This window comes from Schistocerca nitens, chromosome 2 (genome assembly GCF_023898315.1).
Source record: "Schistocerca nitens isolate TAMUIC-IGC-003100 chromosome 2, iqSchNite1.1, whole genome shotgun sequence".
NCBI lineage: Eukaryota > Metazoa > Arthropoda > Insecta > Orthoptera > Acrididae > Schistocerca > Schistocerca nitens.
Window position 1 is genome coordinate 1,051,755,588 of NC_064615.1, and position 72,089 is coordinate 1,051,827,676.

The window sequence follows — 72,089 nt, forward strand, 5'->3', positions numbered from 1 at the left end:
GCCTCTTCGTCCAGTTCAGAGTTTGGTTTGCAGTAATATACTACACCTTCCTTCGTGTAGCGTTCAGCCAAGCAAGATCGTAATGTTAAACGTCATTAGGAATGGCTGTCAAACTGCGTTAATTATCGTTGTTTAAGTGTAGTATACTGCAGAATCCATTTCTGCAGAGTTCATTTCTGTCCTTGCTTTTTTTTTTTTTTTTGTTCTTACTTGTCTCTTTTAACTTGTCAGGTGACAAAGCATTGTCATCATTAACTATCTGATGCTTGTATCAAAATTCATATATCCTTGTTTAAATGTTATTATTAATAACCGTTTCTATCCTGAATCACTTTGTAAAAAAAATAAAAAAAAACATTACAGTAAAATGTATAACAGCAAAGGGAATGGGTTGCCTCTCCTGTAAGTAGGCTACCTACTCTCATTAAATTAAATTACTTCTTAGAGAAACTGTTTCAGGAATCCACAAATAATCGTTCTCCTCATGTTTAACCAATTCCACGATTCATGCTCGCTACATGGCAGGGCCGGAACATACACGATTCTACAGACACTCAGAGCGATCCTTGTGTACCACGTGGTCGTGTGCAGTCTGTAAGAAGCGCCGGTACGTTGGATAATGACAGCCGTGATAGAAATATTTTTCACTCCAAGAAAAACACTTGATCTGACCCAGGAGAATAAAGTCAATGTGCGACACATCTAGATTGGATAGGAACTTTAAGTTTATAATATTCTAGTGTACTTGCTGCTTGTGCATTTCAGCTCGATTTTTAATGTAATTAAATAATTATAATTATTTATTTGGATTCTGTTCCACAAGGAGAACAACGTTGCATACTTACGGAAGGAGTAGTGCAATTTCTTGTAAAACTGAAGTCCTCTCAAAAACGTTCCTAGATCACAGATGTCAGATGGGAACATGAATGATTCTCCTGAAAAGAGCAAAATAATATAATCACATGTTGACTAGGAGCAAAGCACATAAACATTTAAAAGGAGAAAGATCGTCAGGCCAGTTAGACATGACGAATAGTCGTAGATCTCAACAGAGTCGTGAGTTCTGTGGTTGGACCAGATCTAGCTGGATGAGTAGGACGTTATAGGACAGGAGACTATAAACGAAATGGAGATACTAAGTAAACAAGTGTCACATCCTGAAAATGACAGACGTGGGGAAGCAGAAGTAATCAATGATGAGTCAAGTGGGGAAGAAGTGGAAATCATGAATGATGATGAGCAGGACAAATTAGTTTACGTGGAACTGCACACAATCACGGAGGACGGAAGGTCACAAAATCGTAACGAATGTAATATCGCATGGTTGTATGTTAGTGTACCAGTGCTACGTACAGGGGGCAGAGAATCCACAGTTGACAAACGAAACAGGAAAAGATTTCATATTGGTAACAGTCGTATAATTACAGAAAGCAAAAAAAAAACTTATCAATAAATATCAAAAACCTGCCGAGAAATATCAGATAGTCAAAAACAAACCCGATAGGAGATTCAACCGAAACCGACAAGTGACTCGAATGACAAAAGAGGCGTTAAATGAACAGTTACAGCATATAAGAGACGACGCGAAGGCAGGCAGCGACGCTGCTGAAAAACTGACATCACAACAAGAACACATGATGAAAATATCCGTGATGTACATTAAAAAAAAAAAACGACGAAAATTCAAGGCGTATTAAACACCTGAAGCGGCAAGACTAAAAAGAGTGTCGAGAGCGCAAACAAAGACCTACATAACGCGAAAATAATCGCAACTAGGGTTTCGCCCAGGACGGGAGAAGCAGTAAAAGAAACGGTTGCACGAGACAAAGCAACATGCACCACGTTGCGGAAATTCCGAAATATAATTCTCACAACTGAATCCGAAAACAAAGAAAAATTATAACGGTTGAAATCGAAAATTTTGCAGCCGGCCGCTGTCGCCGAGCGGTTCTAGGCGCTACAGTCTGAAACCGCGCGACCGCTACGGTCGCAGGTTCGAATCCTGCCACGGGCATGGATGTGTGTGCTGTCCTTAGGTTAGTTAGGTTTAAGTAGTTCTAAGTTCTAGGGGACTGATGACCTCAGATGTTAAATCCCATAGTGCTCAGAGCCATTTGAACCATTTGAATTTGAAAATATTGCAAGGTGTGGACGGACGCAGTGACAGCTGCATCGTGAGTTGAGAGTCCATAAACCCGTCTGTAACCTCATCTGATTTGACGAAAGGTCATCTTGAAGTAAATACGAGTAAGGCGTCTAATGTCTTTACTATGGAGAGTGATCAAAGACCACCACACAATACTATTGGAAAACGTGATACACGGAGTGAGCGAGAACGCGAGAACACATCTAAGGCCGAAATTGAGTGTAATGTAGGACGTTGACAATCCCCCGTTGGTATATTATACGAAAGAACCAATGATGGAACAGGAAAGAGAAAAGAGGAACAGACAATCTGCAGTCAAAATTACGTGAATTTCCAGACGTAACATCAGGTTAAGAACAAACAGAAATGATAATGCCACAACAAAATCAGATGGGAAACGCGCACGCGGTAACTCATGCAGGCAGGTGACAAGCCCGATCAGTCACTGGTAAATGGAAATGAACGTTTGGCGTCACTGGGCGTTTGACGTCACTGGCCGGGAGCCCCTTTCGGGGCAGATCCATGGTATTTGACGGGTAATGAGATTCAAGGATCTGGCAGACATTTTAGACTGATTCATTGGCTGATATGTTGTTGTAATTTGCTTTGTATGTTAACCTTATGTATCTGTGGTGCCTGTGAACCTTTAGCCAGTGTAAAGTGCTGTGCTCCAGAAGCAAGCTTATTTGGAAGGTTGGCGACGTCCATTAGTGTTTGCATTACCTGTTCATGTCCACGTGCCTCTAATTCTTCGCATTTTTAAAGTAAATAATTGGTCCTGTAGTTTTCAGTTGAAGGTGCGGTGAAATATTTAGTATAACCAGTTACTACGGATGTTTATTAGTTCGTATCAGAGTGTATCGACTTGCTAATTTACTGACCTGCTTATAATTTAATTTGGTTCATCTGGTTTCTTTGAAGCTAATGCTGAAGGCTTACGTTGTCAAAGAAATTGTATAGTGCGTCTGTTCTACACTCCTGGAAATGGAAAAAAGAACACATTGACACCGGTGTGTCAGACCCACCATACTTGCTCCGGACACTGCGAGAGGGCTGTACAAGCAATGATCACACGCACGGCACAGCGGACACACCAGGAACCGCGGTGTTGGCCGTCGAATGGCGCTAGCTGCGCAGCATTTGTGCACCACAGCCGTCAGTGTCAGCCAGTTTGCCGTGGCATACGGAGCTCCATCGCAGTCTTTAACACTGGTAGCATGCCGCGACAGCGTGGACGTGAACCGTATGTGCAGTTGACGGACTTTGAGCGAGGGCGTATAGTGGGCATGCGGGAGGCCGGGTGGACGTACCGCCGAATTGCTCAACACGTGGGGCGTGAGGTCTCCACAGTACATCGTGTCGCCAGTGGTCGGCGGAAGGTGCACGTGCCCGTCGACCTGGGACCGGACCGCAGCGACGCACGGATGCACGCCAAGACCGTAGGATCCTACGCAGTGCCGTAGGGGACCGCACCGCCACTTCCCAGCAAATTAGGGACACTGTTGCTCCTGGGGTGTCGGCGAGGACCATTCGCAACCGTCTCCATGAAGCTGGGCTACGGTCCCGCACACCGTTAGGCCGTCTTCCGCTCACGCCCCAACATCGTGCAGCCCGCGTCCAGTGGTGTCGCGACAGGCGTGAATGGAGGGACGAATGGAGACGTGTCGTCTTCAGCGATGAGAGTCGCTTCTGCCTTGGTGCCAATGATGGTCGTATGCGTGTTTGGCGCCGTGCAGGTGAGCACCACAATCAGGACTGCATACGACCGAGGCACACAGGGCCAACACCCGGCATCATGGTGTGGGGAGCGATCTCCTACACTGGCCGTACACCACTGGTGATCGTCGAGGGGACACTGAATACTGCACGGTACATCCAAACCGTCATCGAACCCATCGTTCTACCATTCTTAGACCGGCAAGGGAACTTGCTGTTCCAACAGGACAATGCACGTCCGCATGTATCCCGTGCCACCCAACGTGCTCTAGAAGGTGTAAGTCAACTACCCTGGCCAGCAAGATCTCCGGATCTGTCCCCCATTGAGCATGTTTGGGACTGGATGAAGCGTCGTCTCACGCGGTCTGCACGTCCAGCACGAACGCTGGTCCAACTGAGGCGCCAGGTGGAAATGGCATGGCAAGCCGTTCCACAGGACTACATCCAGCATCTCTACGATCGTCTCCATGGGAGAATAGCAGCCTGCATTGCTGCGAAAGGTGGATATACACTGTACTAGTGCCGACATTGTGCATGCTCTGTTGTCTGTGTCTATGTGCCTGTGGTTCTGTCAGTGTGATCATGTGATGTATCTGACCCCAGGAATGTGTCAATAAAGTTTCCCCTTCCTGGGACAATGAATTCACGGTGTTCTTATTTCAATTTCCAGGAGTGTATTTAAGTGGCTCAGAAAAATTTTAGTCTGTTCCAGGATGCATTTGTTCTCTCTGAACTGCTGTGGACTAATTTGCGTCCAGATGAGCTTTGAACGTCATGGTATGGCTGCTCAAATAGTTCGCTAAGAAAAAATTTCTGATATTGCTATCATACTACCGAAATTATTATTTTTACATATTTTAACTCGTTTCTTAAACATTTTGGTTTACTTACTAAAAAGCAGTGAAGTTGTCATGGTTTTTGCTAAGAGCCCAAATTAATTAATTCCACTCTAAGAGTTATTTATTTGATGCACAACCTTGTGTTGGAATTCTGTTAATTAAAATTATTTGTGCTGCAGGGATCTGTCGTTAATAACCTCTTGTACTCAATTGCCGGTACATGTTACTTAGGAATGGGCCCCATTTACTCATGCCTCGTCAGCTTGCTTAGCCAGCTATTTACGTTATTTGAAGTACATCCGCTCGGCAACTCTCGCCGCTGTCAGTTTTTCGCGCTGTTTCCTCCAACCACAGCGGCACTACTTAATGTTTCTTTTCGACTTATGTTTATAGTTTGAATAATTCTGAATTTGTGTCCTTCACCTTAATCTGTTTAACTTAATTATTATTATTTTATTGGGAATTCTGTGAAACCTTCAATTGTTGTGTGTTTAGGGGCTTAAAATTAACATGCCTAGATATCGGCGTTAAATTTTTTTCATGGTTTTAAGTATGGTTTTAGTTTTCCTCATCAGTCAAGTTTAAATCTAGTTTTATTCTTACCATTTGATAACTAAGGCCCTTCTGAACTTTTCTGGTAGTGTTGTTTAGAATTACATCTGCCTTTATTACCACTTTACTCTTATCTCTTTCTGTGACTTATATAGGACTTGTCTTGTCTTAAAGAATATTAAATCATCTTGGGCCGGTCGGGGTGGCAGAGCGGTTCTAGGCGCTACAGTCTGAAACCGCGCGACCGCTACGGTCGCAGGTTCGAATCCTGCCACGGGCATGGATGTGTGTGCTGTCCTTATGTTTGTTAGGTTTAAGTACTTCTCAGTTCCAGGGGACTGATGACCTCAGAAGTTAAGTCCCAAGGTGCTCAGAGCCATTTGAACCATTTTTGAATAATCTTGGGTTAAAGTTAACTTTAAATTTTCTGTTAAGTATTTAAATTGGCATTGAATTTAAATGAGTCTCGTTACTTCGGCCTTTAATTAATTAAAAACGTTTAATTGGCTGCTACTTGACTGAAAACGTTTAAAATAAATTTATGTTCTACCAGTGAATGAAGTGTGTAAAATCCCCACTGGTCCATTCCCAGTTTTCCTACCTGGCTGAATTAAGAGACTGTAATTATTATATTTAAGTGGTCCATATTTTGTTCGAGACAACAAAAATGGCTCTGATCACTATGTGACTTAACTTCTGAGGTCATCAGTCGCCTAGAACTTAGAACTAATTAAACCTAACTAACCTAAGGACATCACACACATCCATGCCCGAGGCAGGATTCGAACCTGCGACCGTAGCGGTCGCTCGATTCCAGACTGTAGCGCCCAGAACCGCACGGCCACTCCGGCCGGCTTCGAGACAACAGAATCAGTGTTATTAAAGGAATGATGACACTAATGGGATACAACAGCAGGTGGAGATAAGACCACCAAATCCGAATTGATTACACTTGGAAGTGAAAAACGAAGATGACAGTTGGTTAACCTCACCCAAAGTCAGAACCGAAAGTTGGAGAATCTTTGCACTTACTTGTAGTACACAGACTCAACAAAGAAATACACATGGAAAACAGGTGGGCAAAAAGGTAAAATCTCGTTTTGGAACACAATACACTGGGAAACTGTTTATGAGAAGGATGAGCTCCCTCTACTGATAATAGAGCAAACTGAGGATGATGCAGGCTTAGATTTTATACGAGACAGACAAGAGAAAAATGCAGATCCATCTGACAGTGAACAAGAGATACAAATTGGCTCATGTATGAACCACAGGAATAAGTTTTAGTGAAAGAGGAGGAACCAAAGATGTCAATAGACATACATCGAATCATTAAAATATCGATAGGTAACAAAGGCCAGACTGATTCAGATATTAGCAGTGAGCTAGCTGCCACTTCGGAATATTTACTTAATCGTTGTACTGCCGAGCAAAAACTGCCAATTTTGAAAACCTGGAAAACAAAAGTCAAGAGATCTTCAACTGAAATCACAACTCAAACTAGAATTACAGTCTTGTGTCAGGAACACTACTTAGAAACCAATTTCGTGTTCATTACAAAATTCTACATCATGATGATTATAGAAGCTGATTATGTTAATGAGCAGAGGGCAATATTAGACACAGGAAACGGATGTGTGATGTTTGCGGACATCATGATTCGCTTTGAAGACAAAATTGCCAACAAATTCACTTCTGGGGAATACTGGAGTTGCAAATCGTGATACATCATCGGAAAACTGAGAGAAAACATCCACACTGTATATGGTCAGAGGGACAAGTCTCTAAGGTAATGAACTTATTGAGGAAATCCATGCCAATACTGACAATAAAACAAATAACCTAGATGATCTCTCTGGTCAAGGAAGAGGAGACTTAGAACACGCTTTGCATAGCAAAGCAGAGGTATTCCTACAAAAGACAGGTGTGATTAACAACTATCAATACAGATTCAGAGTCGAAGAACATAAACACTACATGGTACCACCCTACACCATTCCAATATGTTACAGAAAACAAGTATTTCTCAAGTTACATAAAATGATGGGGAGATACATTTAGCACAGTCAATATACAGTAGTCTGCTTTAAATTGTTCACGGTAAAGATGGAAGTACCAGCTTTCTGCTTGGATCTAGGAAGATAAATACAGTAATTATGACTGAAACGTACAGACCAGAAATGATATAAGAGTTAATACAAAAATTTGATGGCTCAAAAAGTTTACATCATTAGATTTGAGGTCCAGTTCTGGCAAGCTAAGTTGGCACCAGAGTGTAGACGGTGCACAGCCTTCATTGTATTTGGTAGATGCTACCAATTTAAAAGACTTCCATTTGGACCCAGTATCTGCACAGTGGAGTTTATAAGTGGCTTGGGAACAATTCAAGATGATGCAAGGACATTAATTATTATTAATATGTTGAGGGGGATGGACCGCAACTGAAATGCTGTGCTTAGGGTAAAATAAAATAGGATTAATACTATCTTACATTATGGAAAATGGAGATTAAGAAGGAGTAGGTGAGGAACATGTTATACAATTGTGAGAAGAAGGTAACTAAATAGCAAAAAAATGCAGTGATTAGAAACACAGATATGGGAATCAGTTGAATGACTAGACCTAAGGAAGAAAAAAAACATTCGGTTCTACTAAAATGAGAGGAACAGGCGATAGTAAACAACCCTTCTAAAACAAAAATCGGACAGGGGGAGAGCTGATGGACGACAATCAGGGCAGATGGAGAGGAAACAGTGTCAAAGAGTAACTAAGAAAATATGGAGCACACATAGCTCAAAAATTAAGTACAGCTAGGAAACAAATACCAACAGCATGCAAATTATAAACGTAAAATCATGCACCATGAAAACGTTTCAGTCATAAACTATGAATTAGGAAGATAAGTAAACCTGATAGCATTAACTGCTATGCAAAACTTGAAGAATCAACCAGCCTATTTATAAAGTCTTAAGTGAAAGGCAACAGCTGTTATAGAGTTAATTTGTTTTAACAATTTTACATATAACCTGATATGAAAGTCTCTGTTTTTCAGAGGGACATGTAACTTAAAGTGAGATCATCACATAGATTAAGTATATACTTAGCACACAACATTGTAAGAAATTAGATGCAGACATAAGCAAGAGGACAACACTGCTGGAATGTCGAGCCAAGAGGGCAACGGCCGTGGGACAAGAGAGCAGAACATTGAGGAAAGACTAAAGGTAAAAAGTGGAGACATCGATGACTCATAATGGGTATCAATGACATGACAGTTTATTAGCAGTAAAATACAAGCAGTGAATGACAAAGGGGCAGCATGAAAACAAATGAAGGCAAGAACGAGCGGCAAGGAACCTTATTTCAAATAGGAATCACACTGGAGGACAACATCCTTAGGCAACTGTTGAAAAACGATACAACCATGTAACAGTAGACATAGGAAGAGGAGCGATACATGATGGCATGATGTTGAGATAAGAGATGACAAGGTCACCGTGAACCCCACATAAAAAATGGCAACTTTATCCAACATTGACAAGTCACATATTATTCTAGCCCAAGAAGAGTGAAAATACAAGTAAAATTGAGCAAAAGTAGCTGCAAGAAAAGAAACGAAGACCATGAGGGAAAAGAAAGACGACCTGGGCTAGAAGACTGAAGAGTCATCATCCACAATCCTCTCCTGAGATTTCAAAAGTAAAATACATCAAAATATCATGTAGAAACTATATAACAATTCAGCTTTGTACTCAGCCAATAATATGAAGACATTGTACTTTTACTGTCTAACAGTAAAGGTCAACATAGAACTGCCGTTGATCTTCATACAATGGAATGGTGGGAAACACACCAAGAACAGGTAAGCGCCGAGTAAAGCTGTGAGGGACGGGAAAAAACCACGTGGTTCAACAACAAAGTTAGGAAACTACTGCGAAAGCAAAGAGAGCTACACTGCAAGTTTAAACGCAGCCAAAACCTCTCAGACAAACAGAAGCTAAAAAATGTCAAAGATAGCGTATGAAGGGCTATGCGTTAAGCGTTCAGTGAATTCGAAAGTAAAATTCTATGTACCGACTTGACAAAAAATCCTAGGAAGTTCTGGTCTTACGTTAAATCAGTAAGTGGATCGAAACAGCATATCCACACACTCTGGGATGATGATAGCATTGAAACAGAGGATGACACGCGTAAAGCTGAAATAATTTGTTCATGAGACCCAGAAAATATTAGATACATGCTCCCGGGTAGATGCCGTTTTCCTTGACTTCCAGAAGGCGTTCGATACAGTTTCGCGCTTTCGCCTGTTAAACAAGGTAAGAGCCTACGGAATATCAGACCAGCTGTGTGGCTGGATTGAAGAGTTTTTAGCAAACAGAACACAGCATGTTGTTCTCAATGGAGAGACGTCTACAGACGTTAAAGTAACCTCTGGCGCTCCACAGTGGAATGTTATGGGACCATTGCTTTTCACAATATATATAAATGACCTAGTAGACAGTGTCGGAAGTTCCATGCGGCTTTTCGCGGATGATGCTGTAGTATACAGAGAAGTTGCAGCATTAGAAAATTGCAGCGAAATGCATGAAGATCTGCAGCAGATAGGCACTTGGTGCAGGGAGTGGCAACTGACCCTTAACATAGACAAATGTAATGTACTGCGAATATATAGAAAAAAGGATCCTTTATTGTGTGATTATATTATAGCGGAAAAAACACTGGTGGCAGTTACTTCTGTAAAATATCTGGGAGTATGCGTACAGAACGATTTGAAGTGGAATGATCATATAAAATTATTTGTTGTTAAGGCGGGTGCACGTTGAGATTCATTGGGAGAGTCCTTAGAAAATGTAGTCCATCAACAAAGGAGGTGGCTTACAAAACACTCGTTCGACCTATACTTGAGTATTGCTCATCAGTGTGGGATCCGTACCACGTCGGGTTGACAGGGTAGATAGAGAAAATCCAAAGAAGAGCTGTGCGTTTCGTCACAGGGTTATTTGGTAACCATGATAGCGTTACGGAGAGGTTTAGCAAACTCAAATGGCAGACTCTGCAAGAGAGACGCTCTGCATCGCTGTGTAGCTTGCTGTCCAGGTTTCGAGAGGATGCGTTTCTGGATGAGGTATCGAATATACTGCTTCCCCCTACTTATACCTCTCGAGAAGATCACGAATGTAAAATTAGAGAGATTCGAGCGCGCACGGAGGCTCTCCGGCAGTCGTTCTGCCAGCGACTGGAACAGGAAAGGGAGATAATGACAGTGGCACGTAAAGTACAGTACTACCATGGGAGTCATGGTGATATCTGTAAAAACAAATATCTAACTGATTGTCTACCATGCAACACTGCCAGAAAAGGCTATACCAAATTCTCCAGCTACAGAATACTTCGAACCACCATTATATGTCAACACTTATGTCTCTACCTCATCAAAACAAGTCCCTGCAATCTGTGACTAGTCAGGGGTCCACACAACCACTCAGGCTACAGGAACTGTGTACTGCAGTCCACAAGTAAGTGTATGAGTACAATGGAAACTGCGTACTGCAGTCCAAATGTAAGTGTATGAGTACGACAGGAACTATATACAGCAGTCCACAAATAAGTATAGTAATACAATGGGAACTGTATACCGCAATCTACAAACAAATGTAAGAGTGAAACTGTAGTATCAGAAAGAGTGTTTTTCAAAAGCAAGTCACCCAAGGAAAAAATCTTTCCTCTGCAACTGTTAAGAAACATTTTCTCGATGTCACCTGCACGTTAACATATAATGTATTGCCTGATGTCATACGTACCTTGTAAATTTCGATTGTTTTGTGTGTATGCATACTTTTGTAAACTTCAGCTATATTATATTAAATATATGCTTTTGTAAGTGATCATTTTATGTAGATGTATACCTTTGTAATCTTCACGGATTTTATACATGTATGTTGTGTTTACCAGCAACAAGGATGGATTTAATAATATTCCATATGTATACAGAGAGAGATAAATTTTTAAATGCACATGTAATGTGAGGGTTGAGAAAAAATAATGTGATAGATTAAACAAAGGTTTCCTCAACTTCAATAACACATTTCATCATTACTGATCAGTGGAATGAATGTGAATTTTTTTTCCACAAATTTGAAACATAATTAACCTAGTTAAAGGATGAGTGAGATACTGATTCACGCATGAAAGAGACATTCGTGTATAATTACTTAAAAGAGTTCTTATAAAGCTAAACAATAATTGTGGACTCTTAATTAATGAAGACGTAATTGTTCAACATTAACATATAATAGAGGATGGTGCAAGTTTTTATGTATTAAAGATAAATATTCTAAGATGACTCGCCTTTACTTAAGACAATGTAACTGGGCAAAGCAGAAGATGGTGCAATAATCAAGTTGACACACTTAACTAATATGGCACTGCTTTAGTCAATGCCTCAACCCTTAACTAAACAAAGCACCAAATCACCTAAGAATTTGGAGGTTACATAAGGTGGCAATCAATTTTTACCACCTTCGACGAGCAACAAATAAGGTGACACTCCATTTTACCGTTTTCAGTGCGCATCTCCTCGATGAGATGATTCGAATGTCTCCAGACTTAATTTCATATCAAATGATAATGAAAGTGTGCTTGGCTGATTAGAAAAAATGGTTCAAATGGCTTTGAGCACGATGGGACTTAACATCTATGGTCATCAGTCCCCTAGAACTTAGAACTACTTAAACCTAACTAACCTAAGGACATCACACAACACCCAGTCATCACGAGGCAGAGAAAATCCCTGACCCCGCCGGGAATCGAACCCGGGAGGCTGATTAGAATATGATACAAAGTAATCCCTTTTCCCACTTGTACATACATTTTGGTAGCAATGCAGAACTTGAACAGAGATGAGGCGTCGAGCCAGAATGCAACATTTTTCTTTAAAAGCCTTTTTGCTGCCTTCTGTAGAAGGACGGGAGTAGATCACAAAACATCACAGTCACAAGGGAAGCAGTCGCTTACCTTATTCACCACAGGGGGGGCAAAGACATGTTTCTTGCCCTAGATGTCCCAAGGGAGAGGCTACTGCACAACTGGATGGGCCGCATTTTCAGAGGTGGTGAAAGAAATACATAGTTAAGAAAGCGTGTGGCACTCATGGGGACAGGGCATGATACCTGCATATATATACATGAATACTGGCAAAGGCCGGTCCTCTCTTAGAGTACTCCCTGACTGATGGAATAGTCTGAAAATTTAGAGGGAAAGGAGAGTGCACCCTTTATGTCATTTTCTTATGGAAGTGGAGTTAGCAGATAGGACGACTGAAAGTAGTGTTCTGAGAGAGGGAGAATTAATTCTGTATGTAGCAGTTTGGCTGCTCCCTAGAGGTTCGGTTGGCAGACCAAAATTTTGAAGGGAGGCAATGTTCTTCACACGGAGGAGAGGGAGTTGATAAATAAATTTACAGACAAGATAGAGCTCTCTCTCTCTCTCTCTCTCTCTCTCTCTCTCTCTCTTTCTCTCTCTCTCTCTCTTTTCAGAACGTTGAGTTGGTATGTGGAGTGCTTGATGCTCCAGGGGGCATGGAGAGAGATTTATTCTGTGGTCATTTTGATCACAATGGACTCTAAATAGACCAGTTTTAAGTAACATCAGAGTGTCGTATATTCTCCAAGTGGAAGATCGAGAAGAGTCGTGTTAGTTAATACATTCCTGCGAGAATTGCGAGGGCATCACTGTGCACTTTACCCCAACAAACCAGGCGTGTGTACACAGCCGTTATACACAGACTAGGGACTTTTCTAAATTTAATTGTCAGTAAACCATTTCTATCCTGAATAATTTTTACACAAAATCGTAATAAAAACAATATCATAGCGTAGAGAATGGGTAGTTTGTCCTAGAAGTAGGCTACCTACTCTGATTAAATTTATTTTCTTGGTACAGAAACTCTTTCAGGAAACCACAAATAATTGTTCTTCTGATGTTTAACCAGTTCTGCAATTCACGCTCCCTATCTGCCAGGACCAGATTATAAACACATTATAAACATGCCAAGTGGTGTAGAGCAGACTGTAAGAGTCGGTGGTACATTAGTCTACAGGCTATAAAAAAGTATTACGTACTTCTTATAACATTTTTGGACGTATTATGTAGTGGGCTACAATTAGGGTATGGATTTCGACAATTTTTCCCTCCTGTTATCAGAAATAATGCTCATTTGCATATATGAAGAATTTGCTCTCTTTTGTTACATTTATTAAATAGTTTTGTGATATCTAAAAGCCATGGTGGGGTTGCTGGCGTCGTCTTTCGAATTCCTAGAGCCTAGCTATTTCATAATTCGGGTAAGCTGAAACTCTAATCAAGGCCTAACTGTTTTATTACCCTGTTATTTAGATCTGATATATTAATCTGTGTGGTAATTAACTGAAGTTGTAATTGCCAAATGACTACACGTTTCAGAGTTTTTTTTTCAATAAGGTAGTAACAGGAAATGACACATGATGGTCCATTTATCCACAATTGTAGGTTTCAATCCATAACTGCCTATTTGCATTGCATAAGTATTGTATCCTCGAAACTCTCCACACATGCAGAATATTGTTCATTAAAAGATTAATTATTTTGTTAGTTTGCGGTTTATGTTGAAATATGGGATGCCTTCGCGAACTTTTTGTATATTTTATCACTTCTATTCGTTTTTGGGACTGGCATGCCAGCTTGCCAACTTTCGTGATACAGGTGGCACCTCAGGGCAACCGATTCACCATTGAGTACCTCACTGTCGTTCTTTATGTTGAATTTCAATGAAGTCCTTCAGGTTGCAACACCATCGAGACGTCAGAGGAGATTAATGGCAAATAGATAACTTTTGTTTTTGTTATCCATTATTTCGTTTAATTTTATCAGATTGCGCACTCCGATCCGTAGAATGTTAGGTTTGTTTTTCAGATGACGATATTGTTTTTATTCTCCTCCCATAGATCCGAAATTGGGGCTATTTTATGATTGATTGAAACAAAGAAAACGAATCCGAATAAGAAGCTTTGAGAGATGGGATAGTGACAGCGGCAGTGGATCGAATTCATAAAAAGACAAGGCTCGATAACAGTCCTTGGACAACACCCGAGATACTTCATTCAGCTGACGAAAGGAGAAAACACAACCTGCAGAAAATTAAGCTGTCAAAAGGTATTACGGATGTGTAGAAAATGGTATTGACATAAAGTGCAAAAGAGCTAGGCAGGTTCGGATAGAGAACAAATGCAGTGATGTAGAAGCATGCATGACTGGGAGAAAGATTCACGCTGCCCATAGGAAAATTAAAGTGATTTTTGGAGAAAAGGAGTGCTATGTGAATATCAGGAACTCAAGTGATAAAACAGTACAAAGCAAAGAGGGGAAATCTGAAAGATGAAATGAATATACAGAAGGACTTTATAAGGAAAATTAACTTCATGGTAATATTTTAGAAAGAGACGTGGAAGGAAATGAAGGTTAGATTAAATAAATGATATGTAAGAAGAATCTGACTGTGCACTGAAAGTAAAATAAAGCCCTGTAGTAGACGAAATTCCCTCATAATTATTGAAATCCTAGGGAGAGCCAGCCATGTAAAATTATTCCAGTTAGTGCGCAAGATATATAGGGTGAAGTACCTTTAGACTTAAAGAAATACGTAATAATTCCAATTGGAAACGAATTACGTAGTGACAGGTGTGTATTATACGAAACTATAAGTTTAATAAGTTGTTGTTGTTGTGGTCTTCAGTCCTGAGACTGGTTTGATGCAGCTCTCCATGCTACTCTATCCTGTGCAAGCTTCTTCATCTCCCAGTAACTACTGCAACCTACATCCTTCTGAATCTGCTGAGTGTATTGATCTCTTGGTCTCCCTCTACGATTTTTACCCTCCACGCTGCCCTCCAATGCTAAATTTGTGATCCCTTGATGCCTCAAAACATGTCCTACCAACCGATCCCTTCTTCTAGTCAAGTTGTGCCACAAATTTCTCTTCTCCCCAATCCTATTCAATACCTCCTCATTAGTTACGTGATATACCCACCTTATCTTCAGCATTCTTCTGTAGCACCACATTTCAAAAGCTTCTATTCTCTTCTTGTCCAAACTGGTTATCGTCCATGTTTCACTTCCATACATGGCTACACTCCATACAAATACTTTCAGAAACGACTTTCTGACACTTAAATCTATACTCGAGGTTAACAAATTTCTCTTCTTCATAAACGATTTCCTTGCCATTGCCAGTCTACATTTTACATCCTCTCTACTTCGACCATCATCAGTTATTTTACTCCCTAAATAGCAAAACTCCTTTACTACTTTAAGTGTCTCGTTTCCTAATCTAATCCCCTCAGCATCACCCGATTTAATTTGACTACATTCCATTATCCTCGTTTTGCTTTTGTTCATGTTCATCTTATATCCTCCTTTCAAGACACTGTCCATTCCGTTCAACTGCTCTTCCAAGTCCTTTGCTGTCTCTGACAGAATTACAATGTCATCGGCGAACCTCAAAGTTTTTACTTCTTCTCCATGAATTTTAATACCGACTCCGAATTTTTCTTTTGTTTCCTTTACTGCTTGCTCAATATACAGATTGAATAACATCGGGGAGAGGCTACAACCCTGTCTCACTCCTTTCCCAACCACTGCTTCCCTTTCATGCCCCTCGATTCTTATAACTGCCATCTGGTTCCTGTACAAATTGTAAATAGCCTTTCGCTCCCTGTATTTTACCCCTGCCACCTTCAGAATTTGAAAGAGAGTATTCCAGTTAACGTTGTCAAAAGATTTCTCTAAGTCTACAAATGCTAGAAACGTAGGTTTGCCTTTTCTTAATCTTTCTTCTAAGATAAGTCGTAAGGTTAGTATTGCCTCACGTGTTCCAACATTTCTACGGAATCCAAACTGATCTTCCCCGAGGTCCGCTTCTACCAGTTTTTCCATTCGTCTGTAAAGAATTCGCCTTAGTATTTTGCAGCTGTGACTTATTAAACTGATAGTTCGGTAATTTTCACATCTGTCAACACCTGCTTTCTTTGGTATTGGAATTAATATATTCTTCTTGAAGTACTGGTTCAAAATACTGGCAGGAATTATTTTCAGCTGAATGGAAAAAATTGTAGAAGCTGACTTCGGGGAAAATCAATTCTGGACAATACGAAGCAGCACTGTCCTTACAACTTCTCTAGAAGATACATTAAAGAAAGATAAATCTAAATCTATTTGTGGATTTAGAGAAAGATTTTGACAATGTCGGGTGGACTGCGCTTTTCAATACTCTAACGGTAGCAGTGATAATACACAGGGAGTGAAAAATTATCTACGACTTTTACTGCATTTATAAGACACATAGCGTATGAAAGGAAAGCAGCCTATCCTGGATGCTGTTACATCTGTGCATTGAACAATCTGTAAGGAAACCAAGGAGAAGATAACTGAAGATCAAAGAGAACGAAACAACGTTTAAAGTATACTGATAACATTCTAATTCGCCCAGAGATAGAAAAGGACTTGCAAAAGTAGCAGGACGGTACGGATAGCGTTTTGAAAATATGTTAAATATGAACAAAAATAAAACAAGACAAACGGGATGAGACGAATTAAAATAGACAAAAAAATACTTCTGAAAAAGAATGATTTTTCAACAGTATATACAGGGTGTTTCAAAAATGACCGGTATATTTGAAACGGCAATAAAAACGAAACGAGCAGCGATAGAAATACACCGTTTGTTGCAATATGCTTGGGACAACAGTACATTTTCAGGCGGACAAACTTTCGAAATTACAGTAGTTACAACTTTCAACAACAGATGGCGCTGCAAGTGATGTGAAAGATATAGACGACAACGCAGTCTGTGGGTGCGCCATTCTGTACGTCGTCTTTCTGCTGTAAGCGTGTGCTGTTCACAACGTGCAAGTGTGCTGTAGACAACATGGTTTATTCCTTAGAACAGAGGATTTTTCTGGTGTTGGAATTCCACCGCCTAGAACACAGTGTTGTTGCAACAAGACGAAGTTTTCAACGGAGGTTTAATGTAACCAAAGGACCGAAAAGCGATACAATAAAGGATCTGTTTCAAAAATTTCAACGGACTGGGAACGTGACAGATGAACGTGCTGGAAAGGTAGGGCGACCGCGTACGGCAACCACAGAGGGCAACGCGCAGCTAGTGCAGCAGGTGATCCAACAGCGGCCTCGGGTTTCCGTTCGCCGTGTTGCAGCTGCGGTCCAAATGACGCCAACGTCCACGTATCGTCTCATGCGCCAGAGTTTACACCTCTATCCATACAAAATTCAAAAGCGGCAACCCCTCAGCGCCGCTACCATTGCTGCACGAGAGACATTCGCTAACGATATAGTGCACAGGATTGATGACGGCGATATGCATGTGGGCAGCATTTGGTTTACTGACGAAGCTTATTTTTCCTGGACGGCTTCGTCAATAAACAGAACTGGCGCATATGGGGAACCGAAAAGCCCCATGTTGCAGTCCCATCGTCCCTGCATCCTCAAAAAGTACTGGTCTGGGCCGCCATTTCTTCCAAAGGAATCATTGGCCCATTTTTCAGATCCGAAACGATTACTGCATCACGCTATCTGGACATTCTTCGTGAATTTGTGGCGGTACAAACTGCCTTAGACGACACTGCGAACACCTCGTGGTTTATGCAAGATGGTGCCCGGCCACATCGCACGGCCGACGTCTTTAATTTCCTGAATGAATATTTCGATGATCGTGTGATTGCTTTGGGCTATCCGAAACATACAGGAGGCGGCGTGGATTGGCCTCCCTATTCGCCAGACATGAACCCTTGTGACTTCTTTCTGTGGGGACACTTGAAAGACCAGGTGTACGGCCAGAATCCAGAAACAATTGAACAGCTGAAGCAGTACATCTCATCTGTATGTGAAGCCATTCCGCCAGACACGTTGTCAAAGGTTTCGGGTAATTTCATTCAGAGACTACGCCATATTATTGCTACGCATGGTGGATATGCGGAAAATATCGTACTATAGAGTTTCCCAGACCGCAGCGCCATCTGTTGTTGAAAATTGTAACTACTGTAATTTCGAAAGTTTGTCTGCCTGAAAATGTACTGTTGTCCCAAGCATATTGCAACAAACGGTGTATTTCTATCGCTGCTCGTTTAGTTTTTATTGCCGTTTCAAATATACCGGTCATTTTTGAAACACCCTGTATGTATGTTATAATAGGTTGTACAGAGGTGGACAGGCTTGCATCGGATACGCTAACGTGACAGCTATACCAAACTAGTCTTTGCACTGATGACAGCAACAACAATAGCATGTGTAGTAGTGTGCAGACAATACCCTTAATGCTCGAGAAAAATAATTTGACTTACGCACATGATATCATGGCAAAATTTTGCTATGTTGTTTGCATCGTAGTATTATACTAACTCTTCGATTTAACATTGCGTGGAACTATTTTTAAGCATTTAAGCAAAGTGTATCGTTATGTTAAATGTGTTACAACGCTTACGCGACAAATGAGCTTTGTCAGTTATTTCTCGCAACGTCTTTCCAATCTGAATCTAAACACTTATTGATGAACTAGTACTACGTCTGTACTTTTTTTAATATGTTTTTGCTATATGTGAAGTCAAACAATGAATAAAAATTAGGACACGATCAACGGGAGTTCGAGTAACGAGAGATAAAAACGGACAGGAACTTTATTTATCCCTGATTGTGTGGAAATGAGGTTGACGAAAACAATAATTTGCTAATCTTTCAGCATGTAAACGTGAACATGCAAACAACCTTGTTACAAAGTGCACGAAAAGGTGACTAAATTAACCTACTAATAGCAGGTTTACACAGCCGACCTTTACTTAGTGAGATACCTCTTCGTCGATATTCATTACGCAATAGTGTTTGGAAACATGTGGGAGATATGTATGTACAATTTACTGCAAGTATTGTAACCGTATCATTAAACAAGAATGAAGTGTCGGAGACGCATTTCGCTGTGGTAGGGTAGTTTCAGACAGAAATAGCTCTGCATTCTTTTATATCGATTCAGTTAATTTAAATACTCTTTGAGACCTCACCATACACAGTGGAAGTAGGTGCAGCACAATAGTATGTCCAAATCTATGCTAATAATATATCTGTAAAACTATCGTGTCTGTCTCTTTGTCTGTAAACGAATTTTCATTGGGGTTTCGCGGGCAACTAGAACATAGCTTGGGGCACTGTACAGGCTTTACTTCATCAAAGGCGGATAGCGGAAAAAACAGATATTGTGATTTGATGTTTTACTAAAACTGTCTTGTCTGTCTGTCTGAGCACGCTGATCTCCAAAGGTACGGGGCATGAGGTTTTCGCAGTTAACTTGATCTTATCTTGGGGATCCCTTATTTTTTACTTCATCTGAATCGGATTACAGAAAAAAGATATCCTGCCTTAAATTTTTATCGAAAAACGTCGTATCTGTCTGTTTCTCTGTCTGAACACTGTTTTCAAGGAGTTGCCACGGATAATTTCAGCATGGCTTGGGGCACCCTATTTACTTGATTGCATCAAAATCGGATCAGGAGAAAAAAGATACCATGACTTAAAGTTTTATTTAACACAGTCGTCTCTGTCTGTTTGTTCTCTTTCGCAGGATCCTCACAGGTAACTTCAACATAGCTTGGGGCGCAACATAGGCTTATTTTCATCAAAATTGGATCACAGAAAAAATATCGTAATTAGAAGATTTTTCCAAACTAATATTATAGTTGCGAAAGTAACTCTGCCCGTTGCGTTTTCTCCGCTAACACGCTGAACCTGTGTCTGTGAACTTTGGTATGGAGATATCTTAAACCCTGAAGTGGAAGATAGGCTGCAGTAGAAAGCGTACAATACAAGATAATTATAGATTTGAAGAATATTACGCGACTTAAGGAAAAATATTTACTCTTTGTAAAAGTTATTTACCCTATGACATTTGATTTTAATCATGTTTGAGAAAATGCTTCTTTTGATTGATACATGCTACACGATAGGATTCAAAGTAATGACTACAATGCTTACACAATCTTCAGTGTGCTCAATCCATATTTCCAAACTACACTCCTGGAAATTGAAATAAGAACACCGTGAATTCATTGTCCCAGGAAGGGGAAACTTTATTGACACATTCCTGGGGTCAGATACATCACATGATCACACTGACAGAACCACAGGCACATAGACACAGGCAACAGAGCATGCACAATGTCGGCACTAGTACAGTGTATATCCACCTTTCGCAGCAATGCAGGCTGCTATTCTCCCATGGAGACGATCGTAGAGATGCTGGATGTAGTCCTGTGGAACGGCTTGCCATGCCATTTCCACCTGGCGCCTCAGTTGGACCAGCGTTCGTGCTGGACGTGCAGACCGCGTGAGACGACGCTTCATCCAGTCCCAAACATGCTCAATGGTTCCCTTGCCGGTCTAGGAATGGTAGAACGATGGGTTCGATGACGGTTTGGATGTACCGTGCACTATTCAGTGTCCCCTCGACGATCACCAGTGGTGTACGGCCAGTGTAGGAGATCGCTCCCCACACCATGATGCCGGGTGTTGGCCCTGTGTGCCTCGGTCGTATGCAGTCCTGATTGTGGCGCTCACCTGCACGGCGCCAAACACGCATACGACCATCATTGGCACCAAGGCAGAAGCGACTCTCATCGCTGAAGACGACACGTCTCCATTCGTCCCTCCATTCACGCCTGTCGCGACACCACTGGACGCGGGCTGCACGATGTTGGGGCGTGAGCGGAAGACGGCCTAACGGTGTGCGGGACCGTAGCCCAGCTTCATGGAGACGGTTGCGAATGGTCCTCGCCGATACCCCAGGAGCAACAGTGTCCCTAATTTGCTGGGAAGTGGCGGTGCGGTCCCCTACGGCACTGCGTAGGATCCTACGGTCTTGGCGTGCATCCGTGCGTCGCTGCGGTCCGGTCCCAGGTCGACGGGCACGTGCACCTTCCGCCGACCACTGGCGACAACATCGATGTACTGTGGAGACCTCACGCCCCACGTGTTGAGCAATTCGGCGGTACGTCCACCCGGCCTCCCGCATGCCCACTATACGCCCTCGCTCAAAGTCCGTCAACTGCACATACGGTTCACGTCCACGCTGTCGCGGCATGCTACCAGTGTTAAAGACTGCGATGGAGCTCCGTATGCCACGGCAAACTGGCTGACACTGACGGCGGCGGTGCACAAATGCTGCGCAGCTAGCGCCATTCGACGGCCAACACCGCGGTTCCTGGTGTGTCCGCTGTGCCGTGCGTGTGATCATTGCTTGTACAGCCCTCTCGCAGTGTCCGGAGCAAGTATGGTGGGTCTGACACACCGGTGTCAATGTGTTCTTTTTTCCATTTCCAGGAGTGTATTTGTTGCATAGTGTGTACTCTGTATGATGTATAAGTACTTCAGTAGCCCAATGCACACTTCTGCCTATAAATCTCTGTACACAATGCTCGGCAGTGATACTGCGCGTGCCAACACATCATGTGTTGGGACAGCTTGGGAGAGGGGGAGAGCGGACTACTCATCATGCGCTACGCTTATCCAGTTAGGCGGACATGTGAGGGCAGCTGATGTTACTGCACGTACCATAGCTTACTTACTCACCATCACTCTTCATAACAAAACTACTTATTTGTGATTACCAGCTGCAGGTAACAGCTAGTATGAGATATTTGACTTTACTAGTCTCCATAAACTGCATTACGTTGAAGAGATCTGTGCGATTTTTCATTCCATTGACAAGTTGGTACGTTTGGTAAAAGTGTTCAAACCATCAGCATCATATGATGTTACTCTGCCTCCAGGCTCACTCATGCACAGTGTTACATCTGAAACCTTATGGCGATTGATAGTGGTGAAGATTTGGGAATTGTTGTGAGTTTATTTAAGGTTCAAATGGTTCAAATGGCTCTGAGCACTATGCGACTTAACTTCTGTGATCATCAGTAGCCTAGAACTTAGAACTAATTAAACCTAACTAACCTAAGGACATCACACACATCCATGCCCGAGGCAGGATTCGAACCTGCGACCGTAGCGGTCGCTCGGCTCCAGACTGTAGCGCCTAGAACCGCATGGCTATTTGAGGAAAAAGGCCATTGAAAGGACATTTGCCCTGAGGACATGGAACAACTCATTGAACAGCCACACTTTTTCACAAATATCATCATGACTGATATGACCCGGAAAGAAAACCTCCCATATCGCCAACAATGGAAGAATGATTCAGCAAGGCAGCACTGAACACAATGTCGTTGGTGTTTGTTCCGATTCTAAGGGTTTTATCGAGGCAGAATGGGTGCCTGTTATTCAGAAATACCATCAAGGAGTCCTAATTAAGCTAAGGAAAAGAATAAAGAAGAGAAAATCGGACTTGTGGAAGAAAATCTGTTGGTTTCTCCATTCGCCCGCTCCGAGCGATGCAATTTTTAACGGCCAAGCACATTCTTGTGCTCCACCATCCTCGGTGCCCTTTACATTTCGCTCCATGTGACATCTTGCTGTTACCAGAAGTAAGAAGTCCCTTGAAGCAGACACGTTTTCCTTATGAAAATGGTTCAAATGCCTCTGAGCACTATGGGACTTAACATCTGTGGTCATCAGTCCCCTAGAACTGCTTAAACCTAACTAACCTAAGGACATCACACGCATCCATGCCCGAGGCAGGATTCGAACCTGCGACCGTAGCGGTCGCGCGGTTCCAGACTGAAGCGCCTAGAACCGCTCGGCCACACCGGCCGGCACATTTTCGTTATGAGAAATAGGTAAAGGCAATAACGGGAAAGTTGAACAATTCGTCAATCGAAGAGCTATAAAACTGACCGATGGAAGGGCCATAAGCAGCAGCATATACGGTATATAGCGGAGAATAATAAGGTAAGAGAATAGAAGTTACTTGCAGCTTTGTTTGCCCTAAACTATTTCTCACAGAAGTCTCTTTATTTAATCGCCATATCTCGCAGTAAAATAAGCATATCTTTTTTCATTGACTCATTTCGTGTTTGCTTGTAGACGACCAGGAGAGAAGTGTCAATTTCTCACAACTTAAACACCAGTGCAAATAAAAACCTTCTGCATAATATGGTGCAGAAAGAATTATTAAAGAAAATAGGAGTACGGGTAACGAATAGCGGTAACATGTGCTGGGGGGTACTTCCCCTCAAGCTTTTCTTCATGTAGACTCTCCTGCGGCCTTCATGCAATTCTGTTTCATCTGTGATTTTTATTGCAGAAGTAACTCGAATTGATAATAGAGTAAGCTAGTGGACTACGAGATGATCCAGCTAGCTACCTCCTGTGTTCTGTTGCCTCTGTTCGACGTGTTCACTCATAATAATCTGTGATGGGAAGCTATAGCTGGATAGAAAGTTACCTTGCAGTGGTCAAAACTTCCATGTTATCTGTTTCTTTTCTAATTGGAGATAGATGCGGCACAACTCATCTTGAAAAAGAAGCAGGTGGAAACGATTTACATGTACCGTTCAGGGCTCAAGTGTGACTCTTTTCGTAATTCCCATCCATATCGTTAATAATATCGTATGGAGCCCAACCGTGCATCATATCAGTGGACTTGAACTCGTTTGCAAGAAACTATGTTGATGAGCACTGGCTGAGGAAGGCTGAAGCTGTGACGTTCCAATATCACATAAACAAGGCAAAAGACGTGTCACATTCTCATACGTTTATTGTCACATGCAAAGTGCAGTTACAGATACTGGTTGATGAAGTCGTTGAAAGCAGAGACCCTGGTGAATCCAGATGGAGATCCCACCGAACCGCAAGGAGTGATCGCCCATGACGTCACACCGATGAGTTCTCCGTTCTGCACCAATGGGCCGCCGGAGTCCCCCTGTGTGGGAAAAAAGTAAAATAAGTTGCAAGCAAATAATATCATCCTGTGCATGGCCTAAATTGGGAGTTCGAAATTAACAGTCTTTTCTAGCTAGTGGAAACGAGAAACTTGCGAGACATCACGTTGTGCCGATGATACGACGAATTTCAGGTGGCGTATCAGTAGCATTGTTAAATAAGAAACTATATCGAGGATTCAGCTGACGGTGGCCTGCTGCATGATTTGATAAGCACAGTGCGGAAGTTTGTGAAACACCTATGCTTTTATTCAAGCTAATACTGAAAGTGTAGCGGGTCCTGTCTCTTTGCTAGACATGTATCACTACACATTAACCTATATTCAAGCCTCAATTGGCTGGTGATACTAATGAGGTTTACCCGAATTTTAGCAAACACATCGTGCAGGTCATTATCTGCATGATTCTAGTGAAATCAAACTTTCTTACCTATTACTAATTTAGCAAGGACACTTCGATGATTAACGACTAAATACTCTCATTTATTTTTCTTTCTCACTCATGCAGTCATTTATTCTGACACCTTGTTCCGTCAGTCCCATCATGAAGCTGAGCCTTCAACATTGTGAAACGAGTCACGTTATTCATTAATATGCAGAATTAATCATAGCTCGCAATTTCTGTAAAGTATAGTAACAACAAATTATGACTAGTACTGATCTACATAAACTGATAATTGTTGTAATTACTATTACCTTATATGTAAGTCATCAGATAAACAGCCACTTTGAGCAATGCCACTTCCCTTCCTCCTGTACAAGTCAGCTGCTGTTATTATCCAATAATTCAAACAAAAGCATTTTAACTTTATACAGACCACTATTAGCTGTCCGCGCAGAAGCAAAATCAGCATCAATGTCTGGACTAGATGGAGTGGCTAATGACGTATCCTACTTAGTGTTTAAGTGTTCAAGAATTTGCAAATTTCTACTTAATGTGCACTGGCAACCTGCCAGAGATTATTGCCGCAGAATATAAAACTCAGGGCTGAGCCCTAGAGAGGGTTCTACGGTCTATACAAACAATATTTTCACTTCTAGTACTGTGGTTGTGAACTGCTGAGTTCATGCTAAATTTACTCTTGTTCCTGACCAGACATACCTGTACAGAGTTCTGTATACATAGTGGTTCTGTGATGATATTAAAAACTTTCAGGGATGATGGAGAAGCGCAAGTGCATCAGTCTGACGAAAAGTGCCCTGGCGCAGAAACCATCGACTCGAAATTAATAATCGAAAATGGTTTTGATACATCTGACAGTGGATAACATGTACTGACACTGTTATTGCTCAGATTGTAGGTGGTAGTATGGACCAAAGCAAGAAAAATTAGTCTAGTATATATGGGCTATAAAATGCATACCTTAAGAACTATGTGCACTTAAAGAATGAGATTTTCACTCTGCGGCAAAGTGTGCGCTGTCTCGGTTCGGCACACAGTTTTAATCCTCCAGGAGAGTTTACTGAGCACTTGTTCATCTTCGCTGCTGTGAAAGACATCTCTTCTAGAGGACAAGTGGTCATACATCCATCACTTACTTATTCCATTGTCTTTCTTAGCTGAATACAAGCCCTCATTGATGGCAGTAGTGCTTAATGCACTGAGTAGTGCTTAATGCAACGAGTATAAGAATCTCTACGTCCCCGAGGAAGTTTGTGCAAGAATTCATTGCTCATGGTTTTTATTCTACATCTAAGCAGATACTAGGTACGAACCCAGGACGTTTTGATTACTAGTCAAAAGCGCTATTCGTAGACTACAGGTCCAATCATGGCCATATCAAACATTTAATTCCGATTAAATTAACGAATTATTTTTGGTGAGTCTGTAGCCATGTCGTTCCTAGCTGAAAATTGTACATGTTTTGTATAGGAAATTGCCAATACTGCTGGTTCATTCCTCATTTCTTTTAAACAAACAATTTTAGTGGATTCACAATACGAGTATACAAGTATTAAGGTCCCGAGGGCGATCACAAAGACCTACCCTCTCCTCAGATACCTGCACATCGACACGTTGGTTTATTGGCCTCGAGAAATGAGAGAGACTGACGTCGCTTACAAGGGCAGACATTCACTGTGGCCTGCCCTCCAAAACAGTATTAACGAGAGAGAAATAGAGACCGATATGTAGATGCAATCACCTGGGAAGCAGAGAGAGATATATACATATAACAGACGACCAAGACACATTCATATGTACAATAATAACGATGGGACCTTGGAGAACACCACATGCTATTACTTCCCAGGCGAATGATGCATGATTAAGTCATAAATCTTTTGTATTTATGAACTAGTTTTTTTATAATAAGATACTGCTAAAGCTATGAGGGTTGGAACTTCAATAGTGGCAACTATTTATTCACAACCAATACAAAAGAGTTACATGTTTGCACCTGTTACTGTCCTTCAAAGTAGTCTCCAGCATTGTGTAGACCCCGTTGTCAGCGATGTGGAAGGCGTAGTATACTGTTAGCAGAGCCTGTTCTGTTGATAGTGCGAATGGAGCAGTCTGAAATTATGGTGATTCTCGTGTACGACTGTGATGGTGTTATCCTAGCGCATTACGTTCCTCCACGGCAGACTGTCAGTGCACAGCATTACTGTCCGTTTTTGGAGCATCACCTGCGACCAGCTTTGCACAAGAAGCGGCGACACTTTCTGCGCAACTCACCCATCATTTTGCACGACAATGCGCGGGCGCATACAGCCCTTGCTGTGGCTGCTCTGTTCGGTCGATGGGACTGGGAAGTACTGTACAATCCACCATACTCCGTTGACTTAAGTCCTTGTGACTTTGATTTGATTCCGAAGATGAAGGAACCACTTCGTGGCATTCGCTTCAGAACTGTTCCAGAGATTCGACAGGCAGTAGACTGCTCCATTCGCACCATCAACAGAACAGGCTCTGCTAACGGTATACTATGCGTTCCACATCGCTGGCAACGGGTTCTACACAACGCTGGTGACTATTTTGAAGGGTATTAACAGATGCAAACATGTAACTCTTTTTCACCGGTTGTGAATAAATAGTTGCCACTCTTTAAGTTCCATCCCTCGCATTTGCGACATTTTCTGTGACAGTATGTACTCTGCACTCCGATGCTGAGACATACGCTGTGACATCCCTTTGACAAATCGAGAGGGTTGTAGTACTGTTGGCTACTCACGCTGCAGAGACTGATGCCTCCCGTGACTGGGCCTGTGCAGATCATGGTGTCCACGACAGGGTTGTCCTCGATGCCCGCGTCATCGAGCAGCTGTCTGCAGCTCTCCCAGTCTATGACGGTGGCGTCCAGCCACTGGAGTATGTTGGGTGTGGTGGCGGTAGGCGTGGAGCCCCAGCCAGAGGCGATCGCGTTTGAACCGGCTGCAAAAAAAATTTTAAAATAAGCATAGGTTGTGTTCAGCAAGCGCAGACAAACATAACTTTAGCCTCTTTGAGGATCGCATCAAAAGTCGAGGAACAGCACACAGAGCGTATTTAATCTTTTACGAGCTGTTAATATCTACTAGAAATAAGATACCGTACCAGACGCCTTTTATTCACACTGCTATTAAGGGGGGTAGGACGTCGAACGGGCCGACTTGGAGCAGGAGAGGCATCACAGAACATTTTAATTGCCAGTGTCTATACATTTACAAATAAATTCATAAAACTTTGTCTGCATCACCAGGAAGGATTCAGGATTCACACTCATTGCAGTGGACGTTCGAAAACATAACCAAATAATTTTTTTACGTGTAAAATTTCATCATTTTTACACTTACTAATGGCTGCATTTCTTGCTATAGGTACACTTTTCTTCATAAGTTAGAGAGATTCTTCGATGAATTTTGCACAGCATACATACCATACTTACAGGTGTATGAAACTCTAGAATTTATTTCATTTATGAAAAAATGAATGATCTGTTGTATTTTAAACTTCATGTTTAGAAAAAACACAAATCTGGTAGTTAATTACCTCAATTTTTACCACAGTTTTTAATAAATTTGTAAAATTTTAGAGTTTCATACACCTTTAAATATGGTTTGTATGCTGTGCAAAATTCATCGAACCATGTCTCTTACTTATGAAGAAAAGTGTACCTATAGCAACAAATGCTGCCATTAGTACGTGAAGAAAATGATGAAATTTCACATGTAAAAAAAATTACTTCGTTATGTTTTCGAACTTCCACTGCTATGAGTGTGAATTCTGAATCCTTCCTGGTCATGCTGACAAAGTTTTATGAATTATATTGTAAAAGTATAGACAGTGGAAATTAAAATGTTCTGTGGTGCCTCTCCTGCTCCAAGTCGGCCCGTTTGACGTCTTACCCCCCTAAACTATAGTAAGAAAGTAAGTACCACAATTTATAACTTCCTTCTACAGAGGGTGATTTTTTCCACCGTGTAAAAACTCCAGGGATTGATCGATCAGAGTACACGGAACAAAAAAGGTCTAATGAACTTACGTCAGGAAATGCATGGTTTCCATGCTACAGACCATTTATTCAATCATACATTGTTACAGAGACTGCGGCGCTATACCATGCAGCTACAGTTACAGTATGTGTTGAAAATGGTTCCTCATGCCTCAACGCATGCGTGTACGCGCTGTAGCATGTTCTGTCTCACACGTTCACATCTGCCAGGCTGCACCCGAACAGTGTCAAAGGCGGCTCCAGTGTCTCCACATCTGGAATGGGCTCTGCATAAACCACACTTTTGAGATGGGTCCACAACCAGAAATCGCACTGGTTGAGATCCGATGAAAGAGCAGGCCATGCAACTGGACACTATCCTCCGATCCATCGACAAAGGAAGACACGATTGAGAAGCGTCCTGACGTTAACGGCGAAGTGAGCTGGAGCACCATCATGCAGCACCCACATAAGCCTTCGAATCATCAATGACACTTCTTCCAGCAGGGGAGGTAAAGTCACCCGCAAGAAACACCGATAGTCCCGGCCTGTTAGGCGACGTAGAAGAAAAAAATGCTCCTAAAATACGGTCGCCAATTATCCCGGCCCACACATTCCGGCTGCACCGATGCTGATGGTGCGCTGTCAACATACCTACCATAGGGTTTCTGTATACTGTCCCACAGATGACTGTTATGAAAACTGAACATACCACTCCGCATGAAGTTGGCCTAATCCAGGGCTTAACAACTGGCCGGTTTTGAGCGCGGCGCGAGTACTCGCGTGTGCTCAGGCACGTGCTCGCGAGCAGCTGCAAGGTCGTGGAGTAGGGAGGGAGTGGAGGGAGGGGAAATGCGCGCGCACGTTTGAATAGGGCCGCAGCGTGCCTATTGAATTCGCGCCGACTGTGTAACGTTTAAAGTACTACGATCAGCTCTTAACAGTCACTTCGCTGATTAAGAATCATGTGAAGTCGCCATTGTGTAACCCCAACCATGCTTTCGTAGTTCAACCCTCATTGGGAGGAATTGTATCTGTTTACTGAAAAAGATGGTGTTGCAAAATGTTTACTATGTCACAAAACGCTGAATTCTTTTACGAAATTTAATTTGCAGCGACATTATATGTCGTACCACGCGAAAGACTACGGACGTGGAAAATGTGATTGACCAGATCGTGCACAGGAAGTTATTAAACTTAAAAGGAAGCTATCCGAAGAAGATCTGGACGATGAAGAAAAATCAACTGAGGTAGCTCTCAGAGTGGGTTACAAAATTGCTTTGCTTTTAGCAAAATCCCTGCGCCCCTTAACTGATGGCGATTTAATAAAGTTTGGAATGTAGGAGACGAGATGCTGGCAGAAGTAAAGCTCTGAGGACCGGGCGTGAGTCGTACTTCGGTAGCTCAGATGGTAGAGCATTTGCCCGCGAAAGGCAAAGGTCTCGAGTTCGAGTCTCGGTTGGGCACACAGTTTTAATCTCCCAGGAAGTTTAATAAAAGAATGTTTGGTAATTGCAGCGGAACATTTGTGTCCATCTCAAGTTGAACAGTTTCGGATTGTGCCATTATCTAACATGACCATTATGCGTCGCATACAGGACATGGCAGACGACATCGAGAGCCAGCTTGCTAATATCTGTAAAGATTTTATGGCGTATTCTCTAGCTCTGGACGAAAGTGTTGATATCACTGGAACAGCGCAGCTTGCCATATTTATTAGAGGTGTTAATAGAGATATTCAGGTGAGGGAGGAGCTCCTCGATGTAGTAGCCATGAAGAACACTACAACCGGAGGTGATATTTTAAGTAGTGTTGAAGAAAGTGTTGAAAATATAGGATTGTCGTGGAATTCTTTAGTTTCAGTGTCTACAGATGGTAGAGGCATACACTAAGCTAATAAAATTATGTGGCACGTGTACATTCTCCTTTATTTGTTTCATTTGACGCAGTAATAATTCGTGAGTGATATCCCTGCAGGTGGCCGCGGATTTAAATTGACTGGCGGCAGATGTTGTGTGCCCCACGTGACTCTCCCCACTCTCCGCTCTAGTCCGCTGGTCCGGTAGTGGGGGTAGCGTGCTCGCGCTGCTCCGTGCTCACGCCTTGCTGCTCACAGCTTGCTCCGCGAGCACGTATGTTGTGAAGCCCTGGCCTAATCTGTGAATAGAATGGTTGAAACAAATCCCGGAATCGTGGTTTCCTGGTGAAGAAACCAGTGACAAAACTGCTCCCAATGTGGAAAGTCTGTCGCTGGTAAGCCCTGCACATGCTGTAAGTGATAAGGGTAGTAACAACTGTCATGGAAAATATTCCACACGGTCGTCTGCCTTACCCTGCACTAGCGGGCCAACTGCCTGGTACTGATACAGCGGTCGCCTTCCGCAGTGATAATCACAATTTCGTCCAAGTCTGGTATCCGAATATTTCGGGTACGTCCTTCTTGATTTCCTGCTTCCTGGAACGAGACCCTCTTTCGGAGAAACACTGTTGCGAACATTGAATGTCGGCGGCGATAGGTCACCTGACACATTCTCACTGCCCGCCGCCTGTTGCCATTTGCATTTATGTAAGTAAACACCACATCGGCAAGCTCTCGATTCGAATGCGGAACCATTGTGTACAATGCTGTATCACATCCAATACAAGATGAGTCAGCAAGACAGGAGACTGGGAGACAACATTATCACTACTATGGCAGGAGAGGGAGCTAGGCATGACGTACGAGGTACAGTACCACCCTCTAGCAGGAAACCATCCATACTGTACTGTGACAGCATGGTACAGCGCGTATTACACCACAGTGTCTGTAACAGAGTATGACTGAATAAATGGTCTCTCCCACGGAAACCATGCGTTTCCTGACAAAAGTTCATTAGACCTTTTTGTTACGTATCTTCTCACCGATCAGTCCCTAGAATATGTACACTGTGAAATAAATCACCCTTTGTAACTGGTATAAGTGGTATATGTACAGCGTGATGACGTAAAGGTACTTACATGCTGGAATGGACCCTGCACTGGCCAGTGGTATGGTCTGCACGTAGGTGCCGAGGGTGAGGGCAGAGCGCAACGTGAAGACCGCGATGTCATTGGCCGTCACAGCGAGACCTCTGTTGGGTAAACATTTGTTGTTTGATCTATGCACAGGAAATTTCGCTTTATTTGATAGCAAATAGACAAATGAGAAGCTAATATAAGCTGGCAGCATACACTCCGGCTTCAAAGTAGGATGTGTAAATGTTTATCAGACATTGAACGGTTCCACTGCGCACGAAATGAGAGACATAGCGTGCGTGCAGAATAAATCGACTTGCAGCTGACTTACTGGTTGCTTTGCTTTAAGAATGTAAAATTATTCGGTAAGTTGGTTGTTATACTTGGTAACGCAAGAATGTAGTGCAGCACCAAACACAGACGTCTGAGATACTCTGCAAGTGCATTTTTTTCCACAAATTACAGATTCGATGAACTTATTTTCTAAGAAGAAAACAAATGTTATCTGTTGTTCTTGCACTATGGGGCTATAAATTCTGGTGGTGAAATTTATGCCTTACAGCTTTCTTTTGCACACTGTTAAACACGAAAGCGTTTTCCCTGTTACTGCAGAAGCAAGAAAGGGACAATCATTTTGTGATTAAATATGAAAACTCCTCATAATTTCAGCTCTCATATGCTGCACCACCACACTGTTTACTGCACACGGATAGTTCATTGGTGATGGTAACCACAAAGTGTGGCTGCATCATTTTCGCACTCCAGGCCCAGTATATTATTGCAAGAGAAATTGAGTATAGTCTTGCAAAATCAAGCAAATTGGAAACGTAAGCTATTGAATCATTCCACTCTCCACGTATAGTACTGCTATATCTTGGAAAGGAAAGGACATTAACACGCTTTTTGCTTGCATCGTGCTACTCGTGAAAGACAATTTTGTATGTAGCCAACTGAAAATAACAAACCACGAATGATGATAAAAATGTGATGTTTGGTTTTATGGCTGTGTAATGTCTTACATTCAGGCCTATTAGTCTGGATGCTTGCTACAACTAGCCTAGATATTCAAAAGCTTTCAAGGCGTTCAAATACCTAAAGTTGGCAGTGTGCAGCCTTCGAAACGATTCCACTGTTCTTTTTCAAGATATAAACGGCAGTTTAATGTGGAAACTCACCCAGGGTAGTCAGGGTGCATGATCTGTTCAGAAACCCTTGACTCCTGTTCAGTTCCTTCGTCGACTTTGAGGTTCAGTTCTCCAGCCACCGCCTGAAAAGAAAAGAAAAAAATGTCAGAACAACTACTACTGTGATTCAGACAATTTGGAGATATGACAACAGAGTAATTTATTTAGAATGTCCAGTCACATTACTGAGAACACATGTCAAGAGCCTGAGTAATCGCTTTTCGTACAGCGCACCGCTGCGAAACTTGCAGGAAGACAGTGGATGAAGTTCTGGGAGGTAACTACAAGGGTGCTGTGCCATTTCGACTCCAGAGCCTTGGACAGCTGCGTTAAATTTCTCAGTTGAGGAACAATGGCGCGTACAGCTTGGTCGAGGTCGTCCCAAAAATTATCAACTGGGTTGAAATTCGGGGAGTTTGTTAGCCGGGGGAGTAGGCCAAACTCATCGTGGTGCTTTTCGAACCACGTATGTGCACAGCGAGCTGCGTGACACATGGCATTGTACTGCTGGTACATGCCATTGTGTCTAGGAAGAACAAAGTACACGTAGGGGTGGACTCGAACACTTCACGTACTTGGCGGTTTCGGGAGTGCCTGGTCTGAAATCCAATGATCATGATGGTCGTCAGTTCCAAAAGGCATGAAATTTTCACCATTTAACAGCCGTTATGAGATGAACAGCACTGTATAATTCCATAAATAACGCACTGGTGCTCCATGGTGGCACACTATCTATTTCCATCAGTAGTGGAAAAAACAGTCGGGTTTCATTTCATCCGAACTTTCTAAGTTCTCCCTACCTTCTTACCCCCAAATTGCAGATTTAACAACGTACTGCTACTAACTATGCTACTAACTACAGAATGTACTACATGAAAGCTAGACAAAATACTAAGAAACAAAGTCCGATCTGCTTCAAGTGCTTTGTGTGTGAAAGGGCCTCCTACGGCCTTAAAATATTGATACAGTGCGTGACACAGACGATGGACATCTCAATATCTCAACAGTACAGCACATCCAGGACGAATCTCTCACCATGCAGCAGAGCGTTCGCCACTTCAAAACAGTCGTAGGTTCGAATCCCGCCTCGGGCATGGATGTGTGTGCTGTCCTTAGGTTAGTTAGGTTTAAGTAGTTCTAAGTCTAGGCGACCGATGACCTCAGATGTTAAATTCCATAGTGCTCAGAGCCATTTGAACCACTTCAAATCTTTCTTGGATAGCGCCGTTCGCCAAGATACGGTTCCTGTTTCGAATACCGATCCAGTACACTGTTTTAATACACGTAAGGCGTACGATTGCTTTCTGCACAGTCACGGATACTTCATTTATTCACTTAGATGAAAAAAGGTACTGCCACATGAGTTTAAATACCTGAAAACCGACTACGGATACTATTCATCACGGACGCAAGATACATGAAAAAGTCACATCTCTATCCCACAATTTGCCCAATTCAGGGCAGCTGAGTCAGTTTTGTTGTAGGCAACTTCATCATTCGTCACAGCGCGAGTAGTGTCACGTCGCAATTCTGCTGGCAGGGGAGCGTGGGTCATTGAAGAAGAGCTGCACATTGTGAAACTTTCGATGTATAAGGTAAGTCGAGTGTAATTTTCAATATCATTGATTATTACAGAGCCTGTATTTATAGTGTGTCTGTATTTTACATTACAGTGCCATTCAAATATCCTTGCATATCACTGTTTCGACAGCTAAAGCTGTTGTAAATATTATGAAATTTCGGGCCTTGCAGCGTACTAGAAAAGAAAGGAAATTTCTACTCTTAAGAAACTTCATACTGAATCCCTTTTCTCAGCGAAAATTGTTCCCACATTAATTAAGTCCATTTACGATTCTATGTGGTCTTAAATTGTGTTCTTTACATTGTACGTAATTAGTGTTCCTAGATTCTATTTTATAAAATGAAATTTGGCGTTTTATATTTTTCCAAGAAAACAAGTTCAACTCGTTATTCATTCTCTATTCTAACTTAGTAACAATTTTAGCAGATGGAGGTACGAATGTCGTATTATATTACAGCACGTAATTGCCTGTGTTAGTCTGAATTATGATGCAAAATTCCTTTGGAAATGCTGGCGGTAAGCGGGAAATCTGGGTTCGTGTCCCGGTCCGGCACAAATTTTCATTGTCGTCATTCCATTCTACAGCTAATGGTTGTCTACATTTGCAACTGCGATTACATTTAATGTAAGAGATTTGAGTGGGAATGTAGTAAAAATGCTACATGAGGATTCATAACGAAACAAAAAAGTTTTTCAAAAAGCAAGAAAAGTGACACTATCCACATAAATAATTAATAATTACCTTGTTGTTGTTGTGCTCTTAAATCCAGAGACTGGTTTGATGCAGCTCTCCATGCTACTCTGTCCTGTGCAAGAATCTTCATCTCCCAGTACCTACTGCATCCTACAGCCTTCTGAATCTGTTTAGTGTATTCGTCTCTTGGTCTCCCTCTACGATTTTTACCCTCCACGCTGCCCTCCAATACTAAATTGGGGATCCCTTGATGCCTCAGAATATGTCCTACCAAACGATCCCTTCTTCTAGTCAAGTTATGCGACAAATTTCTCTTCTGCCCAGTTCTATTCAATACCTCCTCATTAGTTATGTGACCTACCCATCTAATCTTCAGCATTCTTCTGTAGCACCATATTTCGAAAGCTTCTATTCTCTTCTTGTCTAAACTATTTGTCGTCCACGTTTCACTTCCATACATGGCTACACTCAATACAAATACCTTCAGAAACGACTTCCTGACACTTAAATCTATACTCGATGTTAACAAATTTCTCTTCTTCAGAAACGCTTTCCTTTCCATTGCCAGTCTACATTTTATACTCTCTCTACTTCGACATCATCAGTTATTTTGCTCCCCAAATAGAAAAACTCATTTACTACTTTAAGCGTCTCATTTCCTAATCTAATTCCTTTAGTATCACCCGATGTAATTTGATACATTCCATTATCATCCTTTGCTTTTGTTGATGTCCAAGGATATAAGATGAAAATGAAATCGCAGTTTATTATAATTAATTACCTTATAACAACCGATATTCCACGAGAGCAGAACTACATTTCCATCGTCCGTTGTACGGAATATAATGGGATTTACTGCCAAAAATACTTTAATATAATGGAAATTTATATAGGGTGTTTCCGTAAGAGCGCACACAAATTTACCAGGACACAGCGGACGTTGCACTGACAATGCGAGGTAGGGAAACTGGCATCAGAGAAGCTACTTTAAGGAGATAACGGGAATAAAATCACATTACGGTGTACTTTTTTATTTACATTAGTTACAGTTAACTGCAGATACCATCATTGACGCAGTGGAGGTACCATTCGTACTGCACCTTACAAAATGTGCTGAAACTGACGGCCATTAACCTCAATGCAAGGATGACATCGGGGAACAGAATTCTCACCGACGCTGACAAACATCCCTGGTATGTTTTGAATCATATCACAGGCAGCTACAATTTTGACCACTAATTCTATCTCCGTATCCATTGGTGTGTCATAAACAAATAACTTCAGATATCTCCATAGAAAATAATCGAGGGGATTCAGGTCAGGTGACCTCGCAGACCATAGAATAGGGCCTCCCAGTCCAGACACCAGGAAATACAGCATTGAAATGGTTGCGGACAACCGCACTGAAGTGATGCGACGCACGGTCATGTTGTATGCACAGCCTCTCACGAACAGCACGTTCTGCCAGGAGATAATGTAAATACGATGAACAGAGCCACCTTATGGACAAGTAAGCAAACAAAACCGGTCCCACGACTTTCTAGTGATCAGCTCATCTCCCTTGTTTCTTTGCAGGAAATAAGGAGTGTACACGTAAATAAACAGTTCAACGACAACAGTAATGTTAGACAACACGTTAGACATTACTTTCATATCTCCTTAAGGGGCTCCGGAACGCCCTATACTTGCAATGTAAAAACAACGTTTATAAATTACTTCTTTCCTCACAAAGTATTTGAGGTAGGAAGTTGAACTTTTTACAGATTATTTATTGGAATATGGGCTACAACTTAACACAGGGATTCTACAAAATTTTAGTTCAGTTATTAAAGATGATTTTTTTTCAATTGTAATGAAAATTCACAACATTTTTTTGCAATTTTTTATTTATATATTCAAAAATATACGGTTTTTTGGAAAAAGGCTGTGTTACATTATGCAGTAGGTACTGTGTAACATTTACTGAAAGTTTGAAACAAATATGTTTGGAAGATCCTTAGAAAACATGTAATTAGTATGAGAAAATAAAAGTTTTGGGAATCGAGCGACAAAGATTGGATTAACTTTTTAGTGCATTCCAGGTCCATAGGATGGATTATCTTCATCCTCTGCAAACTCCTCCTCCAGCTTCCTCTTGTTCCTCCTCCTGTTTACTCTTGCTTGTATTTCTAGACTCTTTACAGCCCTGTCTGCAGCCCGACGGCGTTCCTTGTCTAAAGCAAGCATCGCTCGTACCATGTTAGAACCTATCTTCATTCCATATTTCTAAATACCTTGCACCTTACAATGTTGCCATCATTGAAAGTCGCAACAGCATCATACACACCAAAGTGAAGTGTTTCTATTCCAACAAATACAGTCTTGTGGATTCTCGACCATATAACACTATTTACACTTTCATTGGGGTTTTGAGTTTTTCCGTGAATACACTTTTTCAACAGTTCAGTGCTGCTAAGTCTCTGAAAATAGGTTTTATCACCTCCATTATTGCATGAGGCAGACTATGCTTATGAGTGTACACTTCACCAGTTAGCAATCCTTTGTTATATTTACACCAACTGTCTTCTTCTTTGGGACACAAGCTATGTTGGGGATTTTCATCGTCTTTATTGTTTACAGTAATAACACATACCTTTGGCTTTCCAACATTTCTCCTTTTCTTAAAAGCCTTCAGAGGATTTCTAATAACTTTACTTTTACTCATTATTATACTTCAACAAAACAGAGACTCAAGAAACAGAATTAATTACGAATATTTTCGAGATAACGACAGAGTAAATAAACATGAAACAATCGACAATCACACCAGCGATATATATTGAACCATCACAGGTTAGCCACAACACATACTTTATCTCACATCACTAAAATGTACCTGATGAACACGGACGTTAATAATAACACCATTTGACAGCAGTTTAACAGCGCCACAGTGGGTCACGCCCATGTAGAATACATTTCAAAAAAAATTTAAAAATAGTTGTAGTCTTCGGAATTGAATAAATTATATATCTATTAAAAGGTAATAGTCTGCAGATTCAGAAAACGCAAAAAAGTAAAAATTGAACTTTTCATGATTTTGAGCCTTTCCGGAGCCCCTTAAGCTGGCTTCTCCGACCCTACGTTCCCTGACTCAAACAATTCAGCTGAGCATGCTCTAAGTCCTGTTACATTTTTGCACTCTCTTACGGAAACAGTCTGTATATTTCAATGTAAGTTTTATAGAAGTCATTACGGCGATTTTTTTTTCAAGTTTTGCATTTTTCAGTTGTGTCAGTGTTCTTTCCGAGGTGCGATATGGCATGCAAGCTCGCTCTGTCGAGTACTCACGTAGTAGGTGCCGAGGTTCATGACGCAGTGTCCGGCGGTGACGACGGCGGTGCTGGAGACGATGGAGCCGCCGCAGTTGTGCGACCGGATGAACAGCAGCGACAGCTGCAGCGAAACCTGGTACGGGAACTGACCTGTAAGACACGGATCACACCACGTAGGAACAGCACGTGATAACTGGAGAGGGGAAACGTTAGTGACAACTGCACTCGTAAAAGACAGGTTGATCTGATGAAGGGTCTGAGTACGTTCGTTAGTGGAAGGGTACCGATAACTACGCTAAAAAGGTAGGGCATTGGGCTCCAATGAAAGACGCTTCAATAATTCAGTGGTCGCAAAGTTCTGCATTGTCACACGTTTCTCCACTTCACAGTACGTCAAGCCTTCATAAACTAGCAAGGTGTTTATGTTCTTGTTGAAAAATAAGTGAACGGCTGTTACAAGCAATACAGTAATACCAAAATGTTAATGAAAGGTAATGCCTGCCTCTTTGAAAATTCTTAATGGTATTTTTCCCCTGGAAGCTGCTCCTGTTTGACCAGACTCCGCTTCAAGGTATCGCTTGTATCTCGTCGTCACCCCCATATCACCAGCAATCACTGATTCTTGTAACATTTGTTGTTCATTCGCAGGATAGTTCAAAGATAACTACTTCTTGCATTCCTGTGCAATGTTGGTACGATCAAACTACAAACATTCTTGCTTCAGAATGATGCTCCGACATTTTGGAAGTATTAGAATTTTCTATTTGTTAGAAATCATCAGTTTATATTCTGGGGAATTCTAAAACTACGCAATGATTACATCGTCATGATTTTGCTATTGTCACCTAATGCGGTTGCGCCTGTTTCAGTAACACAAAAAATTCCATAATCTCAATAAAATGGATGGATTGAGTAAGCATGAAGAAGGCCTGTACTAAACACTGAAATCTATATACCGGGTGATCAAAAAGTCAGTATAAATTTGAAAACATAATAAACCACGGAATAATGTAGATAGAGAGGAAAAAATTGACACACATGCTTGGAATGACGTGGGATTTCATTAGAACAAAAAAAAAATAAAGTTCACAAAATGTCCGACAGATGTTGCTGGACAGCAAAATGTCAGTGACTGCGCATGACAATCGTGTTTAAAAAGAGCTGTAACGAGAGAGAGAATCACATGCGCCAGCAGTCGCAGCATGTTGACGTTACCTGAAAAGGCACTTTTAGTGAAGCTGTGTTATCAGAATGGGGAATATGCTAGTTCAGCGTTACGATCTTATCGCCATAGGAAGGGTATTCGAACGGGTAAAGGTCCGTTGACAAATGCAGCTGTGGCGAGAATGATTTCGAAGTTCGAAGCCACGGGGTGTTTAGACGATAGACCCCGTAGTGGCCGACCGAGCACTAGTGGCCGACCGAGCACAAGGCGTAATGTTGCTGAGATAGTTCAGGAAGAAATGGAAACTGTAGCGCGTTCGTCTATGCATGGGGAAGTCAGCGCTCGTACAGTAGGACGTCGTACCGGCATTCCATACACTACTGTTTGGTTGGCACTGATGCGTACCCCTCCGATGCAATCCATACGAAATCCATCGGCATCATGAACTGTTACCTGGCGATTTAGTGAAGCGGAAGGCATTTGCGGTGTGGGCATTTGAAAAGATGGCGGAAGATGACGATTGTTTGAGTAACGTGTTGTTGACCGACGAAGCTCATTCCACGCTCCGAGTGTCTGTCAATGCCCACAACTGCAGAATTTGGGCTACCGAAAATCCTAGACCTGTAGTGGAAACTCCATTGCATGACGAGAAAGTCACGGTATGGGTTGGATTTACCACATCTACCGTTATTGGTCCTTTTTTCTTCGAGGAAATGCGTGATTCTGGTTTTGTAAGTGCTACCGTGACGGGTGAGAGGTACGCCGATATGTTACAGAATCGCATCATCCCCAGCCTGGCTGATAAACATCTGCTGGAACGTACGATGTTTATGCAGGATGGCGCTCCACCCAATATTTTGCCGACACGGTAGCTCAGCGTGTTCGGTCAGAGGGTTCGCTGCCCTCTGTAATAAAAAAAACTGAGTGAATGGATCAATAACGAACTTCAAAGGGCGTCAGGAGACGTCCGCCACGAACAATTGAAACGAACAATAACGAACAAAATGAGATTAAAAAAATATATATATTTCTAGACGCGTGAAAGATCTCTTGCGCACGTAGTTTGGTGATGATCGTGTGCTCAGCCGCCACTTTCGTCATGCTTGGCCTCCCAGGTCCCCAGACCTCAGTCCGTGAGATTATTGGCTTTGGGGTTACCTGAAGTGGAAAGTGTATCGTGAACGACCGACATCTCTAGGGATGCTGAAAGACAACATCCGACGCCAATGCCTCACTATAACTCCGAACCTGCTTTACAGTGCTGTTCACAACATTATTCCTCGACTACAGCCGTTGTTGAGGAATGATGATGGACATATTGAGCATTTCCTGTAACGAACATTATCTTTGCTTTGTCTTACTTTGTTATGCTAATTATTGCTATTCTGATCAGATGAAGCGCCACTGTCGGACATTTTTTGAACTTTTGCATCTTTTTGGTTCTAATAAAACCCAACGTCATTTCAAGCATGTGTGTCAATTTGTACCACTCTATCTACGTTATTCCGTGATTTATTAAGTTTTCATATTATAATGACTATTTGATCACCCGGTACATGTAAAGCCTTAATCGAAACCAACCTCTCAGTTGTCCATACTGGATGTACCAGATTATTTTCCTTGTGTTCCACTTCCACTCCACCGTATCAAGATGGCCATGTCACGAAAACGACGGAGGACGATGCAGTAATGGATCTAAGAAACCACAGCTAAGAGCAGTCCACCTACCTTTCCACCTTCACCGCTGTTGCCAGCTGCCAGAGAAAAAGACGGCTGTCTTGTAAAGCGCCACAACCGTTAACGTTACGTCTTTTCTGAACAGCAGCAGACATCAAGGACAGAAAATGGTGACCAGGTGATAGTCAAAATGTTACAAAGGTTAAGAAATATCATGTCATGGACCTACAAAGTGCATCACCAATTATTCTTACATGCACATTTTGGTTCCTGGAATGAAATTTTGGATTTTTATTTTATTTATTTATTTATGGTTTTCCAAAGTCTTCAGACTGGTCTGACGCGGCCTGCCACGAATTTCTTTCCTGTGTCAATCTATTAATTTCACTGTAAGACTTTCGCCCCCGTCCTCAATTATTTCCTGGATGTATTTCAGTCTCTGCCTTCCCCTACAGATTTTACCCTCTATAGCCGCTCTAGAACGTTAGAAGTTACTTCCTGATGTCATGACACATGTCCAATCATCCTGCCCCTTCTCCGTGTTTTCTGTACATTTCTTTCGCCGCCGATACTGCAGAGATGCTCCTCATTACTTGCTTTATTAGTCCGACCAAATTTTCGACACAATATCTCAAACGCTTCGATTCTCTCCCGTTCTTGTTACGGCACAGTCCATGTTTCACTAACATAGAATACTGTGTTCCAAACGTACACTCTCAGAAATTTCCTCCTCAAATTAGGGCGTATGTTTGATACTAGTAAACTTCCTTAGGCCAGAAATGCATCTTTGATAGTGCTTTCTTGTTTCGTCCGCATTGGGTTATTTTGCTTCGAAGACAGCACAATTTCTTAGCTTCGTCCTTTATTTGATCATCAATTTTAAAGTTTCTCGCTGCTCTCATTTTTGGTGTTTCTTATTACTTTCGTCTTTTGTTTACTCTCAATCCGTACCCTGTACCCATGAGACTGTCCATTCCATTCTACAAATTATGTAACAGTTCTTCTCTTTCACTGAGAACAGCAATGTCACTATATAATCTTATTACTGATTTCCTCGCGCACTGAATTTTAATCCCAGTCTTCAGTCTATTATAGACAACGGCCTTGCCGCAGTGGATACACCGGTTCCCGTGAGATCACCGAAGTTAAGCGCTGTCGGACGTGGCCGGCACTTGGATGGGTGACCATCCAGCCGCCATGCGCTGTTGCCATTTTTCGGGGTGCACTCCATCTCCTGATGCCAATTCAGTAGCTACTCGACCGAATAGTAGCGGCTCCGGTCAAAGAAAACCATCATAACGGCCGGGAGAGCGGTGTGCCGACCACACGCCCCTCCTATCCGCATCCTCAACTGAGGATGACACGGCGGTCGGATGGTCTCTATGGGCCACTTGTGGCCTTAAGACGGAGTGCTTTCAGTCTATTGAAGATATTAATACTCATTTCATTTCTGACTGGAACCTCTAATAAGTTTCTAATGTTAGTATCCCCCTTTGGAACAATACAGCTGCCGCCACTACCACTCACTACACTGGTTGCTAAGTGACGTGTGTACAGTGGCCGCGGTCTCGGCGTGTTACTCACCACTGTAGGCATCCTGTCCGCCGTAGATGCGTCCAGCAGCAGGGCCCAGGGCCCTCGCTGGGCCAGTGTGCACCACCCGCCGCAGCGGCAGCCTCACACCTGAAACACAGACTCCAGTCAGCAAAGACGCACTCCACAGATACCCACACAACAGGTTAGAAGAAATACCCGAGAGACGGGCTCACTTAAATCTGGAGATACGTCCTAGGAGCCTACAGCTAGTGGATGGCAGGGAGGGGTCCGTAAGTACTGCCACTTGTGATACAAAGTGATTGCGGAGAGCTATACCCTACATGGCACCGATAATGTGATCCGAGCCACCGTACTTTGAAAAATTACCTGTACATGACTGTCTGAATCGAAATGATCACATTGGTTCAGTTCAGAAATGGAAATATCAGGTTGCGACTTATTGGTTGGAAACTAGGAAGCAGAATGACTACCGAAGAGATATTTCGAACAGTTCTGTTTCCTATCCTGGACTACTGCTGAAGTGTGCATTTTGCGTATAGTGGAGAGCTGGTAAAGTGGCCATGGAGGGAATAGTGACCATTGGGGGGACATAAGGTGCTTGCACGACGCGAGAAATGCTTCAATGTATCCTCCCTGGAGGGCTCAGTTACACACCGTAATCTAACCTATTGTGCCGATTCTCAGATATGTAGTATTTTTTGTGGATTTTACTTATACTGATAAGAGGTCGGCAGGAGTCGATTCTGATCCAAATTTTTAAGAAGGGCGACAAAACGGATTGTAGTAATTATAGAGGGATATCGCTATTACCAGTATGTTTCAAAATTTCCTCGAATATTCTGCTAAGCGGGCTTACACCATAAGCAGATGAAATTTTGGGGGATTACCAAGCTGGCTTTCGGAGGAACAGATCAACTATAGACCAAATATTCACCCTGCGTCAAATTTTGGAAAAGAAATGGGAATACAATAAACCAGTTCATAATCTTTTCATAGATTTTACAAAAGCATATGATTCAGTATTGAAATCAAAATTGTAAGGAATTATTTTGGAACTTGGAATACCAAAGAAGTGTGTTAGACTTATAGAAGCGAGTTTGAAAAACACAAAAGGTAGAGTACGCGTGGGGAAATTGGAGTCAGAAGAATTTGTAATAAAGAACGGACTTCAGCAGGGAGATGCCCTGTCTCCGCTACTTTTTAATTTAGTCCTAGAATATATTGTACAAATGGCAGCAGATAATTCAGAGGGTGTGGAGTTGAATGGAAATATTAAGATTTTAGGGCATGCAGATGATCTAAACATCATTAGCGATAGGAAAGAATCTGTAACAGCAAATGTGAATGCGTTAATCAAGCCTAGTGAAGATGTAGGTCTAAGGATAAGTGCAGACAAAACTAAATACCTGGTTACTACTAGAATGCCAACAGCAGTAGATCAGAAAATACTAAGAGTTGCAGACATACAGTTTGAAAAAGTGAACACATTTAAGTATCTAGGCGTGGACATCACTTCGAGAAATGAAATTGAATCCGAACTGAAGAAGAGATTACGGGCGGGAAATGCGTGCTACTTCTCACTGAATAGATTACTTTTATCACCGACATTGTCTAGGAATTTATAGATTAGAATATACAAAACTATTATTCTACCAGTTATGCTGTATGAGTGTGAGACTTGGTGTCTCATTGTGCAAAATGAGAAGCCGTTTCGAGTATTTGAAAACAAAATTTTGAGGAAAATTTTCGGAGCAAAAAGGGATGACATTACCGGAGAGTGGCGAAAACTGCATAACGAAGAGGTTCACGAACTCTATTCAAGTCCTGACATAATCAGTATTATTAAATCACGTAGGCTGCGATGGGCGGGTGATGTAGCTCGAATGGATGAGGGCAGGGCAGCGCGCAGAGTACTGGTAGGGCACCTAGAAGGAAAACGCCCTGTGGGGAGACCGAGGCGTAAATGGGAGGACATCGTGAAGGCTGATTTGAGGAGCCTAGGTATTGAAGGTGAATGGAAGGAAATAGCCCAAGACAGGGACAGATGGCGAAAATACGTTGCTGCGGTAATGGAATCTCGAGTCCGGTATGACCAGTGAGTGAGTGTGAGTGTGAAGACAAGAGGCCAGTTGTGTATTCCTGTGGAGAAGGAATGTGACCTGTGTCTTTTTAATGAAACTGCATTTAAAGTGTCATACCTTGACTCCATAATTGTTATTTAGATATTGCCATTTCGGTTACGCTGTTCGAGCCTTATACTGAATTTGTGTAATGGCGTCAATGTGGGCAGAGTGGTCACCTCAGTGGTGGCTTTTTGTAGGGGGAAAACGTAAAAGCAGCGGCGGAAAGGAGGACTCCGTGGTGATTCCCACAGTAAATCATAACGTGACATCGAGGCAGCAGATGAATAGGAAGTACAAAGGTGGAAAAACGGAAGGAAGCCGAAGAGAAAACTGGCAGTAAAAACGAATCGTGTGTTACAACTAAATATATTTAGTTCTTTCTTAAAACAGCTTTATCTCTTACTTCTTAGTTTAAAACTAAGTGACCACTTTACCTACTCATGTTGCGCAAAGTGGTCATTAAGCCACTTTGTAAAAGTTGAATTGTTTCAAGTACTTAATTTTATCCTGAGGTAATTACACTAAATGAGATTATACTTGATCAGTTGCAGGTTATAATCACTGATTTCTGTGCACTTCCAAATACTGTTACTCAGCTTAAAAAATATGAATACGTTGGCTTGGCCACTTTGCCATGCTCTCCCCTATAGACTGCATAAAAACTATGTATACAAAAACGTTGGCATACTCTGACGATATAAACAGGAACACTCCTTTAAATGAAAGAAATAGTTGGAATATCGTTGTAAGTTGCATTAGCAAGTCTCCTATATTTATTTATGGCGACAAGTTACAGACTTGTGTCCATTCCCAAACCGTCCGTTTTCTAAGTGATCGAATATAGTTATTCATGTGACCATGACACAATCATAGCAAATAATACAAATAGTAATATAGACACTGTAACACACAACAGACGAGTTACAGGGTGACAATTATTCAACTATATGAAAAAAAAAACGTAAATTAGTTACGAACTACGGCGTGCACACACTTTATATAGCATGTAAACGTCACTACAGATATTCGGATTTAGGTTATGTATGACATGTTCGACATGCCTGCCAACATTGGCGATGATATGGCGCAAACGAATAACGAAATTCTGAATGACGCGCTGAAGTGACGCATGATCGATGCTGTTGATGACCTCCTGAACGTCTGTTTTCAGCTCTGCAATAGTTTTGGGGTTATTGCCGGACACCTTGTCTTTAATATAGTCCCCCAAAAAAGGAGTCACATGTGTTCAAATTGGGAGAACATGGCAGCCAATCGAAGCCCACGCCAGTGACATCTGGGTACCCCAGAGACAGAATGCGGTCCCCAAACTGCTCCTCCAAGACATCAAACACCCTTTTGCTTCGATGTGGTTGAGCTTCATCTTGCATATCTTGTTGAAATCAGGGTCACTTTAAATAATGGGGATGAAATGGTCTTCCGAAATCTCCACGTACTGACCGGTAGTCACAGCGGCGTCAAAGAATATCGCTCTATTCCATGACTGGTCATTGCACACCACACAGTCACCCGTTGAGGGTGAAGAGACATCTAGATGGCGAATGCAGATTCTCAGTCTCCCACATGTGACAATTTTGCTTATTGACGAATACATAGAAATGAAAGTGGGTTTCGTCGCTAAACCAAACCACACTAATTCACATCATGCCTAGCGGCCAACCGTGCAGTTTGAACGTCCTAACGCAAACTTTTAGATGTTATGACGATTTTATTTCATATAGTTCAATAATTGTACATTGACCAGTGTGAAAAGAGCTTTTTTATGTGACAAATATGTCACGCTAGGAGTCCATAAAATGTTTTTGCGCTAGTTATGTTCAGAGACTGACATCACACTTCCATGTGATGGATATTGCTTCACAGATGTCGCTGAAAACTTCTTCCGCGGACAACTGCGGTACCTGCGTGTTATTCGAATCTTTAACACGCTCGAAACAACCAGGTGTGTCTTGAATAATGGCAGCAGCTTCAGCGAACCGGGCAACTAGTTCTTTTGAATTGTCTGTTGTGTCTCGTGCATCAAACGATTCATCTCCTGGCCAAAAAAGAAATTCGTAAGTGAGGTCCGAAGGGTGTGGAGGCGCTTGTGATGGCCCACCCATGCCAATCCAGTAATTGAGAGAAACATAGGCTAAATGACATTAAGAGCAAACAAAATGTCGTGAAACCTGTCATGCTCGGATAACAATCGTTGCCTGGCTGCCAGCGGGACATTCTCCACATTCGGTAGTACTTCACGAAGAAATATGCGATGGTTTCCTCCGTCGTGCGCGTTAGGCAGAAGATATGGCCCAATCAGAGTATTTTACAACTCACAGACACGTCTATTGTTGCTGCTGAATATTTGTTCCTTAGAACCGGCAGTCTCGAGAGTAAACGAAACATACGTTTCAAGTCAGTGATGTTTACATTTTGGTGCAGATACCAATGTCAGAATACCACTCGGTGTGGAAAGTCGTCAGATGATACGCTTGTACCTTCTGATAATTGAATAAGTGCTCGCCCATCTAGTGCAGGACGCTCCACACATCGGCTTTGGAGGTACTTATTCCCTTGGCTATGAGCCATGTGCTAGTGCTGAGTTTATGCTCAGTTCGCTGTAGCGCAGCTCCCTAAAACTGAACAATTGGCACGCTTCGAGCTCTACCAGTTACCCTGCTGTTTGATGTAAGGAATCCTGTTTCACGTACACGGGCACCAAATCTTTGAAACGTGTCATAATTTAGTGAACTCCTCCCTGAAGCTATTCTGTATATAAGCACCCTGATGCTTGAGTGTTGCTTCGTGTCTGCCCATAAATGAGATATATGTCAGCCAACTCGACTAGAGTGTAATCAGGAATCTACTACCTGTCATTTTAAGACAACATAAAAGAAACAATAATAACACAATTGTTCATCAAGGGACGTCTAATTTGCTAGCAGTAGTGACAATTTACCCTTCGTAGCAGTAAGTTGATGTAATTGTGTTGCGAATGAGATTCTAGTGTCAAAGTGTTTCATACGAAGAAGTCGACCAAACTGTGAAGTCCTTCAAGGTGAAACAGCAAACCTGTGACATTTGTGTCTCATGACAAAAGTGATTCTTTTATCTCTTCTAATACCTCTACAAATATATACACACAGTTTTCTTTCTTTCTTTCTTTCTTTCTTTCTTTCTTTCTTTCTTTTTTTTTTTTTACACTCAAAGGTAAGCGATGAGCCTGTGTAAGGTAAAGCTAACGAGAATGTTCACAGCCTACCTTATTTTGCGAAAGAGTGGAACACAAATTTTCAGTGGCCACGAACTCAAAAAAAGACGCCTAATATCTCACGAAAACCAGCTTAGAAAATTTGTTTAATCTCTGTTCAGGACCATTTGCTTCCGCACTTAAATGTCTCTCAGAGGGAGGCGTACCATTATTTTCCCATATTTTTCACAGACTCTAGCTTTGAATGGAATGAAAAGATGCCTAAATACATGTTGCAGTGAAAAGTAGTCTCTCCTGTTCCAGAAAGACAAGCCAGGACCTAGGCAGTTCGTGACACTTCTCGTCACACGACGGAAGGAGCCATAAATAAAAGCAAATAAGAGTGGTGTGAGGCACCTAGTTTCGTACACCTGATCTTACAACTTTTATGTGTAGTTCAGACGTAGATATTACCGTGAGAAATCACTGTTCGTGTAAGGCATTATACATTACTGCGATTAAAAGAAAGGTAAGCAGCAAAGATATCTGCTGGTATTCGACGATAGCGCTAAACTTCTCGACTCAATCACGACGATAAGATATCAAGGGCGGGACTCGAGATAGCGAAGGAAAAAAACCCGACACGCGGATGCTCTTTGTTGAAACACCTTGAAGGACACACACTGCTATCACATCTGGCAGTCAGACGAATTCATAAAGAGCCACCTGACTAGAAAAGACGTACAGACTAGCGTACAAGAGGAAAACGTTGATCTACAGTATACGTCTTTCACATAAACAAAGTGAAAGCTGATAATAGTCCTCAGAGGGGCGCACAATTCTACAGTCTTCACAGGAGCTAACTGAATGGAAATTAAATAAACTGTAGTATACGGTACAATGAAAAATATCCTCCACCTATTCATTGTATCCATTTGTCATTATAAATTTTGAGACTGTGGAAATCAAGAACGGAAAAATGTCAGGTAAAATTAAAATTCCACACACTAAAACTGAATCAGTAGCAGAACAATAGACTTCTACATTATAATAGACAGATTTAGTGATACCATTAAAGAAAGGCGTTGGCATCTGTACGGACAAATATAGACAACGGACTGCAGACGCTTTGCAAAACTACTGATGATGAACAGTGTAAATTAGATCAAGGTTTCACAAAATTCATAACAGAAAGTTGTATTGGGTTCTTATATTGCTCTACCATTTTCAGTTACATACCGTCGTCGGGTTCCTGTATCATTGTTATTTGAACATGAGTGACAAATATAACTACAATCACAAAAATAAAATATAAATGACATGAACAATACACTGAAGTCCTTACGAAACTCTAAGAAATACCCCTTACATACTATGGAAACGGAATCATAGGAATGCAATAATAGTCAACTGTTTTCAGCTTATTTGAGTCCATCATCCCAGATCATTTGGTCATAAATGTGAAGGATATGATACAAAAACTAGGGATGTTGGAAAAGTACATACACATTAGTGGCCACACTAGTTGAGCAGACAATAAATAGCAGTAGGCATAAAGTGGCTACAGAAAATTCACAACGTGAGATGAAGTGGACAACACTATCATAAGCTACAACATACCTCAATCTGTTAAAAATAACCTATAAGTTAATAGTTTAAAGATAATAGTACCTAATTGTTCAGTAGTATCTGTAGTATTTATCATCGTTATAGTATTTGACTACAGATTATTTTTAACAGATTGATAAAAGTTTCAGCTTAAGATAATATTCTCCATTTCAGTTTGTGAATTTTTTCTATTCTCGTCATGTCTGCTGTTATTTACTGAGTATTGAAATTGTATAACCACTGAAATGTATGTACTTTCCCTTCGTCTTTATTTCTGTTCCACATCCCTCGAATTTGTGACCAAATAATCTGCTATGACGGACCCATCTAAGTTGACAACAGGAACTATTATTTTTTTGGGAGGACTTTTTGGTAGTTTCATAATTATGTTGATATAGAAGACATATGCAGTACCATGTGAATTTATTTTTCTGATAACCTGTTACGTTATCTTTCAGCTTGACCCTGATTGACGTATTATTGTCAATGAATGTGTCAATTGCTGTATTCCTATGTATCCATCTTGTAAATACAAAACTGCATTGTTCCTGTCGTTTACATTTTATTTTTATGATTGTAGTTATGTTGTGACTCATATTCCAATTACGATCATACATGATGTTTTGTAACTGAAACCAGCAGGACAATAAAAAATAACTAACACAGTTTGTGTTACGGAATTTGTGGAACATATTTACTCTGTTGACAATGGTCAGTGTTAAGGGGCTCTGGAAAGGCTCAAAATCATGAAAAGTTCAATTTTTACTTTTTTGCGTTTTCTGAATCTGCAGACTATTACCTTTTAATAGATATATAATTTATTCAATTCCGAAGAATACAACTATTTTTAAATTTTTCTTGAAATGTATTCTACATGGGCGTGACCCACTGTGGCGCTGTTAAACTGCTGTCAAATGGTGTTATTATTAACGTCCGTGTTCATCAGGTACATTTTAGTGATGTGAGATTAAGTATGTGTTGTGGCTAACCTGTGATGGTTCAATATATATCGCTGGTGTGATTGTCGATTGTTTCATGTTTATTTACTCTGTCGTTATCTCGAAAATATTCGTAATTAATTCTGTTTCTTGAGTCTCTGTTTTGTTGAAGTATAATAATGAGTAAAAGTAAAGTTATTAGAAATCCTCTGAAGGCTTTTAAGAAAAGGAGAAATGTTGGAAAGCCAAAGGTATTTAGAAATATGGGAATGAAGATAGGTTCTAACATGGTACGAGCGACGCTTGCTTTAGACAAGGAACGCCTTCGGGCTGCAGACAGGGCTGTAAAGAGTCTAGAAATACAAGCAAGAGTAAACAGGAGGAGGAACAAGAGGAAGCTGGAGGAGGAGTTTGCAGAGGATGAAGATAATCCATCCTATGGGCCTGGAATGCACTAAAAAGTTAATCCAATCTTTGTCGCTCGATTCCCAAAACTTTTATTTTCTCATACTAATTACATGTTTTCTAAGGATCTTCCAAACATATTTGTTTAAAACTTTCAGTAAATGTTACATAGTACCTTCTGCATAATTTAACACAGCCTTTTTCCAAAAAACTGTATATTTTTAAATATATATAAATAAAAAATTGCAAAAAAATGTTGTGAATTTTCATTACAATTGAAAAAAAATCATCTTTAATAACTGAACTAAAATTTTGTAAAATCCCTGTGTTAAGTTGTAGCCCATATTCCGATAAATAATCTGTAAAAAGTTCAACTTCCTACCTCAAATACTTTGTGAGGAAAGATGTAATTTATAAGCGTTATTTAAACATTGCAAGTATAGGGCGTTCCGGAGCCCCTTAACTGACTGAAAGAAAGAGGACCTATATTAAATAAAATCACAGAAGAAATCACCGTAATGGATAAACATTAGATGACTGCACAGGTTCACAGAAAGACATAAAAATCTTCCGAAAAAGCTCTGCATCCCTGGAGGTATTTCCAAGAATAAAAAAATTTAAAATAGTAAGTGTATTAAATTTCGTTTGTGTGTAGAAAGGCGGACATAAGAAATTAGGAGCAGAAGTGACAGGTTTGTGGTCCGGGGACATTACAGATGTGCCACCATGAGCCCACGATATTATGGGATCTAGTGCCAATGTGTTACACGATACTAACAATCACACAACTGCCCAGAAGAATCTGTCTGCGTTGTAGACATACAGACTGGACACAACTGTCCAGTTTAAGCACTACCGGCTCAGGATATTTTCGGGTCACCACCGCGTTTTCCTTCGCATATTGCTCAGTCTTAAAAGAATATCTAAGTTTTAATATCACGTTCTTGTTATGGGTGACACAATATTAATAGCGTGTTACGAAATGGGTCAGTAAATAATAATCACTCGAGTATAATTATTGAATTTCTTATAACCACAAATTTCATTTTTGCTTCTGTGCCCTTTGTAGAAATTTGTCCTTGAATTCCGAGGGTTAGATTTCATTATAAGTGCAGTAAGGTGACGCTGGGGTTCTTGTTGAGACTGTATTCTTATAGAGCACATCTCTCTGTAGCCTTTGGGGTCTGAAAATATGGCAGAAGCTTTCAGAAGAAATTCTGATGTGGAATGTTGTTTGCAACCTCTTCAGATACACCTGTTGTTTTCCTAAACTCCAACGTATTTTCACGAACGATCATTTAAATAAAACCAAACTTCTGGGCAATTTTGACGGTTGTGTAATTTGATTGAATCATGGTAAGTTTCTGCCTGCTGCCATCTACCATGCTGGAAGCGAGTACTGATACAATGTAATTAGTGAAATCTCTAATTTACTATTTTCTGAATTAGAATTTCTGCTTCTCTTCGCAAGATATGGTCTAGCCTCAACGTCATTAATTTTGAATATCTCCAGCACTGTTTCGATTCTTGTGCAATGTGATCTAGCGTCCCCTTGAACTCAACAGGGGACTTAAAAGTACCTTGGTACTGAAGAAAATAATGAAACTCAAAGATGCTGTAAGAAGGTGAAACATGCTCAGAATCCAATTCAAATTCGAGAAATAAAATTTTGGCGAAAAGTTATGCTATCTGAGACGACAGACCCTAGCTCACGAATCATTATTTTATATTCCATATTTCATCTCAATGTTTAGATCTTTCCTATTTCTACTGAGTCGCCTTGTCATTAAAGTTCCCGTACACGGGGATCAGAAATAGATTAAAGGGCACGACCTTTTTTCTGACTGACGCAGAAAGACGTCAGGCTTATTGGTTGCTATTGTTCGCTCTTTGTGTATTTGTCAATCGTACTGGAAGTGTTAAGTCCTACGAGCACACCTTCTTGTGCCTTTTGAGATATTCATTCTTCGCCAAAATAGGGTAGTCCGTTATTAAACGGTTCGTTGTCTCAAAATGTTCTCCACAAAGTCGCCATCTGTCATACTGAGTAGTTTTCATTACTGCTTTTTATAGTTCTAAGCCCGCAAGGTCTGACCTTGTGTAGCTACTATCAGACGTTCTGAATCTGTTTTCATTCTTTCTCAAGCCGAAGATGCTTCAGATCTCTGAAAATTTTTTATGCGACGTGATTTCTGACTATGCGTAGAGTTCTGTCTCCATGATAGTTTTGACTTAATTCTGAGTCTGTTTTGTTGTTACGTTACTTACGTGAGTCAGTACCGTCATTTTCTGCGTTCTGAGATCCGTCTTGCAACCATCTTAGCTAGTGCAATAATTACTGTATTTTCATTTGTCATCTCAGATCGCATTACTTCTAGCCAAAATTTTATTTCTCGGATTTGAATTGAATTCTTAGAATCAGTTTCATCTTGTTATAGTTTCCTTGACTTTCATTATTTTCTTCAGCACCAAGGTACTTGTAAGTCCCCTCAAGTTCCAGATTTTTAATAGTGGCATCTTCAGGGAAGGGTATGTGCTCTGGCTTCACAAGTTTCCCTTTCACCGTGCTTGGTTAGCTTAATGCCTTTCATTTCTTGCGAATAGCTTCAAATCATCCATGTAAGAATGATGTTCAGTTACTTTATGAATGTCTTGGAGCTCATAGCTGAAAGAGTTTCCACTTAGTTGTCTGAAAACTGTAATCACACAAATGCAAAGCAAGAATGGAGTCAAAGAATCACCTACAAATATTTCCCTTCTTCCTGACTAATCCGTAACTGTATATGTTGTTGTACCATGTTCATGGATAGCCTGGTGCTCCATCGCTCCAAGCTATATACTTACGCACATTACGTAGCTAGGGCAAATGACGCCCGCTGCAAACTTTGATTTTCTCCTCGTGTCGACGTCTTGCAATTTTTTGTTTAATTCAGATCGCTGGTTAGCCTGTTTATTTAGATCAAGACGAGTTTACAACGAAGTAAGACACAAATTTCAGTAATTCCCTTTTGAACAACACAGTTCATGACGTGGAACAACATACAGTCCAAAGGCGCTCTCCTTCCAACATTACAGTGGTTCCGTTTCTCATTGTTTCATTGTCGATCAATAAAAAGGAGCAAGAAACCATACAAGCAATCCAAATGTAGCCTTACTTAAGTTACGTTGCTTAACTTGCCGTAACGACAGTTGTTCCATCTATCTACCGGAAGTAAGGCACAAGATTCTCTTCGTCCTCTTCTTTTTCGACATCGTCTTCTCGCTCTTTCTGTTCCGCCCTTTCCTTTTGCCCTTGTCATTTTGTTTACCTGTTGCGACAACCGTGCCCACACTGAACACGCGCCCATGCTACACGGTAGGGATGTGAAAAACCGACCGGGTAAAACCCAGACCGATATTTTAGATCTGAATAACCGGCATTTTTCGACGTTTGTTGGATTTCGCGTATAAGTTCTTTTAAAATTTTTTCTAACAACCGGGTAAAGAAACCGGTATCAGTTAGCCACTAGCAGTAACGGTGAAATTTTTGGTTTTTAAATAAACCTTTTTTAAAAAACGAGTAATTTGTGTTCGTTGGATTTCGATTCCTTTGAGACAAGAAATGAGAAAAGCTATCAGCGCCGTTGGAGTAACGATACAGACAGAAACGATCAACAAACACGTGTCTTAAGGATTGGTACAGCGTTGCTAGAAAATAATGTATCTGTTACTATTTGGCGTGGCCTATTTGATAGTATGCGATTATAGGCAGTGAATGAGACTTGCTTATCCTGTCTACATGGTATCTTCTTTCTGTTCGCGTTGGAGTTAGTTGTATTACAAAATGGCACCGAACTTAGTCTGGAAATATTATTACAACGTGACGTAGCAATGAAGTACAACCGTGCGTTTGCTTTAAAAGATTAAGGACGCTATGAGCCGCAACAAAACTGCCACATCATATAAGGAGAAAACTTAAAACTTAGCAATTCATTCATAGTTTACAATAAAAGTGAAAAGTAGCTAATTTGTTGTCTGTGTATACATAATACGCATTTATCTGCCTGTAACTCTTTCAGAAGATTTTAATCAGTAGGAGAATACTGGTGGTTTTATTATTATGGAACCAATTATTACTTTCCGGGAAAAGTTGCGATGCTTGGCAGACTAAGTTTTCTTTTATTTGCGTATTTCATTTAACATTTTGATTCTCTGTATCTTGAAACTGAAGCAGTCAATATTTTTCAATCTTTATTGGATTTCTACTTTTATTACAGGAAATAGTAGGAATAAGACACCAGAAACCGGTTATTTCAGAAACCGGTTTTCTTGGCGGTTTTAAGATGCAGGTTAAAATGGCTTTGGAAAAAAAGGAGATATAACAGAAAAGCAGTTGTTTCGGCGGCAACAGCCGTCCCTAGTACGCGGCCTGGTTGTTTTATCTTTGTTACGCCACTTGTTACGGAATAATATCATTATTGTGTACAATTTATAGAGTTGAAGAGATTACAATAGGCATACGGAATTACCAGATGCCTGACTATTTTATCCGTGCGACACTAAAGGCTTCACCTGTTTTGTTGAGATGCTTTATGGCTATATTATTGAGATTAAAACTATTGTTATTATTATCATTATTATTATTTACTGGCAATCCCAAAAATCATAATATAATTATATGAATTATCGAGTGAATTTTGAATTAGGATAAATTATTATAAAACTCGGAAGTCGTGTGAAATTTCGACATGGGCAATTAAAATTACACCGGACTGGCTTTCACACAGAATGAATAAACAGTACTGAGCTCTCTAGTCATTACCAAATGAGAGATCCACTACGATCGAATCATTGACTCCGTATATGGTGGAAAAAGTGCAGACTCTTACCCAGCACGCAGCCGGCGAGGGCGAACAGGAGAACGGCTTGTCTCAACATGTCGGGGGCGGCTGGCACGCGCCGCTCATCGCCGCCCTTATATACCGTACTGTATTGGCCACGGGACCTCGAGAGGCTGCGACCTTGGCAGGTCAAAGAGTAGTCCACTACACACAAGAGCTGCCGACTACTTTATCTTTCACTAGAAATCCCAGCTTTGCACGATATCATAGACAGCTCTTCGCTGATGAGATAACCTGAGAAATTCATCCATATGTTCGTACTGAAACTGATTACACTTAAGTACACTCAACAGCCTCAGAGCGAGGACTGAATCTCATTCTACTAAAATGTTGGACTTAAAAATCAAAAGACAGCCTTGAGTTCTTGTTAGCAAACATTTCATTATTGTGCTTGATATTAATTCTTAAAGTTTACATTCTTCACTATTCCTGGAGAGTTCCACTACTAACACGTATCGGATTATATTGTCTTTTAAAAAGAAGAATTAATTTAAAAAAGCAAGTATATGAAAATTAGGTCCATTACCCACTTATACAGGGTGTTTCAAAAATGACCGGTATATTTGAAACGGCAATAAAAACTAAACGAGCAGCGATAGAAATACACCGTTTGTTGCAATATGCTTGGGACAACAGTACATTTTCAGGCGGACAAACTTTCGAAATTACAGTAGTTACAATTTTCAACAACAGATGGCGCTGCAAGTGATGTGAAAGATATAGAAGACAACGCAGTCTGTGGGTGCGCCATTCTGTACGTCGTCTTTCTGCTGTAAGCGTGTGCTGTTCACAACGTGCAAGTGTGCTGTAGACAACGTGGTTTATTCCTTAGAACAGAGGATTTTTCTGGTGTTGGAATTCCACCGCCTAGAACACAGTGTTGTTGCAACAAGACGAAGTTTTCAGCGGAGGTTTAATGTAACCAAAGGACCGAAAAGCGATACAATAAAGGATCTGTTTGAAAAATTTCAACGGACTGGGAACGTGACGGATGAACGTGCTGGAAAGGTAGGGCGACCGCGTACGGCAACCACAGAGGGCAACGCGCAGCTAGTGCAGCAGGTGATCCAACAGCGGCCTCGGGTTTCCGTTCGCCGTGTTGCAGCTGCGGTCCAAATGACGCCAACGTCCACGTATCGTCTCATGCGCCAGAGTTTACACCTCTATCCATACAAAATTCAAACGCGGCAACCCCTCAGCGCCGCTACCATTGCTCCACGAGAGACATTCGCTAACGATTGATGACGGCGATAAGCATGTGGGCAGCATTTGGTTTACTGACGAAGCTTATTTTTACCTAGACGGGTTCGTCAATAAACAGAACCGGCCCATATGGGGAACCGAAAAGCCCCATGTTGCAGTCCCATCGTCGCTGCATCCTCAAAAAGTACTGGTCTGGGCCGCCATGTCTTCCAAAGGATTCATTGGCCCATTTTTCAGATCCGAAACGGTTACTGCATCACGCTATCTGGACATTCTTCGTGAATTTGTGGCGGTACAAACTGCCTTAGACGACACTACGAACACCTCGTGGTTTATGCAAGATGGTGCCCGGCCACATCGCACGGCCGACGTCTTTAATTTCCTGAATGAATATTTCGATGATCGTGTGATTGCTTTGGGCTATCCGAAACATACAGGAGGCGGCGTGGATTGGCCTCCCTATTCGCCAGACATGAACCCCTGTGACTTCTTTCTGTGGGGACACTTGAAAGACCAGGTGTACCGCCAGAATCCAGAAACACTTGAACAGCTGAAGCAGAACATCTCATCTGCATGTGAAGCCATTCCGCCAGACACGTTGTCAAAGGTTTCGGGTAATTTCATTCAGAGACTACGCCATATTATTGCTACGCATGGTGGATATGTGGAAAATATCGTACTATAGAGTTTCCCAGAACGCAGTGCCATCTGTTATTGAAAATTGTAACTACTGTAATTTCGAAAGTTTCTCCGCCTGAAAATGTACTGTTGTCCCAAGCATATTGCAACAAACGGTGTATTTCTATCGCTGCTCGTTTAGTTTTTATTGCCGTTTCAAATATACCGGTCATTTTTGAAACACCCTGTACATGTAGTCTACATCGGTGAAATATCAACACTTTTCCAAGTGCCTCTCATTCAAATAATGTTTACAAAGTGATGATTAGACTTTGACTTCACAGTTTTCTTACAATATCTTTGCTATCGACACCTCTTTAGTTTGTATTGTGAATACACAGCACACAGTAAAAAGGAAAACAAAAGTGAATTAACACTCTAAGCGCCAAGCCCGTAAAATTTACGGGCCTGGGATCGCGCGAAAATCACCAAGCCCGTAAAATTTACGGGCCGCTACATTTAATTTCATTCAAAACACTGCAACGTTATTTCTACGGGTTTGGCCAGCGCTATACGTTTTTCAGATGTTTATTAACAAAATGCGTCCATAGATGTCACGGCAGCGCTGTAATTCATGTTAAAACTTATCTTTGCGTTCTCAGTCTGTATATCATTCAGTTGTTTGTCATCATGTTTCGGCGCGGTTTATCAGACGCAGAAATTGCGGATTTGATCAATCATAGCGACACTCTGGATAATGTAGAGAGTGATTCAGACGATTCTGAATGCAATGGTGTGTTTGAAGGTACGTATTTCCGAATTTTCCACGTAATTGTGCAGTACGCACATATCTGTTGAACATGTGTAAACGATGTATGTAGTTACACATAATGTGATATTCTTTTTAGAAGACGAGATTGATGACAGTTTGTCTTCAGATGAAGACGAGAATGATGTTGAAGGTGTTGCTTCAAATCCAGCAGCTGTGCCGTATCCGAAAGACAGTGAGTGGACTGCAGTTGACACCTACCGACCTCTGCCTGTCAACACGACACCCAGGCAGATACTAGTGGATATTGATGAGTCGAGTTCTGTACTGGATTGCAGTAAAGTGTTCCTTACTGACAGTGACGTAAATGAACTCAAGAGACAGACAAATTTGTATGCATCACAGACAATACAGAAGAAAAGAAGAGGAAATAATCTGAAGCCCCATTCAGTTTTGAGTTCGTGGAAGCCAGTGACTATAAGTGAGATGAGGCGTTTCTTGGGTATTATTTTCCACATGTGTGTTTCGAAAAAGCCAAAAATTGCGGACCATTGGAGCACTAATCCTGTTCTTAGTTGTAACTTTTGTCCCCATGTCATGAGCCGTTTGCGTTTCACTCAGATACTGTCATGCTTGCATCTTGTTGACAATTCAAATCAGAAAAAACCAGGCGAAGATGGATTTCATCCACTTTACAAAGTTTTGCCATATTATAATAATTTGAAGGAGCGATGTATCCAGGCATATCGTCCCTCAGAAAAAGTGACAATTGATGAAGGAATTTGCCCATTTCGAGGTCGTGTGAGTTTCCGTGTTTACATGCAAAATAAGCCTCATAAGTATGGACTGAAAGTATATGCTGTTGCTGAAGCCAGTAGTGGCTATGTTGTAAATTTTGAAGTTTATGCTGGTAAGCATATTGTTGACAATTCTTCGTCTGCGGTTATTTTGCGATTGTTGTCTGACAGCAGCTTGCTGAACAAAGGCCACACTGTGTATTTAGATCGATTTTATTCCAGTCCAGAGCTATTTCAGCAACTGGCAGAGAAAGGCACTGGAGCTGTTGGTACTGTGAACAAATCCAGGAAAGGATTGCCTAAAGATTTAGTATCTGCTAAGCTGAAAAAGGGCGAAATGTCTTTTCGGCGTAAAGATAATGTATTGGCAATGAAGTGGAAAGATAAGAGAGATGTGTATACATTGTCTACAAGGCATCAAGCAACATTTGGTACGCATACTAAGAGAAATGGGTCTGTAGTATTGAAACCACTTCAGGTACTTGATTACAACCTCAATAAAATTGGAGTGGATATTGGAGACCAACGCCTGCAGTACAATCCGTTCCAGCACAGAACTGTGAAATGGTGGCGAAAATTATATTTCCATTTGCTGCTTATGGGAGTATCAAATGCATTTTGGCTGTACAATGCAGTGCACAGGAAGAATATTACAATAACAGACTTTATAACAGTGCTTGCAGTTCAGCTTGTTGAAGACGACACACTTGAATTCATTCCAAGAAATGAAGGAACTGTAGGTCGGCTAACAAAGAGACATTTTTTGCAGCACATACCTGCAACTACTAAGAAGTATGCTGCTCGTGTGTGTCACGTGTGCAGTTCCAGGAGCAAGAAACAGAGTGGCAAGGCTTCTCGCAAAGAGACACGATACGAATGTGAACAGTGTGGCGTTGCACTCTGCCTGGAACCTTGCTTTAAAATTTTCCACACTAAAAAACAATATGATTCTGTGTGAAATTTATATGTAATACTGTATACTATCAGAAACATGTAATGTAGTGCCACAATTTTGGTTAAAAATAAATCACAATTGTATTCCCTTATTCGTATGACTTTTTCTAAATTCTTAAAACATCTAAGTGATTTCTATAACTGTACCTTAAAGCTGTGCATTGTAAAGTAGTTTCTTTCACTCAGAATTAAAGTAGAAATGTGCAGCTTCAAGATGGTACCAAATTTGCCACAATCCAAACAGTAGATTTGATGCAGTAATTTTTTTAATATTGGTAAAATTGCCCGGTTTCTAGGGACGGGTGCATAAAATAGGCCTGGTACAGAGAGTGTTAAAACGAACAACAAAATTGATGATCTATTAGATAAAGATCTTCTGGCTTCAGGGGAGGTAAATGCATCTGAGAAGTAGTTCTGACATTCCGCAGGACGGAGGACGCAAAGAACTTAATAAAAATCTAAATACAAGGCTAAAGAGATTCTCGGGCTAGAAAAAGCCTTCGAAAACAAACCATGGTAAAAGATGTTGGAAATTCTGAGATATAAACGGGTAATATACAATATGTATCTAGAACCAAGACCGAACCATAAGAGTAGTAGACGAATTAAGAAGTGCTCGAGTTCAGGCAAGTTTGTAACCTTCCTCCCTTAATATTAAGGCTGTACATGGAAGAAACAGAGACTGCAGTGGGGGAAGTGAGGTAATTCTGCTATTTTGGGCCGGCCGCGGTGGCCGAGCGGTTCTAGGCGCTTCAGTCCGGAACCGCGTGACTGCTACGGCCGCAGGTTCGAATCCTGCCTCGGGCATGGATGTGTGTGAAGTCCTTAGGTTAGTTAGGTGTAAGTAGTTCTAAGTTCTAGGGGTCTGATGACCTAAGATGTTAAGCCGAGCGACCGCTCCGGTCGCAGGTTCGAATCCTGCCTCGGGCATGGATGTGTGTGTTGTCCTTAGGTTAGTTATGTTTAATTAGTTCTAAGTTCTAGGCGACTGATGACCTCAGAAGTTAAGTCGCATAGTGCTCAGAGCCATTTGAACCATTTTAACCTAAGTTGTTAAGTCCCATAGTGCTTAGAGCCATTTGAACCATTTGCTACTTTGGGACGGAAAAACTAACACGTGACCGGCTAGGAGGATATGAGAAGCAGATTGCCATAACGATTGAGAGCACTTCTTGATGTGGTAAATAAGAATTGTGGTATGTTGCTGTTGCAAAGAGACAATTAACAATGTAACAAGAATATTTAGTTTGCCGTCAGCACAATGTTCATAATATACGACCTGTCAAGTACATAAAACAACTGACTAAACTTCAGTCAGCACTTTCAGGCATATGAAAATCTTAAAAATTTACAATTTTCAAAAACAGTTCGAAAGTTTCCTTGCTGCACCTTTTTTTGTTTTGTTTTGATTTAACAGGATTATACTCTCCGTTGAAGAAGAAAGCCGGCCGCGGTGGTCTCGCGGTTCTAGGCGCGCAGTCCGGAACCGTGCGACTGCTACGGTCGCAGGTTCGAATCCTGCCTCGGGCATGGATGTGTGTGATGTCCTTAGGTTAGTTAGGTTTAAGTAGTTCTAAGTTCTAGGGGTCTGATAACCACAGCAGTTGAGTCCCATAGTGCTCAGAGCCATTTGAACCATTTTTGAAGAAGAAATTCAAAGTTTAGAGATAATGTGTCTCAAGCACAGAAGGACACTAATGACAGGAAACTGACTTCACATGGGAGCTTAGTTGCTCAAGCAACATGAAGGAGGAGCAACGGCTTGCCAATACTACAAAAAATTTAAGAGCGGCTTAACGCCACGATATACAGCTTCTGTCTCTCACAACACTGCGATATTACTCCAAATTTTTTCCCAAAAAATCCATATAATTACACTCTATATTTGCATCATTATACGCATTAAAATACATTGTCTCAATTACCATCATTGAGACAGATAATGTCAGTCCATAGTACAACCAAGGAATTAACTAACTACAGGTATTCACCATTGCGTCACACCAATATAACTTAGTCTACGGTACTGATGGATAAATAACAGCTCAGTTTTTAATAATTTTTTAAAAATTTTTTTAACTTGAACAGGAATTTTGAATTATACCAGTGTAACACCATCTGAAAATGCAGTACAACTGTCAATTCCGACTGGTCACAAATTCTGGAATTTCGTCAGCACGAGTTGAGAGGTCGAATTACGTTTAATCCCGTCACATCCATGGCTACAGTTCTAGAACATGAAATGGGCTCCCTCCAACAATGTCTTCCAGCTCCATTGGTCGGACACTAACAACATCTGGACTAAGAACTTACTGTCCCATGCTTAGGCTGTCATTGACACCACCGACGCTGCGTCTGGAGTGGAACCGTGACGAGGAAGTATGGACTGCTGATGAGCGTCGTCGCTTGGAGTTAGCGATGAATCATCTTCTGCACTACCTCGTTCGACAATAATCTGACGACTATGTTTTGGAGAGGCACTGCAGTGCTACTCGTAGCGTCTTGTTGTGGGGAGCCGTCCGATTTGGCTTTAGATCACAGCCGATGGTGACGGAGGGACTTCCCAGGGCACAAGGATAGGTCATTGACTTTCTGTGTCATGTGTCACCTCTCATGCGACAGTTCATGAAGCCACTTTTCAATAGGACAAAGCACGTGTCTCTATGAACTATCTGTGTGATTTTCATTTACTCGTATGGCCAACGAGAGCCTTAGTTCTCTCCCCAAAAGACCATACTTCGTAGCACCCCAAGGCGTTATGATACCCTTCCGATCCCACTCAGTGCGTGCACCAAGGTCACAGGGAGGGGGGTGGGGGGTGGGGGGGGGGTGCAACGTCATTGGATGGGCATATGGCCTCATTGTGCAAAGTTCTTTGTACAGTTTTTATTCTGTCTCATACACACCCCATCCGTGAAGTTTCACTTATTTTCTTCTTCCCCTTCTTGGTGCTTCACTAAGGGAAATCAGAGCTCGAACAGAAAGACGTAAGTGTTGGTTTTTTCCTCGCGCTGTTCGAGACTGGAGTAATAATGAATTTTTGTGTAGGTGGTTCGGTGAACCCTGTGCCAGGTACTTAAGTGACATTTGAAGGGTATCCATGTACGTCTAGATGTACATGCACATCAGAAGATGCATATTTGTTGAGTGTAAGTTTCTGTACCGTATGTGTGTCCGTGTGCTTTTGTGTGAAGTGTAGTGTAGTGCAGCTTAGCACCATGTTGTTGTAGGATGGTTCGAGAAGAGAGATCAGTCAATAGAGGACATTTCCACGGAACTGTTAAAATGAAGTACAGTTGGTTCTTCTGTGCTGGTTGAAATGGAAGCTGACATTGTGAAATCATTTCTGTATCCCACGTATTGGGAGGAATGGATGACACAAAAATTGCAAAGCACGTGGTTCCATTATTAGAACTAGTTAGTCGTCGAATATCTATTTCTGTATACTTAAGTGTTCAATTTCATTATCTCCATTGCTTCCGTTAAAACAAATTGTATTCGTTGAGTTTCTATACCATTACCTACGTTAATTCGCTATCGTCCCTTAGATTTAATATTGTTCTCTTTATTTGCAGAGTATTCTGTGGTCAGTACATGAACGGAAAATGTGTAAATTTGAATATTTTTGTTCACTATTCGCAACCTTAAATTTCAAATGAGTTGTAATTATTGTGTTAGTCACCAAGTTTTGAGTGGTTCAAATGACATCAGAAGCAAATATACTGAATTACATTGACAAATTGTCCAGTAGAGCTGCGCATGCGCAGTCTGCTGAATTTGGTAAAGGGCAACGGAGGGCTACATCACTGCCGATGCCACAGCCCTCACGTGTTCGCACAGCTGCCACAAATCCATATTTGGCAACAGACGATACAAGCGAACAAAAGAAGTGATCCTAGCAGGGCGATGACGTTTCTCGTGGTATAAGAGACGAAACTAGGGAAACGCGATAAAAAGAGAGGTGACGAAAAACAGCTTTGACATAACAGTGTAAGTGACGCTCACAGAGTGCTCCTTGAAGACAGCCACCACGAAGATTTTATAGCTTAGATCGTTTAAAATACGTCTGGTGCCTGCAATAAGCAGATTAAACGTGAAAAAACATAAGTTATTTCACAATATTAATCTCGTGGCAGGTGGAGATCGACAGACACGAAATGTGAAAAAGTTGTTAAAAGGACGTAATCGTCCTCAGACATGTTTTTCACACAAGATGAGAATTAAGCACTTCTGTCTTATCGATGATGTGCTAATTACCACCTTCAAGATGTTATCTCATCGGTTGCAATTTGTGACACCTGTCGTATCTTCTAAAGCTAAAGATGTTTATTTAACGCGTTTGATACGTTCCTGCTCTTTCAGTAAAAGCAGCGTTGCACCTCTTTTGAGAGTCCCGTTTCGTCGATAATATTGTATGGTGACTCCTGACATACAGATCTCTTTAATTTTTTTTTACGCGAATTTTGATTCGTTGACTTCCCAAAACCCAAAGTACAGTGATTCAGTTGAAGCCAAAGATTTCATTCCTGATTTCTCCCTTTACCGTCTGTATATTCTCAGCCTCCCTCCGGGTACATAATTTTCTATTACTCACCAGCCAAGAACTATCATAACTTTGCAAAATTATTTGACGTGTGTTTTTTCTGTCCTTGCTGCTGATGGCATCAGAAGTGTTAGTACTTCCAAACATGTCTCTGGAGGCGACTAGAACATTCTTTCATTCAGTTTTATGCGTCAATACGTTTGAATTACATACTTTTTGGTTCGTCGAAGATATTATCAATTAAGCAGTTACAACAGCGAGAAATTGAGCAAAGGAGTTGTAAAAATCGCTTTCTTCCTGATGATGGTGGTTATACGAGTACATTGTGGAACATAATCCACGAGACAACAATAGAGTTGCTAGGATATGCTGATGCACGACGAATCAAAACATATGTGTAGAGATCTTCAACATACTCTATGTGATTTCGGCGAAATAACAAGGGGTGCTAGCCCCATCCATGAAAAACACGGTCACACCATAACACCATCGCCTACGAATTTTACTGTTGGCGCTACACACGCTGGCAGATGACGTTAACCGGGCATTCGCCATACCCACACCCTGCCATCGAATCGCCACATTGTGTACCGTGATTCGTCACTCCATACAAAGTTTTTCCATTGTTCAATCGTCCAACGTTTACGCTCCTTACACCAAGCGAGGCGTCATTTGGCATTCACGGACGTGATTTGTAGCTTACGAGCAGCTGCTCCACGAAGAAATACAAGTTTTCTCACCTCCCGCCTGTCATAGTGGATCGTGATGCAGTTTGGAATTCCTGTGTGATGACCTGGATAGATGTCTGCCTATTACACATTACGACCTTCTTCAACTGTGAGCGGTCTCTGTCAGTAACAGACGAGGTTGGCCTGCCCACATTTTTGCTGTACGCGTCCCTTCACGTTTCCACTTCACTGTCACCAAGGGATGTTCAGCAGGAGTGTGGAAATCTCGCGTACAGAGTGTGACAAAAGTGGTACCTAATCACCTGATCACGTTCGAAGTCCGTGAGTTCTGTGGAGCGTCCCATTCTGCTCTCTCACGATGTCTAATGACTACAGAAGTCGCTGACATGGAGTACCTGGCAGCAGGTAGCAGCACAATGCACCTAACATGAAAAACGTATGCTTTTGTGGGTGTCCCGATACTTTTGATCTCATAGTGTATCTTTAAAAATTTTTTGTAACTTCTCAGAGGATAGGTATATTCTCTATTATTGACGTAGCTCTAGCCAATTGGAACGTCTGCAACTATACAGTGTCTGGAGAAGGTCACACGGTCAAAGAGCAGGGTACGCCCTTCATCCGTTGGCACATGAAACGTCCACTGCCTTCAGGTGTATCCTCCATCGGGCATCTGCAATCTTATCTCAGTCAAATGAACTGATATTTCCTGTCTGTAATGTCGTCGGAAAATACAAGGCCTGATGACATGCTAGCCACATGTCACGTCGAACTTTTCCCTGCGACGTGGCGACACAAACTCCCTCTCGACTAACGGTAAGCGGACAACTCTCATTCAAATGGTCACAATTGTAATCCTAGCGTGTATCAAGCAGAACAACATGTGAATACGTGTGTCTTACTGTGAAGTGCTCTGTACGGGTAGCTCCACAAAAGAAAAAGAAGTGGATAGACATAAATTGAATGTCAGGTCCTATGAGATACGGAGGACATGTGTGGCCATGTAATCAACGTAGCGACGATTTTGGCAGCTGCACTGTTGGCTGGAACTCGTAAGTATCACATGAAAAAGGATTTACATGATGTGTCAGACAGATGAAGAATTAAGAGAGAAAACCAGTGGTGTATATTATTTGAGCATAGCTTTGTTCATTCTCAAGTTGTGATTCATGTTTCTTTCTTGTAGGTAACATGGAAGCTAATGACGTGAACACAAGCAGACCGCACTGCGATCTCGTCATTTCAGGAGTGTTATCGCAAACGATTTCAATCACTGTCAGCCATACTCACGAAGCAGACAAACTAAAACTGGGCAATCGAAAACGGCTACGGATGAACAACGATCAAGAGCTGTTCTGAAATCGTTCAGTAGGCGTCCAGAGTGTTCTACTCGCCCCATCTACCGGGAACTCGGGTCAACTATAGATTATTACGAGTTTTTTGACCACACGTAAACGACTTCCTTAAAAAATGAAAATCTCAAAATATTTCACCCAGAATTATCTGGATCCTGGTGGACTGGCTAAGAGCAATCTGCTAGTGTTTGCTGATGGCTCTAAGGTTTGTCGTTGAGTTACTGTAGGAGGGTACAGAAAGACTTAGGCCGAATTTGTATTTGGTATCGTGAATGGCAGCTTCCTCTAAAGCTAGAAGAATGCAGGGGGAGTCGTCTAAATCGTACCAATTTTGAAATTTCATCTATTATAGACTAAAGAGTAAGATGCAAAATTATTTAAACAATGCCAGCCTCAACGGCAGGATGTTGTTATTAGTATTTGATTTAAAGACTCAAATGCTGAGAAAAATAAACACTCTACACTTAATTTTCGTAACTTCTGAAAGAGGTAGAAATTATGTATCTGGTTTTCTAATTCACATTGTACACTTAATTTTCTAAACATCTGAAACTGGTACAAATTATGAATCTGGTTTCTCAATTTGTTTTTAAATTAGAAATTTGCTTTCGTGATTTGTTCCAGGGGGTACATAAGTTGCACCAGCCTTTTAAATAATGTGCCTCAGTTTAGAGGCACGTAGTAGCTTAATTCAAGGAAATGTTCCATATTTTAGTTCTTACGTCACTAACTACAGGCATCATAATGTGACTTTTACACTTCTTGCTCCATCCCTGAACAATCTGCATGAACCTACAACTTGCATATCAAGCAGCATATCATTTCTTCCATTTAGTCTTTCACGCACAACTTCCTACACAATTTCTCTGTTTTACGGATGGCTTTCTGTGGTGGATTTCCCACAGACTCCCCAAAAACGTATTTTCCGTCAATTTTCGTAATTTTACGGACTTCACGTCACTTCTGCTCATGTGATCATGACCTCACTTCTGGCCACGTATTCTGAAATTGCTTGTAGACGTAGCAGAATTGTCAATACATAGCGAAATTGCGTAATTTATCTCTCTCTCTCTCTCTCTCGCTCTCTCTCTCTCTCTCCCTGTGTGTGTGTGTGTGTGTGTGTGTGTGTGTGTGAGAGAGAGAGAGAGAGAGAGAGAGAGAGAGAGAGAGAATGCTCCAGGCAAATGCCGCGATGGTTCCTTTCAAAGGGCACGGCCGACTGCCTTCCCCGTCCTTCCTTAATCCGATGAGACCGATGACCTCGCTGTCTGGTCTCCTCCCTTAAAACAACCAACCAACCAGAGAGAGAGAGAAAGAGAGAGCGTATAGGTATAAACTGAGTGAAAATACACCAAAATGTGATAAAACTGAGGGCGAATGAGGAGGTACTTACATGTCTGCTTCGTGTAGGAACATTCTGCTACATGAGAACGAGCATGTGACAGCAAAAGGAATACGAGAAAAAGTCGACATAGAAACGCTAAATCACGGAAACTGTAATTTTTCGGGGACAGCGATAAGACGGGTGGAATGGATTGTTTGACGTGGATGACCATCAAATGTAAGTCCGCCCCGATAGCTGAATGGTCGGCTAGCCCGGGTTCGATTCCCGGCTGGGTCAGAGATTTTCTCCGCTCATGGACTGAGTGTTATGTTGTCTTCATCATCATTCCATCCCCATCCGGCGAGCAGGTCGCCCAATGTGGCAGGGTGTGGGTATGACGAATGCCCGGTTAACGTCATCTGCCAGCGAGTGTAGTGCCAACAGTAAAATTCGGAGGCGATGGTGTTATGGTGTGGTCGTGTTTTCCATGAAAGGGGGGCGGGGGGGCTAGCAACCCTTGTTGTTTTGCGTGGCACTATCACAGCACCGGCCTACATTGATGTTTTAAACACCTTATTGCTTCCCACTGTTGAAGAATTTAATAAGACCTGCACCAAGGTGGCCGGACCTGCCCCGTAAGGAGCCTCCCGGCCAATGACGCCAAACGCTCATTTCCGTTTACCACCAAATGTAGAGTAATAAATTTATATACGTCGGATCACAAGCCTAGGTGTGATGCCAAAGTTATCGGTAACCACCTTATAGACGTAAGTGTCTGGACATGTGATGACTATAAACTTTACATACTCTTTAGCTAAAGAGCACTGCATTACCAGGTTTGACTGAAATATACAACCACGGAATGGATTGTTTGTTGACCCTTACAAGACTGTTTAAGTTTTCTAAACGCTAACACACAAAACATATATTGTGCTTCTCTGTGCTCTTTATCACTCACAACCACGTTGCGTCAGCTAACAAATATCATTGGGAACATTGCTCCATGGTTTTCAACAACATTCTGCTGTATGTCTACTGAGGTAATAGAAATACATGAGGGTTGACTACTGTCTTGGTTGCTCTCCTAGAAAAATAAACTGTCTTCCACTTTCAGTGAGGATGATAAAAAGTAGATGAAGTAAGTGACTGAGATGTGTTTTAACGAGGTAGTATTAACCGTAGATACGATGTATTCTAGAGAGAGAGAGTGTAAGTAGGCTGTTAAGGTTTTTTTTATTGGTAACGCCACCTCTGTATGAAAATCACTGGCTGTGCTGTGTGCAGTCTGTGGCTGCTTTGCATTGTTGTAATACTCGCCATTGTAGTGTTAGGCAGCTGGCTGTGAACAGCGCGTAGCGTTGCGCAGTTGGAGGTGAGCCGCCAGCAGTGGTGGATGTGGGGAGAGAGATGGCGGAGTTTGGAAATTTGTAAGATATACAATGATCTGTTATGTATATTATGAGTTTTCAACATTATTAAGGTAAATACATTGTTTGTTCTCTATTAAAATCTTTCATTTGCTAACTATACCTATCAGTAGTTAGTGCCTTCCGTACTTTGAATCTTTTGTTTAGCTGGTAGTAGTGGCGCTCGCTGTATTGCAGTAGCTTGAGTAGCGAAGATTTTTGTGAGGTAAGTGATTTGTGAAAGGTATAGTTTAATGTTAGTCAGGGCCCATTCTTTTGTAGGGATTATTGAAAGTCAGATTGCGTTGCGCTAACAAAATATTGTGTGTCAGTTAAAGCACAGTCTCGTGTATAATTGTTCAAAGGGGACGTTTCATATGTCGACCCTTAGCCTAGGATACCTCACTGGAATCTTCTGATTTTTTCTTGTAGTTTGTGTAATTAGTGAAGCTATTGTTTATTGCTAGCGCGTAATTGTAGAGAGAATCTCCTTTGTAGTAGTAGTTTTTCATTGTTGTACAGTAAAACAGTTGTGGCATGTATGTAGATTTGCAGCAAGTATTTCGCAGCTGCGCTTGCAATTAACTAGATATTATTTTCAGTGCTATGTTAATGTGTTCTCTTATTTTTGCTCCTCACATTGTGTTTTTCTGTGTTGTCGTGTGAGATATTGTGACAATAATGGCGTGTGAAAAACGTAACACTAGGCTCCAAAGTAAATTGAGAAATGACAGCGAAGACGAAAGCAGTGTGTTAGCGCCACCGTGTAATGAATTAACTAATATTCAAAGTAGTAATTTGGTAATTGTGCATAGGGAAATGGAGCGGGTGGCAAATAATGGTGTAGACAGTGAAACAGGTAGTGAACAAGGAAGCATTATCGATCGATCGCTTGGCAACAGCTCGCCTCAGGAATCCGAAATGACAGGACACAATTTTTCAAATACTGTAGATTCAGGTTTTGCGTCCTCACCGTTTTCTCAAATGAGTCAAGACACATTTTCCGCTTGTCAAAATGTGAATGTTGCCGGTGCAAATTCACTGCCGAAAAGCACTGAGGAACATGTTTCAGACACCGGTGCATTGTTATTACAATTAATGCAACAAATGGGACAAAAGCTTCAAAAGTTAGACACAATGAAACAACACCAGAGACAAACACAGCAACAGTTAGACACAATGGAACAAAATCTTCGAAAGTTAGACACAATGGAACAAAATCAGAGACAAACACAGCAAAAGCTTCAAACGTTAGACACCACACTTGAACAAACACGTGAAGATTTAACTACTGAGTTACATAAAATCGAATCGAAATGTCAAAAAGTCTGTAATGACGTAAAAACACAAATTTGTGAGCATTTCCAACCTATTTTTTCGCGTCATGAAAATGCATTACAGAATCATGAAGCAGCCATAAAAGAACTGCAAACCATTGTTCATGAAAATCATGAGACCTTGTCGGCTAAAATTGACTCAGTTGCATCCACCGATTCGGTTACGCAACTTGCAAAAACTCAAGAAAACTTAAAGGACACAGTAGATTTGATTTCAACACAAATGGACACTCTGAAACTTGGTTCAGAAAAACACACTGAGGAAATGTGTTCACTATCGGAGAAAGTAGCCGAACTTTCGGATCAGTTCACTAACTTATCTACGAAGGTAGATGATAATCTGATAATCTGAACGACACAAAACCGGTAGTCTTTAATGACACAGAAGAGTATGAACAAATTAAGAAATTCAAACAAAATCAGAATCAAATTAATACGCAACACCAAAGAGAAATCCGGGCAGTACAATATCAGCTGACACAGATAGTACAAGAATTACGTATTTCAGAGGACACTCGCGCCCCAATACGGTAAGAGGGACATAGAAATACGGAACAGCCACAAAATAATAACACAGCGCATTTCGGAAATTATGAAAGAAATTGGCAAGGTGCACCGAATTTTGAAATGGAACCGCCGAAACGACGTAACAATGACCGATATGCGACTCGCCGACATGATGATTTTGACTATAAGCTGTTCATTACTACACGTAAATTCAAAACATTTAAGAATTCCGGCAACGACATTCATCCACAAGCGTGGCTTCATCAATTCTCTCATTGTTTTCCTCCCAACTGGTCATTAGAGCACAGATTAGAATTTATGTGTGGCTACTTAGAGAATGAACCAGCTGTAAGAATGCGGTCGGTCATTCACGATTGCCACAGTGAAGGAGAGTTTTACCATGCCTTCCTCTCAGCATATTGGTCTCAAGCCACACAAGACCGAGTAAAACATAGCATCATAATGATGAAACGTTTCGAACAATCTGAATTTTCCAGTCTTATGAAATATTTTGAACACATGTTGCACAAGAATCAGTACCTGTCAAACCATACAGCCCCTCAGAACTCATCCGCATTTGCTTAATCAAATTGCCTGAACATTTACGACACATTATTTTGGCAGGACGTTGCAAAGACGACATTGAAGCTTTTCAGGGACTGTTACAAGAATTGGAAATTGACACTGACAAT

At 41.4% G+C, this 72,089-nt stretch overlaps 1 protein-coding gene across 1 annotated transcript; it reads right to left on the bottom strand.

Annotated features, from left to right (window-relative positions):
- Nucleotides 1-23,977: 23,977 nt before the first annotated feature.
- LOC126234784 (trypsin-1-like) lies at nucleotides 23,978-56,024 on the bottom strand. Its single transcript, XM_049943532.1, has 7 exons — nucleotides 55,887-56,024; nucleotides 42,785-42,883; nucleotides 38,375-38,508; nucleotides 32,760-32,851; nucleotides 31,588-31,700; nucleotides 27,352-27,551; nucleotides 23,978-24,160 (listed from the first exon to the last, which is right to left on the bottom strand). Exons 1-7 carry the CDS (start codon nucleotides 55,933-55,935, stop codon nucleotides 24,017-24,019), a joined length of 831 nt encoding a protein of 276 aa, XP_049799489.1. The 5' UTR covers nucleotides 55,936-56,024; the 3' UTR covers nucleotides 23,978-24,016.
- Between the last annotated feature and the right edge of the window lie 16,065 nt (nucleotides 56,025-72,089).

What these genes read in the sequence shown, in the direction of transcription:
- LOC126234784 (XM_049943532.1), bottom strand. Translation starts at nt 55,935, where the DNA reads ATGTTGAGACAAGCCGTTCTCCTGTTCGCCCTCGCCGGCTGCGTGCTG. An exon ending in TGCAGGGTCCATTCCAGCAT is followed by an intron (nt 27,552 to 31,587) that starts GTAAGTACCTTT and finishes TTTTTTTTGCAG; the next exon opens with CCGGTTCAAACGCGATCGCC. An exon ending in GAGGCATCAGTCTCTGCAGC is followed by an intron (nt 24,161 to 27,351) that starts GTGAGTAGCCAA and finishes TTTCCCACACAG; the next exon opens with GGGGACTCCGGCGGCCCATT.